Genomic DNA, 69,475 nt, shown 5'->3' with positions numbered 1-69,475 from the left:
ACGATAATGGAAGGCCTCGCCGGTGCCCGACTAAAGAAAGACTAGGCGGACGCGGAGAAGCGGGTCCAGGAGGTAACCGGGTGGAGTTACCCGGTCGAAGAAAAGATGGGTTTCGTCGAAGCAGCTTGCCAGAACTACGAGGCTCTGGTCGAAGACAAACGAGTAGGTAAAACCGGAGGAGCCGGACCCTCACAGAGATACGAAACCCAATTCGGGCCGAAACGGAACGAGGCCGGTGAATTCAGCGCCCGGGATAACCACAAGAAGGGCGGATACCGTTTGGGCACGGAGATCGAAAGGACCACGGACCTACGAAAGGTCCTGGAAGAACGAATCCTCAACAACAAAGTGGAATTGTCGTTGCCGGAGGTGCTCGGAATCGCCAAGAAGGAGTTCCACGACTCCATCGTGTACTTGGTGAAGAGGAAGAGGCTGTCGACGGAGGCAGAACCGGAAAGGCCGGTGGAGGTGCGGACGGCGCACATAGAGGACATGGCGTTGGAAGACGAGTGGGCGGAGAGCCACTATTCGAGGCCACACTGGGCCCGAGCGACCACGAAAACCCCGGTGAAGATCGGAGATGTTCAGGAACCGGTGGTGGCACTGGTGGACCACGGTTCGGAAATAAACCTGATGTCCATGGACTTCTACAAGAAGGGGAAATGGCCGATCAACACTAAGCATGGGTGGAAGATACGGGCGGCGACGCGCGCCACCGAGGAACTACATGGGGCCTGCCCAAATGTGCGAGTCAAGATCGGCGACGTCGAGATAGACCAGCACTTCTTTGTGCAGGAAACGTCCTTGCACCCGGTCATACTAGGAGAACCGTACATTACGGCAGCGCGAATGGAGACCAAGGTGCTGGACAACGGGTCGGCTTACGCGAGCCTGAAGAGTCAGGACGGGCGACATTCGGTCCAGTTCTTGACGGTATGACCGAACCAGGAGCGAAACCGTGAGTCCCTCGGTGGCGAGAACCGAGAGGATTTTTAGAGAGGGTTGCCAAGGCGTGGGGCCGCGACAGTCCGGACACTACGGGAAAACCCCACAAATGTACGATAGAAGCGAAGCCAAAGAAACCTTGTACCATAAGTAGGAAGTTTTGTTTCTCCGACAATGGAGGGTGTTCGGTAGTCAGCGTCGTAGGCCAAGAACAGACAAGGGCGGAAGAGCGACTTCGGGCGTGCGAAGCTCTCGGGCCCAACGAGGAAATCAACGGAGCCATGGAGGTGGTCTCCTTCAACGATACCTTGGGAATACTGCAAGAGGTGATCGAAGAGGGCCTTAAAGAGGACCGGACGATACCGGTTTGTTCAGAAGAGATGTACGAAGTCATCGCGGACTTCAGTCGAGCGCTCGAATCGGGTCGGACGGCCCGGGTTAACACGAAGTACAAGACGGTGGACCGGAAGGTAAGGCCAGTCGCGGCGCCCTTACCGGAGGGCAACGAGTTGCGAATCAAGGGGGTCACGTCGGACCCCAGTTTACGAGATCCGGCCTGCATAGGGCACACCTTCACCGACAGAACGCTACGGGAGCTCAAAATTGGTGGGGGCGGGTTCCTACTGCCGGCGGAAGAAGACCGGTTTCGGAGAATGCTCGGAAGGCACGGGAAAGCCTTCGCATTCTCATCGGAAGAGATCGGGTGCGTAGACCCGACAGTCGTGAAACCGATGGTGATATTCACGGTACCGCATGTGCCGTGGAATCTCAAGCCAATTTCGGTACCGAGAGCTCACATCCCGGAGCTGATGGAGCTGTTAAGGCAAAAAATCGATATGGGCATCCTCGAACCGTCGAGTGATCTGTACTCGAACCGGTGGTTTACGGTACCGAAGAAGAACGGGACGTTGCGCTTCATTCAAGACCTGCAACCGGTCAACAGAGTAACCATTCCGAATGCAGGAATCGGACCAATGATAGACGAATTCGCAGTGGCCTTTGCCGGAAGGTCGATCTACTCGGTCGGTGATCTGTACTCGGGGTACTATCAGTTCCAACTAGCCATAGAGAGCAGAGACATTACGACGATGCGGACTCCTCTTGGCCTAGTGCGGATGTGTACCCTGCCACAAGGAGGGACGAACTCGGTGGCCCACATGGTGAATGCGATGAACAACATGCTGAGGGATTGTATCCCGGACATCACCATGCCGTTCTTGGACGATATTCCGGTCAAGGGATGTCCGGTGGAAGACAAGGACGAAACGATCGGACCGGACGAATGCCGGAAATTCGTGGCGACACACGTTGACGACTGCGAGAGGGTGCTGCAGAGGCTAGAGGACGCGAGGCTCACCTTCTCCGGGGAGAAATCGGCCTTCGGGCAATCAAAGATCATGGTCGTCGGACATCTATGCGGACCGTATGGCCGGAAACCGTCTCCGCCCAAGGTGGAAGCCATCTCCGTAATGAAGCCCGACTGTAACTTGGTCACAGAGGTACGGAGGTTCTTGGGAGCATGCGCGTTCTACCACATATGGATCCCGCATTACGCCCACGTTGCCGAGCCACTATACGGGTTGCTGAAGAAGGGGCAAAAATTCGAGTGGCGAGACGAGCATGCGGAGTCGGTCCGAAAGATGAAGGAGGCTCTTGCCGCAGCACCGGCACTCCGGAAGGCTGTCTACGAGAAAGGCACTCCCATCTACATAACGGTAGATACGAATCCGACCGGGATCGGATGGGTCGTCAACCAAGAAGATGAGGACGACATTCGGTTCCCAATCCGGTTCGGCGCGAAGGTCCTCAGTGAGCGTCAGCGAGGATACGCCCAGGTTAAACACGAACTCTGGGGTATCGTTTCGGCGGTGAAGGCCAATAAAGACTATCTGATCGGGACAAAAGTGATTATCGAGACAGACTGCCTGCCGATTCTCGGCATGGTTTCCGGATGCGCAACCCCGGACCTGGCAATGCTCAGGTGGATAGCGTACATCAAGTCCCTGGATCCGGAAATATGACACATTTCCGGGAAAGACAATGCCATGGCCGACATGCTTTCGAGGGCGCGATTCAACGACGAGGGCGACATGGTTTCGGAGGACGAGGAAGTCGGCGTGGACTTCTTCGAGGCGGCTTACGTGACAATCGAGGGGGGGAGCACTCCGGCGCTTAACGATTTCAACGAAAGCAAGTACGACGGGGAGTGGCTGCAGATCGGGGGATTCTTAAGGACGATGATGTCAGAGGCGTCATGGACAAGGGATGAGGCCAACCGGATCCGGAAGAAAGCGTACCGATTCTTTCTCCGGGACGGATACTTGTGGAAGCACCCGAAGAAGAGAAACGGCATCCTGCTCCGAGTAGTAGCGATGAAGGAGGAACAGGAGTAGTTGTTGAAGGCCTACCACGATAGCCCCTGGGCTGGACACCGTGGGACGTGGGCCACATTCGAGAAACTAAAGGGGAAGTACTGGTGGCCGGGACTGTACCGGGACGTACATCGGTTCATGACAACTTGTGAGAGCTGCAGATGCACTCTATAGTCCGACATCGGGACAAGCTTCACCCTACATACCCTCCGGCCATCCACTTCAAATGGATGGTAGATTTGGTGACGATGCCGATGGGCGTAGGGCAGATGCGATATCTGGTGCTGGCCCGGGAGGATCTGTCGAACCAGGTGGAAGGCCGAGCCCTGCAGAACAAAACGACCGCGGCCGTGTGTCGGTTCCTGATCGAGGACGTGATATGCCGGTACGGGTGCGTCAGAAAGATCGTGGCTGACCGCGGGGAGTTGGACGCCGAAGAGGCCGAGGAGCTGTTCGACCGGTTAGGGGTCAAGCTCTCGCTCACCACAGCGTACAATCTCGAGGCGAACGGGAAGGTGGAGCGCAGGCACGGACCAATCGTCAAAGCGCTAGTCCGGGCGTGCGAAGGACAGGTCGGGAACTGGCCACGACTGTTACCCTATGCCTTGTGGGCGGACCGGACAACGCATAGTTCGGTAACCAGGTTCATGCCGTCAGAGCTCATGTTTGGACAGAAGCCGATGATGCCGATGGAATGAACGATCTCCTCTTGGGCGATAGTAGACTAGAGAGACAAGATGGGTCGGGAAGAACTGCTAGCGACGCGTATACGGCAGCTCGAGCGGAGGCCAAAGTACGTGGAACGAGCAGCGGAGAGACTTCGGACGGCGAGGATGAAGAACAAAGCCCGGTTCGACCGAATGCACCGGCTCCAGCCAAAGAAAATCGAGGAAGGCGACTGGGTGCTAGTCTACGACAGCAGCCTCGACAACCAGCACCAAGCAACGCGGAAGTTTGCGAAGCGGTGGTTCGGGCCTTATGTTGTAACGAGCGCCAACGACAACGGGACGTATCACCTGGCGGAACTCGACGGTACGAGGATGGTGATGCCAGTAGCAAGGAAGCGGATCAAAGCGTTGAAGAAGTGCCACGACGACGAATCGGATCTAAGAGGCCTGGACAACGAAACGGAGGACGAAGAAACGGAGGACGAACCGATGGACGAAGAAACGGAACCCGGACCGGATTTCTCCAACCAGAGCCTAATTTTGGCGCATACCGGTGGATGCGCGATTAGGTGGGGGCGGATGTCGTGAAGAAAACCGTCCCTTGGCGCAATCGGTGCATAGCGCGCGTGAACCGGCTCTTCACGTGTGCGCGCCCTTAATGTATATAATAGGGAATTAAGTACAAAGGCATATCCGTGTAGTTAGATTCGGTAGGTAGGAAGTAAATGAGGGAGACGGCTCCCTTCTTGAAGCTATAAAGTGTTGGTAGACAGGTCCCTCCGGATGGGAAGGGAGAAGAACAGTGCCGACGAACAAACGGTATGAACCGGATGGGGAGAACCCGACTGCGGAGAGTCGGATGGTGTAGGCCCGGTATGAACCGGATGAGGAGTACCCGACTGCGGAGAGTCAGATGGTGTAGGCCCGGTATGAACTGGATGAGGAGTACCCGACTGCGGAGAGCCGGATGGAGCCCATCGAGGCTACATTTGTAAATAGCCGAAAAGTCATATTAGTATAAATATGACTTAGGGCAAACTTTTAGGTTGTGAGCAGTTGTCGTTTTTGTTGTTATTCTTCCTTGTTGGTGCAAGAAGAAATCAGAGCGCGTAACTGTACAGAGAGAGAGAGAGAGAGAGAGAGAGAGACGAGGTCGTTGCCTCTGTTGTAACCGCCGCCTGTGGCGAAGATCTGAGAGCACGAGGTCGTTGCCTCAGTGATCTCACTGTTGTATATTTCTACATAGTGACAGTTTGCAGCTTGTGGGCTGCCGTGGTTTTTCCCCTATTTTGGGGTTTTCCACGTATACCTCCTGTGTACCATTTCTCCTCTTTTGTGTCGCGTTTCATTACCTGTTTTTCTGTGTATGAAAAGAATCTCGGTTGTGGCCGAGCGTCGGACATAAGGAACGTCGAGTTCTCAACATAAAGGAGAGGGAGACGCAGGGAGAAGGGATCACGCATTAAGGAGGACGAAGTGTTGTTGGACCGTAACCGAACGCTTCTCCTCTGTCTGTTCTTTATTGCTCTTCTCTGCAGGTTTTCGGGAGGCTCGCACTGCTTCGAGGAACGCCCGTGTGCTTCCGGCAGCACCTCCATCCTATCCCCTTTCGTGCGCAGACGAACAGGCATCGACATCTGTTCGCCAGCCTGTTCGGTTGTAACCGCTCGCGTGCTCTGTTGTTTTTGGTGTCATCTATTAATATACAAACATTCGTGTCTCTCTGTCTCTCTGTCCATTCGTGTTTTTCTGCGCTGACGGGTCGTGCCCCTGTGTTTCTTTGCTCATACGTAACCGGTCGTCTCTCTCTTTCTCTTTCCCCTCCTATCACTTGCTCTTCGGTTCGAGACCCCGATGGTCCCGCCTCGTTTCTCCACGCACGCGCGTAGCAACGCGACAGCGCGAGGGCACTGGCGCCCTTGACAGGGCTATTGAGACGATCGTCAATATGATCGGCCGGTTCAGTGGAAAGAATGCCACGAGTTATTTGGCGTCCTAACGGGCGGAGCTGTTGATGAGGGATATTCCGGAAGAGAGGCGTCTTGCCGGATTCCCTCGAGTGGAGATGTCGGGCATCCATGCGGAGGTGCTCGAGGTCCGGGCGGAGAGCCGGACCTGGGAGGAGTTCAAAGGACGGCTTCTGGAGAAATACGGGCTGGATGACGCGCTTCGACTTTCGAAGCGGGGCTTCATGGAGTGGGTGGAGTCCCCCGACAAAGGAAGAAATCCGTCGGCACTCCTCCGGGAGTTTGAGGATCGCTTTGCGCGCCTTTCGGCGCTCGATCGGACCGTTCTGGACACAAGTCGTGTCCTACTGTTTGTCAAATTGGTTGATGCACGGGATCGGGAGCAAGTGGGCTCCTTACTGGAAATCGAAGACGGGCTGACGGCCGACTGGGCCACGGTAAAAAGAGTCTGCGGCCGTTTTGACAAACGGTGGGAGTGGGCTGATACAGGGCGACCAGGGAGGGTCCTGTCGCAGCAAGGAAGCTCGAACCGATACCGCAGGCGTGACGGGAAGAGACCCGGGAGTGGCTCGAAACCAGTTCGGCTTCGACCGGCGTGGTCAGAGGCTCGTCCGGGGGGGTAGCTTTGGAGGAGTTGACACGGGCGATAAAGGATATCCAGATCGCCCAAGCTCGGAGGGAAGGTGGTGAACAGGCTCGTGACCGACGGCCTCCGGCAGGAAATAGGTGCATGTGGTGCGACGAGGTCAGCCACATCCGGAAAGACTGCGGGGTCTTTGCGGAGGCTTTGAGAAGCCGGGTAGTGTACCCGTGGGAAGGTCGGGTGCACGCCAGCGATACCCGGAGGGCCCTGAACCAAAACGACGGGTGAGGAGGAATGAAAAGGCAGATGGAAGAGGCGGCGGCCCGGCACGCGGAGACCGTCCACTACTCGGTGTCGGCCGGTATTCGGGTCGGTGGTAGCGAGGCCCGGAAGGAGAGTGAAGCCGGGTTCTGGCCGACGATAATGGAAGGCCTCGCCGGTGCCCGAATAAAGAAAGGCGAGGCGGACCGCGCGGAGAAGCGGGTCCAGGAGGTAACCAGGTGGAGTGACCCGGTCGAAGAAAAGACGGGTTTCGTCGAAGCAGCTTGCCAGAACTACGAGGCTCTGGTTCAAGACTAACGGGTAGGTAAAACCGGAGGGGCCGGACCCTCACAGAGAACGAAACCCGATTCAGACCGAAACAGAACGAGGCCGGTGAGAACAATGCCCGGGATAACCACAAGAAGGTTGGATACCGGTTGGGCACGGAGATCGAAATGTCCTGGAAGAACGAATCCTCGACAGTTGGGTGGAACTGTCGTTGCGGGAGTTGCTCGGAATCGCCAAGAAGGAGTTCCACGACTCCATCGTAGACTTGGTGAAGAGGAGGAGGCTGTCGACGGAGACAGAACCGGAAAGGCCGGTGGAGGTGCGGACGACGCACATGGAGGACATGGCGTTGGAAGACGAGTGGGCGGAGAGCCACTACTCGAGGCCACACTGGGCCCGAGCGACCACGGAAACCCCGGTGAAGATCGGAGATGTTCAGGAACCGGTGGTGGCGCTGGTGGACCACGGTTTGGAAATAAACCTGATGTCCATGGACTTCTACAAGAAGGGGAAATGGCCGATCAACACCAAGCACGGGTGGAAGATACGAGCGGCGACGCGCGCCACCGAGGAACTACACGGGGCATGCGCAAACGTGCGAGTCAAGATCGGCGACGTCGAGATAGATCAGCACTTCTTTGTGCAGGAGACGTCGTCGTACCCTGTCATACTGGGAGAACCGTACATTACGGTAGCGCGGATGGAGACCAAGGTGTTGGACAACAGGTCGACTTACGCGAGGGTCAAGAGTCAGGATGGGCGTCATTCGGTCCAGTTCCTGACGGTGCGACCGAACCACGAGCGAAACCGCGAGACCTTCGGTGGCGAGAACCGAGAGGATTTTTAGAGAGGGCTGTCAAGGCGTGGGGCTGCGACAGTCCGGACACTCCGGGAAAATCCCACAAATGTACGATAGAGGCAAAACCGAAGAAACCTTGTACCATAAGTAGGAAGTTTTGTTTCTCCGACAACGGAGGGTGTACGATAGTCGGCGTCGTTGGCCGAGAAAAGACAAGGACGGAAGAGCGACTTCGGGCGTGCAAAGTTCTCTGTCCCAGCGAGGAAATCAACGGAGCCGTGGAGGCGGTCTCCTTCGACGATACCTTGGGAATACTGCGAGAGGTGGTCGGAGAAGGCCTTAAAGAGGACCGGACGATACCGGTTTGTTCAGAAGAGATGTACGAAGTCATCGCGGACTTCAGTCGGGGGCTCGAGTCGGATCGGGTGGCCCGGGTTAACACGAAGTACAAGACTGTGGACCGGAAGGTAAGGCTAGTCGCGGCACCCTTACCGGAGGGCAGCGAGTTGCGAATCAAGGGGGTCACGTCGGACCCCAGTTTACGAGATCCGGCCTGCATAGGACACATCTTCACCGACAGAACACTACGGGAGCTAAAAATCGGTGGGGGCGGTTTTCTACTGCCGACAGAAGAAGACCAGTTTCGGAGAATGCTCGGAAGGCACGGGAAAGCCTTCGCATTCTCACCGGAAGAGATCGTGTGCGTAGACCCGACAGTCGTGAAACCGATGGTGATATTCACGATACCGCATGTGCCGTGGAATCTCAAACCAATTCCGGTACCGAGAGCTCACTTCTCCTCTGTTCATTCTCCATCGCTCTTCTCTGCAAGTTTTCAGGAGGCTCGCGCTGCTTCGAGAAACGCCTGTATGCTTCCGGCAGCACCTCCATCCTATACCCTTTCGTGCGTAGACGAGCAGGCGTCGGCATCTGTTCGCCGACCTGTTCGGTTGTAACCGCTCGCGTGCTCTGTTGTTTTGTGTCATTTGTTAATATACAAACATTCGTGTCTCTCTGCCTCTGTGTCCATTCGTGTTTTCTGCGTTGACGGGCCGTGTCCCTGTGTTTCTTTGCTCATACGTAACCGGTCGTCCCTCTCTTTCTCTTCCCTCCTCCTATCACCTACTCTTCGGTTCAAGACCCCGGTGGTCCCGCCTCGTTTCTCCACGCACGCGCGTAGTAACGCGACAGCGTGCTACCTAGGATTTCACCTCAGCCGACTTGTACCTACCTACTTACTATACAACGAAAAGTGTGCTCGCGTGTAAGGGCCGGTTTACACACGCTAAACTCGGTTTCCGCCTTGGGACGGTATGCGCATACCGGTGGATCCGCCCCCACCTAACCGCGCATCCACCGGTATGCGCAAAAATTGGGCTCTTGCTAGAGAAAACCGGTCCATGCTTTACTCCTCGTCTTCCGGATTGTCATCTGCCTCGGACCGCCTGTCGTCGTCGTCCATGCTTTCCAGATCCGGCTCGCACTCGTGTCATTTCTTAAACGCTTTGACCCTCTTCCCCGCTACCGGTATTGCCATCCTCGTACCGTCGAGCTCTGCAAGATGGTAGGTCTCGTTGTCGTTGGCGCCTGTCACCACGTAAGGCCCGAACCACCTAGGACCCAGTCGCCTTCCTCGATTTTCTTCGGTCGCAATCGGTTAGTCCGGTGAAACCGCCCTTTGTTCTTCAACCTTGCCAACCAAAGCTTCTTCGCGGCTCGTTCCACGTCCTCCGGTCTTCGCTCGAGCTGTCGAATCCGTGCCGCTAGCAGCTCCTCCCGGCTCATCTCATCTCTCCAGTCCACCGTGGCCCATGAGGAGATTGTTCGCTATATTGGCATGATCGGCCTTTGTCCGTACATAAGCTCTGTCGGCATGAACCCGGTTATCGAACTGTGCGTAGTTTGGTCCGCCCACAAGGCATAAGGTAGCAATCGCGGCCAATTCCCGACTTGGCCTTCACACGCCCGTATTAGCGGTTTGACGATTGGCCCGTGTCCGTGCTCCACCTTCCCGTTAGCCTCCGGATTGTACGTTGTGGTGAGCGAGAGTTTGACCCCTAGTCGGTCAAACAACTCTTCAGCCTCTTGCGCATCCAACTCTCCGCCGTCAGCCACGATCTTTCCTACACTCCCGTACCGACATATCATGTCCTCAATCAGAAGCTGGCACACAACCACAGTCGTTTTGTTCTGCAGTGCTCGGCCTTCAACCTAGTTCGTCAGATCCTCCCAAGCCAGCACCAGATACCGCATTTGTCCTACCCCCATCGGCATAGTCACCAAATCCACCATCCATTTGAAGTGGATGGTCGGATGGTAGGTCGGGTTAAGCTCGTCCCGGTGTCAGACTATGGAGTGCATCTGACAACTTTCGCAAGTCATCGCGAACCGATGCACATCCCAGTACAGTCCCGGCCACCAGTACTTCCCCTTTAGCTATCCACCTGAGCATCAAGCTAAAGGGGAAGTACTGGTGGTCGGGACTGTACGCTATCCCCTTTCGTGCGCATTGCTAGGTCCGGCGTCGCGCATCCGGAAACCATGCTGAGAATCGGCAGGCAATCCGTCTCGATTATTACCTCTGTCCCGATCATGTAGTCTTTATCGGCCTTCACCGCCGAAACGATACCCCAAAGTTCACGTTTAACCTGGGCGTATCCTCGCTGTCACTCACTGAGGACCTTCGCGCCGAACCGGATGGGGAACCTCGTGCCGACGTCATCCTCTTGGTTGATCACCCACCTGATCCCGGTTGGGCTCGTGTCCACCGTCACGTAGATGGGGATGCCCTTGTCGTAAGCCGCTTTACGGAGAGCTGGTGCTACCGTAAGCACCTCCTTTAGTCTCCGGACCGACTCTGTGTGCTCCGTCCTCTACTCGAACCTATGCCCTTTCTTCAATAGCCCATAGAGCGGCTCCGCAACATGCGCGTAGTGCGGAATCCAGATTTGGTAGAACGCGCACGCCCCCAAGAATCTGCGGACCTCCGTAACCGACCCGCAGTCGTCCTTCATCGCGGAGATGGCTTCTACCTTTGCCAGAGACGGTTTCCTACCGTAAGGCCCGCACAGGTGTCCGACCACCAAGATCTCTGACTGCCGAACGCCGATTTTTCTCCGGATAACGTGAGTCGCGCGCTCTCAAGCCTCTGCAGCACCTTCTCGCAGTCGTTGATGTGGTTCATGATGAACCTCCGGCATCTGCCCGGCCCGACAGTCTCGTCCGCATCTCCCACCAGACACCCCTTTATCGGGGTGTCATCCAAGAATGGCATGGTGATGTCCGGGATGCAGTCCCTCAGCACCTTGTTCATTGTGTTCACCATATGCGCCACCGAATTCGTCCCGCATTGTGGTAGGGTACACATCCGTACTAGGCCGAGAGGAGTCCGCATCGTCTTAATGTCTCTGCTCTCCACGGCTAGTTGGAACTGATCGTACCCCGAGTACAGATCACCAACAGAGTCTATCGACCTTCCGGCGAAGGCCTCCGCAAACTCGTCTATGGTCGGTCAGATTCCTGCGTTCCGAATGGTCACCTTGTTGACCGGTTGCAGGTCTTGAATGAAGCGCAGCATGCCGTTCTTCTTTGGCACCGTAAACCACCGATTCGAATACGGGGCACTCGACGGTGCGAGGATGCCCATCTCCACCTTTTGCTTCAAAAGCTCCATCAACTTCGGGATGTGAGCTCTTGGCACCGGAATCGGTTTGAGGTTCCACGGCACATGCGGTACCGTGAAGATCACCATCGGTTCCACAACTGTCGGGTCTACGCACCCGATCTCCTCCGGTGAGAATGCGAAAGCCTTCCCGTGCCTCCCGAGCATTCTCCGAAACCGGTCCTCTTCTGCTGGCAGTAGAAAGCCAACCCCACCGATCTTGAGCTCTCGTAGCATTATATCGATGAACGTGTGTCCTATGTTGGCCGGATCTCGCAAACTCAGGTCTGACGCACCCCCCTTTACTCATAACTCACTGCCCTTCGGCAAGGGTGCCGCTACTGGCCTCACCTTCCGGTCCACAATCTTGTATTTTGTGTTCACCCAGGTCGTCCGATCCGACTCGAGCCCGTTACAGAAGTCGGCGATGACTTCATACATCCCTTCCGAACATACCGGAATCGTCCGGTCCTTTTTAAGGCCTCCTCCGACCACCTCTCGTAACTATCCCAAGGTGTCGTCGAAAGAGACCGCCTCCACGGCTCCGTTGATTTCCTCTCCAGGGCCGAGGACTCCGCATGCCCGAGCACCTCCGCATGGATGCCCGGCATCGCCACCCGAGGGAATCCGGTCAGTCGCCTTTCTTCTGGAATGTCTCTCATTACCATCTCGGCCCGGTAGGCCTCCAAATAGCTCGTGGCATCCTTCCCACCGAACCGGCCTATCGTGCCGACGACCGCTTCAATAGCCCTTCGCGCGCACTCACTATCCGATCCACAACTGAAGCCATGGCTTCCGCGAGATCCGACACCCTCATCTTTCTATTCCTCTTCCGTCTGTTTCACGTCGGGTGGGTTCACCAAATATGTCGCATTGTTACGCGCGTGCGTGGAGAACGAGGCGGAACCACCGGGGTCTTGGACCAAGAAATAGCTGAGAAGGAGGAGAACGGAAAGGCAACGGACGCACTTGCACACGCACAGACACGGGAGCACACAGGAATCACAGTCCAACAACACAGCAAAACGAGACGACTAGCAGTCCGAGTATATGAACACGTATGTGTATAAATATATATATATATATATATATGTCAAGATGGTTACAACTAACAGGCCGGCAAGGCGAACACCGACGCCTGTTTACTCACACATAGAAGAACGAGATGGAAGGCCTCGCCGGAAGCACACGGGCGTTCCACGGAGCAGAGTCAGCCTCCCGAAAACCTGCACAAAATGGCTATGGAGAGTGGCAGAGGAGAAGGGCTCGGTCCCAGTCCGGTAGCACTTCGTCCTCTCTAACCCGCGATCCCTTTTCCATTCCTCTCCCTCTCTTTTATAGCCCAAGGAGGGAGACCGTTATCATCCGTTACAACACATTAATTCTCTGTCCTTTCAGACAGAGATACACCTCGATTCTCTCCCTATTGAATGTGTGCTACCTAGGATTTCACCTCAGCCGACTTGTACCTACCTACTTACTATACAACAAAAAGTGTGCTCGCGTGTAAGGGCCGGTTTACACACGCTAAACTCGGTTTCCGCCTAGGGACGGTTTTCTTCACGACAGCGGATAGCACCTAATCCTTCGTCTTCAACGGTGTGGCCCACAACTTCCGGTTGTGGTCATCTATGAACGTCACGAAGTACTGCGATCCGGCATGTGACTTCGTGTCCACTTGACATACATCAGTATGCACCAACTCCAGTGGTGCATTACGTCTCATCGGTGGCCTCGATTGGAAGGAGGTCTGGTTTTGTTTACCGGCCAGACAATCAGTGCACTTCTCCAAGTGCACGTTCTTCACTGGAATGAGGTTGTCGTCTGCAAGCCTCTTCATCCCCTTCTCGCTCATGTGACACAACCTCTTGTGCCACAGCTCACTGGCAGTGTCGGATGCCACGTTCACTTCTTCCGGGCATAACCGGGCATTCATCAGGTACAACGTGTTGACCTTCCGAGCCCGAGTCACAATCAAGCTCCCTTTGCTAAACTTCATAACACCCTTTCGGATGCTACCCGTGTAGCCTTCATCATCTAGCCAATCGGCTGATATCAGGTTCAGACGAACCTCCGGAACGTGTCGGAAATCCTTCAGCAGCAGCTTGCATCTAATATCAGCCACACGTGTGATATTGTCGGCATAGGAGACGTGTGGTTGGTCTTGTCAACCACACGTCTCCTATGCCGACAATTCGGCATGTACCTTCATTCCCCATCCGGACACATCCATGATCACCGGCTGAGTAGGATGAGAAGCATTTCCGGTCCGAGGTAAGGTGGAACGACGCTCCGAAGTCGACCACCCAAGGTTTAGCTCACTCTCCTCGGTGATGAGCATCAACTCTTCTTCACTTGTCGTGATTGCCATCGTTCCCTTCCGGTCCGTTCCCCTCTGGTCTTTACCGTTCCAATCCGGTGTCCGCTTCGAATCGGTACCATCGGTTTCCTTGTCTTTTCGGAAGTGCCGACAGTTCTTCTGGAAGTGTCTCGGCTTGCCGCAATAGAAGCAAGTAGGCCTCCCCCTTGACTTTGACCGTGTCCCCGACTTCTCCCGGTTCTGGGGACTACGGTTCCTTTGTCTTCCGCGTTCCGATTCGGTAATGAGCACTTTGGAGTCGGATTTCGTATCCTTGTCTTTCTGACGCGCCTCCTCATCTAGCAAGCTCGACTTCACTCTTGCCGGGGATAATCGTTTCCCTTCCGGCCCGGCGTTGCCCAAAGTGACAACCAACGTCCCCCAGCTATCTGGGAGGGAACAGAGCAGGAGTAGTGCTAGTACCTCATCAGCAAGAGGTACTTCCAATGATGTTGCCTGGTGGATCAGCCCCTAGAAGGCATTCATGTGCTCCGCCATGTTGGAGCCATCTTGGTACCGGAGTCTTACTAGCTTCCGAAAAACCGAAACCTGATTAACAACATTTTTGTTCTGAAACATAATGCCAATCTTCTCCCAGAGCTCATGAGCCTTGCTCTCTTCATTGAAGTTGTTGTATAGATTCATGTCGATGAAGCACCGTATGTACGGCGTTGTCTTCATGTGCATCACCTCCCATATCGTGTCATCGATTTTGTCTGGTCTCTTGTCCCCGAACTGAACCGGCAACCAAAGATCTTTAACCACGAGCATGTCCCTCATCTTCGACTTCCACACTGAATAGTTGGAGCCGGTGAGCTTGAACATGCCTCCCAACGAATCGTCCATTTCTTTTTCTGTGTCGTTTCGCTTTGATACCAGATTGACGAGAAATGCGTGGATTAATCTCCGGCCACAACCGAAGCGTAGATCACTTGATGACAATCAAAACACAGACAAAATGGAATGGAGGTAAGTCGACAAAACAGAAAGAGTATACACAGGATATTCTCGTGGAAAACCCTGAGTGGGAAAAACCACGGGAGTCCACAGACTCCAAACTATCACTCTATAAAGTAATACAACAGGGAGCACAAAGCCAACAACTTCTGGCCCACAACTCCCTCTACATACAAAGCGATTCCGCAAGTCCAATCGTCATCATCTTATATGTGGATGACCTAGTCATTGGAGATGAGCATCTCGTCGAAATCAATAAGGTCAAATCCCTCATTTCCGACAAGTTCGAGATGACGGACATGAAGGACCTCCACTACTTCCTCGGCATCGAGGTAATTCGGACTCAACCCGAAATTATGATCTCTCAACGGCACTACATCCTCAACTTGTTATACAAGTTCGGGATGGTTGAGTGCAAATCCGCGGCAACCCCACTCGATCGCAATCTCAAACTGGATGCAAACTCCAACACCAAAGGGTGTGAGCCGACTCAATATCGGCAACTCATCGGGAGTCTCATCTACCTCACGATCACTCGACCCAATCTTAGTTATCCAGTCAGTCTCCTTAGCCAATTCATGCAAACACCGTGTGATACTCACTTGGAATGCGCTAAGCGAGTTCTACGATACGTGAGCGGCACAATGGATTGCGGCATCCTCTACAAGACCGCAATGCCAATACAACTCGAGGGGTACACAGACGCCGATTGGGCCGGCTACAAAGCCGATAGAAGATCAACCTCCGGATTTGTTTTCTTCCTCGGCAGCGGAGCAATATCCTAGAGCAGAAAAAAGCAACCAATCGTCACTCTTTCGAGCACAGAGGCGGAATATAAGGGCGCGGCAGTGGCCGCATGTGAAGTCGTATGGCTCAAAAGGATACTCAAGGATCTGGGTGTACCCATCAAGGATCCAACTTCCCTTTACTGCGAAAACATGGGCAGTATCTATCTGGCTCAGAACTCGGTGTTCCACGCGCGGACAAAGCACATCGAAGTGCACTATCACTTCATCCGAGAGTGTGTTGTCGTGAATAAAACCGGGCATAGGCGGAATCAGAGAAAAAGGCGCATGAACCGGCTCTTACATGGATGGGCACATGAATTGATATTTTGATATTTTGTACATGATTCATAAATGGATCGGCTGATGTAAATACTAAGTAGTACACATTTATTGAGGGATTGTGCATATCTCTGTCGAAAGGGACAGGGAATAAAGCGGGTTGACTAGGGAAAAGAGGCACCCCCTTTTGGGGAACTATTTAAGGAGAAGAGAGAAGGAGGAAAGGGGATCGCACGTTGGCGAGGACGAAGTGCTCCTACAGAACCGAGTGCCGAGCTCTCTCTCTCCTCCGATCGTCGTTCTCCGCAGGTGTCGGGATTTCGCTGCCTCTGCTTCGTGGACAGCCTGTGTGCTTCCAGCAGAGTCTCTCCCCTTCCCCCTTTCCCCTTTTGTTTCTTCGAGTCGTGTGACTGTCATCGGTGTGCGTGAGTAGGACCCCGTGTCGGGTCCTTTACCAGGTTGTCGGTTGTAAGCTATTGACTATAGTAATCAGACTCCTGTTTTCCTTGCTCTTAATCTCTCTCTGTGTACTTGCATCTCTCTCTCTCTCTCCTTGGTCCGAGACCCCCGTGGTCCCGCCTCTTTCTACACGCGCGCGCATAACAACGCGACATTATTTGGTGAACCCGACGTGAAAAGGCGGCAAAGGAGTCGCAAGATGAGGGGATCGAAGCTAGCAGAGGCAATGGCGGTAGCCGTCGACCGGCTGGTAAGCGCTCGCGAGGGGACGGGTACCCTCGACAGAGCCATCGAATCGATCGTCAGCACTATAGGTCGGTTCGGAGGGAAAGACGCCACAAGTTATTTGGAGGCTTATCGAGCCGAAATGATCATGAGGAATATCCCGGTGGACAAGCGGCTGTCCGGATTCCTTCGGGTGGTGACGCTGAGCATCCATGCGGAGGTGCTTGAGGTGTTGGCCGGATGCTAGACTTGGGAGGAGTTCGAGCTGCAGCTCCTTGAGCAGTGCGGGTTTGACAACTCGCTTCGATTGTCGAGGCGGAACTTCATGGCGTGGGTGGAAAGCCCCAGAAAAGGGAGGAACACGTCGGCGCTCTTCCAGGAGTTCGAAAAACGGTTCGCGCGGCTGTCGACATTGGACCGGACCGTGCTCGAAACGAGTTGAGTACTACTGTTTGTCAAGTCGGTGGATGCGCTCGACAGGGAAAAGGTGGGTCCCCTATTGGAAACGGACGAAGGGCTCACGGCAGACTAGGCCGTGGTAAAACGGGTCTACAACCGTTTCGACAAACGGCGCGATTGGAGCAACGGAAGCTCGTCGGGGTCAGGGCCGGTCCCGGGGAGGAGGGTCGAGGAGCCGGTATCGGTGCCAGCCAGTAGGAAGGAAGAGACCAGAATCTGGCTAGAGTCGGGGTCGGCATTGAATGACGTGGTTAGAGGCCCATCCGGAGGAGCGGCTTTGGAGGAGCTGACACAGATGGTGCACGACCTGCAGATCGCACAGGCCCGGAGAGACAACGGCAAACAACCTCGCGACCAGAGGCCGCCGGCTGGGCAGCGGTGCATGTGGTGTGACGCGATCGGTCACATTCGGAAGGATTGCACGGATTTCGACGACGCGCTCAGGACCAACGTGGTGTACCTCTGGAACGGGCGGGTGCACGCGAGCGAGACCCGGAGAGCCCTAGAACTAAATACAGGGCGCGGCGGAATGAAGAGGTTGATGGAAGAGGCCGCGGCACGGCACATTGAAGCCGTTAACTACTCAGTGTCGGCGGGAATTCGGGTCGGGGGAAACGAGTCCTGAAAGGTGAAGGACTCCGGATTCTAGCCGCTAGTGCTAGAAGGCTTCTCCGGAGTCCAGCTGAAGAAGGAAGAGGTGGACCGTGCGGAACAACGGGTCCAAGAGGTCACCAGATGGGACAATCTGGTCGAAGAGAAAACGGGCTTCGTAGAAGCCGCTTGCCAGAACTATGAGGTTCTGGTGGAAGACAAACGGGCAGGAAAGGCCGGGGGGGGTGGGTCCCCCGCAGAGGTATGAGACCCGGTTTGGACCGAAACCGACCAGTGCCGGCAACCCAGGTGCGCCGGACGGAAAGAAGCAGGCGGGGTTTCGGTTGAGCACCGAAATCGAAAGGACCACATACCTGCGAAAGGTCTTGGAGGAACGTATCCTCGACAACAAAGTGGAGTTGTCGCTGAGGGAAGTGCTCGAGATCGCCAAGAAGGAGTTCCACGACTCTATCGTAGACTTGGTGAAGAGGAAAAGGTTGTCGATAGAGCCAGAGCCGGAGAAGCTGGTGGAAGTGCGAACGACGCACATAGAGGATGCGGCCCTAGAAGACGAGTTGGTGGAAAGCCACTACGCGAAGCCACACTGGGCCAGGGCAACTACGGAAACCCCTGTGCGGATCGGCGACGTTCCGGAACCGGTGGTGGCCTTGGTAGACCGTGGATCCGAAATCAACCTGATGTCCATGGATTTCTACAATAGGGGTAAATGGCCGATCAACACCAAGCACGGGTGGAAGATACGCGCGGCGACGCGTGCTACGAAGGAGCTGCATGGGGCGTGCCCGAATATACGCGTAAAGGTCAGTGACGTCGAGATAGATCAACATTTCTTCGTGCAGGAAACATCCTCGCACCCGGTGATTCTCGGCGAACCATACACTACGACAGCACGCATGGAGACGAAAGTGTTGGACAACGGTTCGGCGTATGCGCGCGTCAAGAGCCAGGACGGTCGACATTCCGTCCAATTCATGATCGTATGACCAAACCATGAGAGGAATCACGAGATCCTCGGTGGCGGCAGCCGAGGGGATTTTTAGAGAGGGCTATCAAGGCATGGGGTCGCGGTAGTCCGGACGTACCGGAAGAACCCCACACGTGTACAGTAGATAGGAAGTTTTGGTTCTCCGAAAACGGAGGTTGTACTATAACCGACGTCAGCGGCCAGGAGAGGAAGCGAGCGGAGGAGCAGCTCAGGGGATGCGGAGTCCTCTTCCCCAACAAAGACATCAGCGGTGACGTGGAGGCGGTCTCTTTTGACGACACCTTGGGCGAACTGCGAAAGGTGATCGATGAAGACCTTAGAGAAGACCGGGCCGTTTCGGTAGGTTCAATGGGAATGTACGAAGTCATCGCGGACTTCGGGGAAAGGATCGGGTCGGATCATACGGCCCGCGTGGATACAAAGTACAAGATTGTGAACCGGAAGGTGAGGCCAGCAGCGGCACCCTTGCCGGAGGGCAGCGAGGAGCAGATAAAAGGGGTCGCGTCGGACCCGAGTCTACGGAATCCGGCTGGCATAGGGCACCGGTTCACCGACGTAACGCTACGGGACCTCAACGTTGGTGGGGGTGGCTTTCAACTGCCGGCGGAGGAGGACAGGTTTCGAAGAATGCTCAGAAGGCATGGGAAAGCCTTCGCGTTCTCGCCAGAGGAGATCGGGTGCGTGGACCCGACGATTGTCGAACTGATGGTGATCTTCACAGTACCGCATGTACCGTGGAATCTCAAACCAATTCCAGTGCCGAGAGCTCACATCCCGAAGTTGATGGAGCTTCTGAAGCAAAGGGTGGAGATGGGCATCCTCGAACCGTCGAGTGCCCCGTATTCGAATCGGTGGTTTACGGTGCCGAAGAAGAACGGCACGCTGCGCTTCATTCAGGACCTGCAACCAGTCAACAAGGTGACCATCCGTAACGCAGGAATCAGACCGACCATAGACGAGTTCGCGGAGGCCTTCGCCGGAAGGTCGATTTACTCTGTCAGTGATCTGTACTCGGGGTACGATCAGTTCCAACTAGCCGTGGAGAGCAGAGACATTACGACGATGTGGACTCCTCTCGGCCTAGTGCGGATGTGTACCCTACCACAAGGAGGGACGAACTCAGTGGCTCACATGGTGAACGCGATGAACAAAGTGCTCAGGGATTGTATCCCGGACATCACCATGCCATTCTTAGACGACATCCCGATCAGGGGATGCCCGATGGAGGAAAAGGACGAGGCAATCGGGTTGGACGGATGTCGGAATTTCGTGGCGACTCACATAGATGACTGCGAGAAGGTGTTGTAGAGACTAGAAGGCGCGAGGCTCACCTTCTCCAAGGAAAAATCGGCCTTCGGGCAATCAGAGATCATGGTCGTCGGGCACCTATGCGGACCATACGGTCGGAAACCGTCTCCGGCCAAGGTAGAAGCCATCTCCGCAATTAAGCATGACTGCAATTCGGTCACAGAGGTCCACAAATTCTTGGGAGCATGCGCGTTCTACCACATTTGGATCCCGGACTACGCACATGTCGCGGAACCCCTCTCCGGACTATTGAAAAAGGGGCGTAGCTTTGAGTGGAGGACGGAGCACACGGAGTCGGTACGGAGACTAAAGGAGGCGCTTACAGTAGCGTTGGCTCTCCGTAAAGTGGTTTACTGCAAGGATGTTCCCATTTGCGTGATGGTGGACACCAGCCCGACCGGGATCGGGTGGGTAATCAGTCAGGAGGACAAGGACGACGTACGATTCCCGATCCAGTTCGAGGCGAAGGTATTGAGCGAGCGGCAGCAAGGATACGCCCAAGTTAAGCGCGAGCTTTGGGGTGTCGTTTCGACAGTCAAGGCCGACAAGGACTATCTGATCGGGACGGAGGTGATCATCGAGATGGACTGCCTGCCGATACTCGGCATGGTTTCCGGATGGCGCGACGCCGGACCTAGCAATGCTCCGGTGGATAGCGTACATTAAGTTCCTGAACCCGGAGATACGGCACATCTCCGGAAAGGATAACGCCATGGCCGACATGCTTTCGAGAGCAAGGTTCAACGACGAAGACGGCATGGTTTCGAATGACGAAGAAGTCGGCGAAACTTCTTCGGGTCGGCTAACGTAGCGACGAGGGAAAGGGACACTCCGGCGCTTAACGAATTTGACGAAAGCAGGTATGACGGGGAGTGGGTCCAAATCGGGAGGTTCCTACGGACGATGACGCCGGACGCGGCATGGACGAGGGAAGAGGCGAGCCGGGTATGGAAGAAGGCGTACCGATTCTTCCTACGGGACAAGTGCATATGGAGGCACCCAAAGAAGAGAAACGGCATCCCGCTCCGAGTAGTGACAAAGAAAGAAGAACAGGAGGAACTACTGGCAGCATTTCACGAGAGTCCCTGGGCCGGGCACCGCAGAACGTGGGCCACGTTCGAGAAGCTAAAGGAGAAGTACTGGTGGTTGGGGTTGTACCAGGACGTGCGTCGGTTCGTAACGACTTGCAAAAGCTATCAGATGCACTCCATAGTCCGACACCGGGACGAGCTACACCCAACCTACCCGCCTACGATCCATTTCAAATGGATGGTGGACTTGGTGACGATGCCGATGGGAGTAGGATAGATGTTATACCTGGTGCTTGCACGGGAAGACTTAACGAACCAGGTGGAAGGCCGTGCACTACAGAGCAAGACAACCGCGGCGGTATGCCGGTTCCTAATCGAAGAAGTAGTGTGTCGGTACGGGTGCGTCGGGAGGATCGTGGCGGATCGGGGAGAGCTGGATGCGCAGGAAGCTGAGGAGTTGTTCGACCGGCTAGGGGTCAAACTCTCCCTCACTATGGCATACAATTCGGAGGCGAACGGGAAGGTAGAACGTGGGCACGGGCCGATCGTAAAAGCTTTGGTGCGTGCATGTGAAGGCCAAGTCGGGAATTGGCCGCGACTGCTACCTTATGCCTTGTGGGCGAACCGAACTACGCACAGTTCAGTAACCGGGTTCATGACGGCAGAGCTTATGTACGAACAGAGGCCGATCATGCCAACAGAGCGAACCATCTCCTCATGGGCCATGGTGGGCTGGAGAGATGAGATGAGCCGGGAGGAGTTGCTGGCGGCGCGGATTCGGCAACTCGAGCAGAGGCCGGAGGACGTGAAACGGGCGAAGGAAAAGTTGTGAGCGGCAAGGGAGCAGAACAAGACCCGCTTCAACCGAACGCACCGGTTGCGACCAAAGAAGATCGAGGAAGGCGATTGGGTCTTGGTATACGACAGCAGCCTCGACAATCAGCACAAGGCGGTGCGAAAGTTCGCTAAGAGATGGTTCGGGCCCTACACAGTGACGAGCGCGAACGACAACGACACGTACCACCTCACGGAGCTCGACGGGACACAGTTAGCGGTGCCGGTGGCCGGGAAGCGGATCAAAGCGTTCAAGAAGCTGTTCGAAGACAAGCCGGAGCCTGCGAGCGGGAGCGACAACGACGATCAATTTGGGCCCTGCGGAGAATCGGAGAACAACGAGTGAAGCCGGTTTTCTTCGGTATCTACCCGTCTCTGGCGTATGCCGATGGATGCACGGTTTGGTGGGGGTGGATGTTGTGAAGAAATCGGGCATAGGCGGAATCGGAGAAAAAGGCACATGAACCGGCTCTTACACGGATGGGCGCATGAATTGATATTTTGATATTTTGTACATGATTCATAAATGGATCGGCTGATGTAAATACTAAGTAGTACACATTTATTGAGGGATTGTGCATATCTCTGTCGAAAGGGACAGGGAATAAAGCGGTTTGACTAGGGAAAAGAGGCACCCCCTTTTGGGGAACTATTTAAGGAGAGGAGAGAAGGAGGAAAGGGGATCGCGCATTGGCAAGGACGAAGTGTTGCTGCAGAACCGAGTGTCGAGCTCTCTCTCTCCTCCGATCGTCGTTCTCCGCGGGTGTCGAGAGTTCGCTGCCTCTGCTTCGTGGACAACCCGTGTACTTCTAGCAGAGTCTCTCCCCTTCCCCCTTTCCCCTTTTGTTTCTTCGAGTTGTGTGACTGTCGTCGGTGTGCGTGAGTAGGACCCCATGTCGGGTCCATTACCGGGTTGCCAGTTGTAAGCTATTGACTATAGTAATCAGACTCCTATTTTCCTTGCTCTTAATCTCTCTCTATGTAGTTGCATCTCTCTCTCTCTCTCTCTCTCTCTCTCTCTCTCTCTCTCTCCCTCCTTGGTCCGAGACCCCCGTGGTCCCGCCTCTTTCTACACGTGCGCGTGTAACAACGCGACAACGTTCTAGCTAGCGATGTCGACCTACAACACATTAGCACCAATCTTCAAACAACTGACATCTTCACTAAAGCCTTAGGAGCTGACAAGCTATGGCAATTCATGACCGATCTCGGATTGACGATCCCTGACCTGCCAAGCTTGAGGGGGAGTATTGAAGACACTACGCAATAACGCGTAGATTCCGCAAATTGCGCACACTATGCAATAACGCGTTGATTCCGCAACCGCGCAACGAAGCCGCGAAGAGCTGATCTACTACGCAAAGCCGCGAAGAAAGACGCAAGCCGAAGAACAGACTTCGCAACTATGCACAACGCAAGCTGGAGCACGGATTCCGCAACTTCGCATAAATACGAGTCGACGCGGACTCCGGAACACAAGTCGAAGCGGATTTCGGATACCATCTAAAACTGACCCGACTTGAGCTTGAGGGGGCATGTTGAGAATCAAGCTCAACTCGGTCTAGTGTGTGAACTCACCTTAAGAGTGAATAGACACTCTAACGGTCAAGAGTCACCATTAAGTCACCACTTTGTATTCTAGCATTTAGTATGAGTCATAGAATCATATTCTATGACAAATAACTTATGAGCTTTCACATTCCCCATGCTCCATGAGTCTTGTAGTTAATGAAGAGAGAGGGTGACTATATAAAGCACCCTCCTCCCACCTTGTATTAAGTCGAGTCTATCTCCTTTGTTAATATACTTTTACCTTGCGTATTCTTTGTGTATTATTCCTTCTCTCTCTCTCTCTCTCATACACACACATAACTCACATCTCTTCCACTTCACAAGAATCATATCCGATTCTTTACAGTACATCATTGTCTCATTTGTAAAATTTTATAACTAATGGAAGCACTTTTATATAAGGTGACACGATAGAAGTTTGGGGATTTATAATTACATATTTTGATATTTAGGGACTATACACAAGATTATACACAACCTTTCAGATGTCTATTTAGGGACTATACACAAGATTATACACAACCTTTCAGATGTCTATTTAGGGACTATACACAAGATTATACACAACCTTTCAGATGTAAAAGGAAGTTGCTCAAAACCCACAAGAATAAACAATTATCTCCTTGATGAGAATGTGTCATGAGTGTAACTACAAATTCTTACAATTGCTCGATATCTAACTTTTCTTGAAATACAAATATCACTATTGGGAATGCTAAATTTGATGTAAGAAAAATACAAAATATTAGGACTCAAAATGCTCAAAATTTGACATTGGAAGAGAGTTTTTTACAAATTGGAGGTAATTATACATATTTTATCTCGAAGAAACAAAAGTCGTCATTCGGAGGTTGACCAATACTGCATGATCTCAAAATTTGCAAGTGGTTCTATAATACCTAACATCTAATCAAAGGGAAAAAGATAGCATTCCCTTGTAAGTGATTTGAAAATGAAGTCTCAAGTCACATAATTGGAAAGTTAAGTTAAAGATTGCCTTTAATTGATAGATAAAAATTGTGAATGGAAATGTTAATAGTTATTGACGTTGATGGAACCAATGCATGTCATAATTATTTGATGCTATATATGATTCATTTAATTGTCACATTGATTGTCGTTGACTATGGTGGGATGAACATAATCATGGGAGAGATTGGATGGACAATTGATGGCGATTGAATGTTAATGTAGATAAATCTAAGAAGTTCACTCGAGGGTTCTTAAAATATGTTCGAATTAATGCGATACTCCTTGTTGACCTCATGCCATCATCTCATTCTACTTGTTTAGCTTCATCAACAAAGGTTCTTTAGTATGTTCAATGTAAAAGAAATCGAGAACCGTTGGGGATCTTTGAATACGATGGTAAGCCTAGACATGCTCTTTCTCTATTGTCTGATGGTTAAAACTTATTATTTTTTCATAGATGCATAGTCATTGTTGCAAGTTTCAATCCTAGCCATATATTGTCCAAAAATGAAGTTTGTTTTCTCTATTTGTTTGTTGGAGAAAACACACTATCATATTAACAAATGTGTGTGAAAACAATATAATGGAACCACAATAGGCTCCCTTCTATTTTTTGATAAATAGTAACGTATTAATTACAAAAGTCACAAAATACCATATTCCATTGACTGGACTCACCACATTTGATGGTTTCATAACATCTCCTTTCTCCCTCTTATATCTTTCGTTTTTAGGTACTTTGCCTTAGTGGTAAGTTAATAAACTACTAATTCTAAGCACTTGGGTCAAGGCTCGACTATGCCGCCTTGTAAATGTCGCCTCAATTAATTTCTCGATGTTATTGTGGAATGTAGGGATTGAAGGCATGACCTTATTGTCTCCATTGGACATAGGAGTTGGCAACGGCTTGGTTCAAGCTTAAACCGAGTCATTCAACCATTTTTAAACGGTTCAGTTCAGCTCGGTTCAAGCTTGAGCTTCGTAAACCGGTTCGAGCTCGTTTAACAAGGCTCAAACAAAACCGAACTAGATTAGGCCAAACTAGCTCCTAAACTAGTTTAGAAAACAATTTGGTTCAAGTTTGAAAACTTCCAAATTGATTAAGGCTTAACCAATTTGGTTTCGACAAGGCCAATCTGGTTAAGCTGAAACCGAACCGTTGTCGATTCCTAGTTGGACAACCTTACCATCTCTCCCTCTCTCTCATCCCAATTATCATAGATGGTTTCCCATGAATGTTAATACAATAATATATATCAAGACACAAACAAACATATAGATATATTATTTAATTCTCTCTCTCTCTCTCTTTGTTTGGTGGAAACACACAATTATATTAAGAAATGTGTGTGAAAAACACTACTTACAAAGGGTGTCACAATGGAATATGATCACCCACTAACTACATGGGTAGTGGAATATGTTGAATTGCCAATAGGTAAGACAAACACTCCACTAAGGAAAGAATTTACACTTCTCCAATAAAAAAATTTGCCACATTAGTACTACCTTCAACTTTTCGTAGATATGCTTTCACTCCATGCCTACCATCAAATACAAAAGCATTGCACATATCCCAATTCTGACGCAATTCCCAATACCTCAAAAATAGAAACACGACCTCCATCTCTGATTTTGGGTCAACTTGTGTACATTGTGCAAATAGTCACTGTCTAAGCGTCAAATAACACCAATCCGCATAAGTTGTCTTCTATGTGCCCGACAATAGGAGGAAAGTGGCTACCATCATTAAGATGGGCCTTTATTCCGAATTTTCATTTGTTTAAAACAACCTTATCAAAAGATACGTTTTTTAATGGAATTCTCACAAGTTGGTCAGTTGTTAAAAAGTTTCTAATTCGGAAGGTGCCTTCGACAACAGATGACTTGTTGAGACAACCCTTGACCTGGAACTTTCTCTTTTCAGATTCAAGGGGTTTTCTACTTGGTAGCCGTCCTCGATTGAATTGGGCTTCTATGGATGCATCAATAGCAGGTAATGTTCTATCATGGGGATGTTATGTTATGAATCAACCATTACAATCTTTGTCGAGGCTTGCAGTTCGAGGAAGTGCCATTATGTGCAATGATATGCAAGTGGCATTGGGACAATTTATGGCTTCATGGTCACCCTCTAGCAATCAGATTTGGTTTGGTTATTTCTCTCCTTTAAAAGTTATTTTAGGAGCAAAAGTAATTAACACTACGGGTGATGCAATATACTTTAATGTGGATGATGATGGTAGGTTGTGGCATGTATTTTCTGAATCAGATGTGTGGATGTCCGCCAATGTTTCAACACTTCGAGTAGTTGCAAGAGTTGGAAAAAATGGTTCTTGGATCCACCCTCTCAAGAATGTTTACGGTGTTGTTCATTGTGGGTTTTTTTTTTAAAACCGCTTTATAATTTGGATTGGGATCCAGTTGATTATCAATGGAAAAAACCGAATGCTAATGGAAATAGTAAACACTTGGAGTTTTTCTAGTATTCAGTTAAGCTAGGTAGAAATTTATTATTGCAATCAAAGTATAAATGCCCTACTGCCATGAAGCATTGGACTACAAATTATGTGAATGCATTGTAACTTACAAAATTTTGGAAATGGTTGTGGAGTATGTAGTTGCCGAAAAAAGTGATTTGTTTTCATTGGTTGTTGATGCATTATGGTCTTCCTGTTGGTGATTGGTTGAGGCAAAATCAACAATATGCTTGTGGAATGCATTGTGGTGCATCAACGAAATCTATTTTGCATTTGTTTTGGTTATGTCCCAAAATCAAGCAATTATGGAGTAAGTTGTTTTTATTACTGAGACACCATTACGCTCGTTCTATCTTCTCATGGGGTGCAGTATTATGGGGTGTCCTTCATGGAGATGTTATGAAGTATGAAAGTATGCATGTTTCTCATGTTTTTCACTTTTCCAATGGGTACATTTATCTCACTTCATTTCCATCTTTTATTCCACGGTTTAGAACTAAAATTTTGGTTATTTGGCGTACTATTATGTCATTGGCTCTTTGGACAATATGGAAAATGAGATGCGATGTTGTTTTTAATAATGCTCACATACATCTCAGTACTATGCTTATTGAATTCTGGTTGTTATTTGTCCATACCATACGTGGACAATATGATGACCCGTAGGGTTCAATTGATGCTCAAAGGCAACGTCAAGTGGACTTTAAGAAACGGTGGCGAGGGCTTCACTTATTTTCAGATACGACTTCTAGTATGAAGTGGAATTATGCCATACCTTCTTTTTTATTAAATAGCTTGTAGATTGTGCTCCATTTTTTCCTTATATGATATCATCTATTTGATCAGATGTTGGTATTAGCTTTTGTATTACAATAAAGGTGTGATGAAATGTCTCCTTCTGTTTTCTATATGTACATTTCTCAAGTAATATACTAAGGTGTATCTTTCTTTTAAAAAAAAAATAATAATAAGACCAATCTGACAAGCAATCGATAATTATATAAAACGATGAGTGTTATCTTCCATTTGAACATCGCAAAAAAAAGAAACAATTGCCTATTGCTAGTCCGCCTCACTTTAGAGCTAGTCTCAAAGGCAAAACCCCCAATCAAAACTCTTTAATGAAGACCTTTGCTACAAGTAGCAATTTAGAATGGCAACCACGTTTTAAGATATGTCACCATCCATGATTACATGTATGTATTTTCCATTCATTTTAAGCCTTAAATGATATCCATCCAAGAGACTCAATGGAGCAATGATACAAAATATTAGTAGACAATGCCAATCAATCCACATTTGTTCTTTTGTTTTTTTTTTTCCAAAAAAAAACTCCTTCCATTAGTTATAAAATTTTACAAATGAGACGATTATGTACAAATCCCTGAAGGGACGCGATAGTTCCATCTTATGTGGATGCCCACTGACTCAAGAAAGGGAGAGGACAACCATTGTTGGATGAAGGCTATTCATTGTCTTTCAACTCCCTCACATTTGTTCTTTTGTTTGTAAAGGTAAAGGACCTTGCATCAATGCAATATTTTGTAGTTGTTGCCAGATAAACCCACAATTAAGCAGGATGCATAATAATTTATGCGCTTCAACAAACTGCAAAATTATTTGATATGGAGCCTCAACTATATCTCTTACCACTTTGACCCCCAAACGATTGAACTACAAATTCTCCTTTCCATGCCAACACAATAACAGAGAAGACACAAGTAACTCTTTTTGCAAATAATTACAATGCTCTCTAGTAGATGGTTTCCATACACATAACAAGAGTGGTTTCCATACATACGTCCAGTAATTGCCACAATGAAGCCTTAATTGTTGTCCTCCCATGTGTTAAACCCTTGTTCTCAATGACATATTGAATGATAGATATCCATGATTGTGAGTATGAACACATGTCTTGCAATAATGAAAATCTACAAGCCATCACATGCATAGATAAGTCCAATATTCTAGCTCCCCCAAGTGCTTAGTAGTCGTTAGATGATTCCATGCAAACCATGTTATTCCCGTTTTATCCCTCTTCATCCACAACAAATATCCAAGAGGTTGCAAATAAGAATGTAAAGCCTTCTTTGTCCATCCATTGCAACAATGGTGAGTAATTTATTATCATGGGTTCCATAATTATAAATTGTACAACCTTCAAGCGACATAAAATGGGTAAGATTGTGACTTCCAATACATGAACTTATCCCTTAACTTACTAGACATCCATTCACTCAATTGACCATTCGTAACATTTATTCCCAATGGATACCCCAAGTGTAAAAAAATAGAACCTTCCATAACCACGAATCTCTGACATCCTAAACATTCAAAATCCCTTTCAGTACATGATATTAGATTAGACTTCCTCCAATAATATGTAATCTAGACGCCAATGCAAATTGGTTCCATACAAGCATCCCCTTCTCAAGATTCTCTCATGAGGCTTGTAGAAAACATGAAAGAATCCTCTACCAAATCTTATGATACTAGTTGTCCTCTAGATGGGCAATGAAGACCCACAATGTCACCATTCATTCCAAGCCTCGATAACATCATTGACAAGAGATGAGTAACAATAACAAACAACAATGGGTCAAGGGTACATCCTTGAAGAACATATCCATCGTTAGGCATTACTCAAGACACTGCATCTTGTCCTAATGAAAATATGATACGAGACATACATGGCCCAAAGCCCATTGTATGCATTAACCCAAAAACAAAGGACCAATTAACATGATCATAAGCTTTCTCCAAATCTAATTGAACCACAATCAATTCTTGATGAGTGTGTCATGCATACTCCATGGCCATTTGACCATTCAACACATTCTGTAATATATTCCTACTTGCAATAAAAAACATATTAGTTGGGATGTACACATAGACTTTGGCAAATATACTTTTGTAATTTATTTGCGAAGATCTTTGTACATGTTTGACACAAGTTAGACATGAAATTTGAGAAAACTTTGGATATTTCAATACTTCAAATTTCACCATGTTTGACACAAGTTAGACGTTTAAATTAAGAGAACTAATAATCTTGACTAGATGAGTTCTGAATCAAATTCATCAATAAATATATTAACCTTTAGACTATATGCAAAATTAGAGATTTTAGCTTTAGATTCTCTCACTCAAATGCATCATTTCATTGTAGCTTTTCTTATGCATACTTGCATTATCGCATATATACATGTGTGTGTGTGTGTGTGTGTGTGTGTGTGTGTGTGTGTACAAGTGCATATACACACATACAATAAAGCTCTCCATAAATAGAAAAAAACATTCATGTTTTTAAATCCACGATTATTACATTTCTTCCGACAAAACATTGGCTTTGCAAATTTATTACGCTAATAATCAAGTAATACCTTTACTACAAAACATTGGCTTCACAAAATTGCAATCTCATATTCCACAAACAATAATTGAATAAGATGGCATGGCAGATTACACCTTGTAAAAGAAACTTTAACCATTTCGCACAATAATTAAATACTCAATCATACCATGATTCCAAAATTATGAATCTGAGAATAAAGAAGAGATACATGCTTGAAATATATTTGACAGATGTGACAATCTACAACATGAGTGCACGAAAGTTGGATTCTAAGAAACCATCAATACATGTTTTACGATGTTCTATCAAAAAGATAAATAAATCTATACAGTTCTCAAACTTGAGGTTCCATCACATCTTCGATTACCAAAAAATATATGAAATCACAAGTATTAACACGCTTATCCACTTTACATTCAAAGACCAATGCAACATGAATTCTGATTTGTTTTTCTTGTAAATGGGGTCATGAATTGATCTCGTACAACAAATGCAGGACCAACGAGAAGCTATAATATTCAGCAATAATAAAAACAAATGCTTTTACTATTATCTTGGGATACCCACGCTCTTTATGATAACTTTTCAAACTAGGGTTGCAAACAATAGACCAAAAACTAATCTTTGGAGGAATCTTCATTTCTTTTATGAATGAAAAAAATGTCAATTCATACTATAGTACCCAAAGATTGGCATCACGTGGATTATTGTTTGTTTATTTGTTGAGCTGGAAGGCATCCATAAAGCCTAATCATAACATTACCATATTTATAATGATCACCATCCATCTAATGGTAGTTACATTTTCTCTTTGTTAGTGAAATGGTTTAGAGATATCACAACATATTCTTTCTCTCGCATGGGGTTAAAGAACAAAACATTGGACTAATCCTAATGAAGTTAGATAGTCTCTTCCTCTTGCTTTGTCCATATCACGGTTGGGAGTCAACCTTATATCTTTAGATACACATAAATACCCTAGGTATACTTAGTTTCACTCTCAACCTATCTTCGATGATACTTAAGCATATCAACATCAAAAAACTTCCCAATATACTTGTGTTAGTGTTTCAACTTCACTCTCTTTTCACTGATGCATTATAGCATTGGTGGGAAACCTCAAAGTCATACGCAAACACATGCATCCCTCTCAGTGTGCATCACATTATTTTCACATGGAGTGATTTTACTATGGAGTGGTGAATCCCCTTCATAGGGAGGAGTCATGTGCAAGATGTCGTATTTATTCATTGCTGATGGTCAAATTTAGCTTCCTCGTGGATGATGATAACAATTCAGATTTTTAACTAATCTAATACTATGATATATCCATGGCGGATATGATTGTTCCAAAAGGAGTTTGGATCATGGTACCACATCATGCAGGATGAAGACCGAAAGTGTTTGGGATTCTTTTTTGCAAAGCATCAAAGACATATACAATGCCATATCAAAGGAAAGTGATGACCTCCCCACACTGATTGGAGGATAATAAGGCCGCCGACTTTAACTTCGCTTCCCCACATTCGACATAAACCATGCCCCACAATCCACTTAAAAGCCCAAAATAGAGCACATTGGAAACAAACAAAGCTCAATTGAAGGGATCACTTTGGTCAAGAGAGACAATGAATAAAGGAAGGACGTAGGATATGCTCGAGACCGCTGAGGAGAAAGAACGAGGCGGTTAGTTGCGCACCTCACAAATAGACGATCGAAAGGGGCTTCGAGTCCGAGATGTTAAAAAAGTGGAGAGTTCAAACAGGATTGATTGCCCAAACACAAAATAGACCAAGAGTCTGACATTCTTGTCAATTCGGACTTTGGATCACAGGGGTTTTTGATCCTTTCCATTTCTCGACGCTGTAGTGACCAACCTAATGGCCCAAAGCCTATAAGTGTGCACAATCACACACACACATACATACATACCTACACACACACACACACATACATACATACATACAAACATAGTACGTAAAATTTGTGTTCGTCTGCCATATCATTCGTTTTCCTACGTTGGAAAACGAACACGAATGATATTCAAATATTCGTGTGTTTTTTTTTTGTTTTTTCCCTCTTTTTCCCCCTTTTCCTTTGCACATCAACGTAACGTTACACTCTCCTCTCCTCTCTCCACCTAGCCTTGAATGATCTACTTACCAACGACATTCAGGTATATTTAGGGTTAATAATAGGGTTTAAAGTTTTGTAATGAAATTTCTGTAATTTCTGTAATGAAATTTCTGAAATTGCTGTAATGAAATTATTCTATAAAGCTTGTAATTGCTTTAAATTGTCTATAATTTCTATCATTTTGAAGTAATTCGTGTTGTAGTACAAAATTTATACACACAAAAATTACAATAAATAGATTTACGAAAAAAGCATATTGTTATTAAGAAGGTAATGTGTTTTTTTTTGCAATTTTTAAATTTTTTTTACCGTAAAATTTTTTTTTTACCTTATAGTAAATTATTTATCCAAAAATATCGTTCTTCAATGGTGTTTATCATTCTCGAATGATTGAATCATTCTCGAACACGAATGGTACGTATGGTTCATACTATGCGTACAAATACATACATACACACAAACAAACATACACACACACACACACACACACACACATACATACATACTGATACATACATACACACACACACACACATACATACATACTGATACACACACACACACACACACACACACACACACACACACACATACATAGATATATCCTTCTTCTTTATGGGGTTCATTTAGAGCAGATTCCCACCATTGTTACAAAGGCAGGGATCAGCTGCAGCAGTGCCACTTCTTCTTCTTCTTCTTCTTCTTCTTCTTCCTAAAACCTTCCGATCAGATGACCTCCCTCTCCCAGCCATGGCAAAACCTAAACCTAATAGCAATCCCAGCGCTTTACTTTTCCCTCTTCCTCTTCCTCTTCCTCCCTTCCTCCCTTGTTCTGTCCTTGGGTGTGAACTGGGGCATACAATCCTCTCACCCCCTCTCTCCCTCCATTGTTGTGAAGCTCCTGACCTCTAATGGCATCTCCAAGGTCAAGCTATTTGACCACAATACCTCGGTCCTCAGTGCTCTTGCTAACTCCAACATCGAGGTTATGGTGGGAATCCCTAACGATATGCTCTCTTCTCTTTCTCAGCAGTCTCAAGCTTCTGCTTGGGTTCAGGAATACATCGTTCCTTTCAAATCAAAGGGAGTCAACATCAAGTAAGAGTTTCTTCTTCTTCTTCTTCTTCGTGCTATTCTCATTGCTGCAGAGTTTTCACACAGATTGAATCTAGGGCAACGATATTTCTACTAAACATGTTCATCAGAATAAGGAGAAGTTATCATGATAAGATCAAAATCGTCCAAATAGTAGGCAATGGAAGTTTATAGATGTGTGAGAAATATTAGGGAAGATTTTCTGTGTTGAATTCCCTACATAATTTTCTCCACTTAAAATCAAACTGAGTGTTTGTTATCGCCACGAACTCCTTTTTAGATTAAAAAGATGCCTCCAAATGCAATGCTATGGCAGTTTATAGCTGTGTGAAAAACATTAGGGCGAAATTTCTTCTTTGAAATTCCTGACATGATTTTCTCTACTAAAGAAGTTTGGCACTAACAAGAGTTCATTTTTAGGGTTTAAAGATGGTAACGTAGTATTCCATTTTTGTAAGGATATCTTGGGAATTGATCCTAATCTGGATGCAAGGATACATTGGGAACTGTTCCTTATCTGTATGTAAGCATAGCTTCATCCATGTGAAGGATTTGTGGTTTGATCTCTGACTTTGTTGCACCATGCATATGATTATATAATGCTTTCCTCAAACTCATCTGGGAAAACATTTAGGGAGAAACTCAGAAATGCCCCATAGTTTTTCTTTATTTTCCCCTCATTTTTGCGCCATTTTCTCAAATGCCCTCAGTTAATTCTGTCTCGAGCGACTATATCTGCTATTTTAGCCAATGATATGATCGGTTCATTGCCTGATTCACATATGTGCGATCTGGGTGATTGTATGCTCAATTCATCCGCTTTTGTTTCTCTTTTTTCGGGGTTGACTACGGGCATTTGGGTAAGTAAAGGAAACATAGGGACTTTTGGAGAAATACAGAAGACTTTGGGTACTTCAGAGTTTTTCCCTCCCTTGTATAAGTCCATCAGGGTAATTCGACGGTCTGATCTCTAAGTAATCTGACACACACTTCATTGGACATATGGTTTTCTTATAATTAAGAGAGATTTTGAAATTTGCAGGTATGTAGCAGTTGGAAATGAACCATTTCTGAAGACCTATAATAATAGCTTCCTAAATGTGACATATCCTGCGCTCAAGAATGTCCAAACTGCGTTAAATTCAGCTAATCTTGGTAGTCAGATCAAAGCTACTGTTCCAATGAATGCCGATGTTATCTCATCGCGTGCTGTTCCTTCAGATTCTGTTTTTAGGTCAGATATATCAAGTCTGATGATCCAAATTGTATCGTGGCTAAGTCAAAATGGTGCCCCATTCACAATCAATATATATCCTTTCATAAGCTTGTATAACGATCTTCACTTCCCCACTGATTATGCATTCTTTGATGGATCAAAAAACCCTGTCGTTGATGGAATTTATACATATCAAAACGTATTCGATGCTAGCTACGATTCTTTAGTCTTTGTGTTGACTGCTGCTGGCTATGGTGGGATGAACATAATAGTGGGAGAGATTGGATGGCCAACTGATGGAGATGTGAATGCTAATCTAAGTAACGCTAGCAAGTTCAATCAGGGGTTCCTAAAACATGTTTCAACCAATGCGGGGACTCCTCGTCGACCTAATGTCGCCATCTCATTCTACTTGTTTAGCTTCATTGATGAAGACCTCAAGTCTGTTCAACCTGGGAATTTTGAGAGACATTGGGGAATCTTTGAGTATGATGGTAAGCCTAAATATGCTCTTTCTCTATTATCCAATGGTCAAGAGCTTGTTCAAGCATCGGGAGTCGAGTATATGACCCAGCAATGGTGTATATACAACCCAAATAGTAATGGTGATCCATCGAAGGTTGGGGAGAGTATTACCTATGCTTGTGAGAACTCGGATTGCACATCTCTTGGATATGGTTGTTCTTGTAATCCATACCTAGATGCTAAAGGGAATACATCATATGCTTTCAATCAGTACTTTCAAAGGCAGAACCAAGGGTTAGGAACATGTAGCTTCAATGGGCTTGGGCAGGTTGTTACAAAAAATCCGACAGTTGGAACTTGTGACTTCATGATCCAAATTGCAAGTAAATCAACTAGCGCATCGTCATCGTCATCATCTTCTTCGTCGTCGTCGTCCTCAGAATCTCGAAAGAGTTATCCGGCTATAATGATATTGGTTGCAATGATGTTCGTTGCCTTTTGCTTTCATTATCCAAATTGAATTACATAAATGATATGTGCCCAGATTTAAGGTCATCATTGTTTTGGCAGCTTAAACATGATGATGGGTTTCAGGAAATCTGCTGCTTTTTGCACATGACTAGGAAGAGTGCCTGAGTCCATGATGATGAGCAAGAGTGATGATATATTTAAGCTGAAGTTATCAATGGTTTAAAACTCTCCCAAATATTGAAGTCCAATCCCATTGAATGCAACTAGCTCATTTTCTTGCATTCCTTCAAGGCAATCAATTGTCTTTGTCATGTTTTTTTTCGAACATTTTATTTTTGCTTTATTTATCATTATACGGACTGTAAGGATTTGCAAGCGTGCTGATGTAAATACTATTTTGCCATCAAAAAGCTAATTACAGAAATGGAGATGATTGAATTGCACATTTTAATGAATCAGACTGTAGCTAAAGAGACATCATAGCTGCAATAAATTATAGTCAATGGTTATGTGTCAAGGTTGTTAAAAAATCTACACATGGCAAGACCCGGGTTCTTTGATTAAAAAAAAGTTTTATTGTTGCAAAAAGTTTTTAGAATTGAAAACAACAATATTTTGAGATGTGTGGAATTGGATTTCAATGAGGAATGGTTGTCGTAAACGACACATAGATGGGAAAATGGTGTTCATTTGTATAAAATCTACTCGTCCTACAAATGGCATAGGGAAAAACATAGGAAAAAGGAGGTGGAGAAAACCTTTTTAATTGCAAAAAGGATTGAAAACACAGCATTTTCATTGAGTCAAACCTACTTATAGGTCATTGCAAAATAAATTGCATACCTTCCACTACACAAAAACATAGGAACCAGAGGGGGAGCAAATTTTTGTAATAGAAAATTGCAAATGCTTTTTCATACCCTAACTAGTGGATGTACTACATATTGCAAACACTTTCATACCTAAGGTCTAATTGCTTAACAACTATTTCAATTTTGAATTCATGGTATAATTTCAATAAGAGAAACAGAATTGGGGTATTGTTTGGAAGAGAGTTGACTGCGGAGGTCGCCATATCTAGAGAGTGAAACGTCATAACTTAGAATAATGGTGTATAATTTCAATCGCTAAGCGGAATGTAGAGTAACGTAAAAGAATGTGGGGTGAGAGAGGCTCGAACTCTCGACCTCAGGATACCTCAGGAGCTATGAGACCTACGCGCTAGCCAACTGCGCCACCACCCCAATGATATCCAACTAGTGGACAAATATTTTATTACTATTAACATTTGAACATATATACACAACTTATGAATGGTAATAAATTTCGATAATCAAGTGAACATTTTCATAAAGTCGTGCATGGGACTACCAATGCTCAAGGAAACATTTATTATATAGTCATAGCGTGTTAAACATTTTGACCACTACTAACAATTGGACCAATGAGTGTTCTAATTGAGAACCTATGTGCTAGCTAGAATAGGGAAATATATACTTCTATAATGAGATGGGGCATGGGGGTATTTTTTTTATCATTCCCAAAATGTATAAAAAATAGGCATCATATAAGACCCACAAACACGCAAGACAATTTTGACATAAGACACATGTTGATAAACTTTTTGTACTTAAAATATGTTCATGTAGACTTCATAGTTCACCAAACATCAACAAACAACTCTTGGAGACGCATTAACATATCTAAATTTGTAGGGGGTCTACCTCCCCAAATTTGTAAACAACCAGAACTAATCACTTGGAAATTTGTTGAAGGCAAAACTGATCAAAATTCAAAGGTTTCCCACTTTCAAGTTTGAAGTCAAAGTGCATATTCCTTGAGTGTTCCTATCAATCTTGTAAGATTCTTGGGAAGGAGAGTTCATTATGTGTTCTCTAACCTCTACCAACCACCTTCTTGAGTTTTTCTTTACTCTCACATTTTGGACTTTCTTACTCCTACTATTTAGAGATTACTCTTCTCGACACTTATGTAAGTGAGCGTCCAGCTTAAACATAAGGACACAGGAAACATCCTCCCAAGACCCCTCTCTCAATTATCGTGGGGAAATTTAATGTTTGATACCACTTGGTGTTCTTCAATTGTAATAAATACTTTGGGTTTTACAGTATATTTAGTTATATAAACTAGCTTGATATTAATAGCGTTTGTAGTCCAACGGTTAGGATAATTGCCTTCCAAGCAATAGACCCGGGTTCGACTCCCGGCAGACGCAAAATTATTGTAATTTATTTTGTTCTTGACTTCACGTTTATGTTTTAAGTATGAAATATGTATAAACATGCAATGCAATCCTCAATGCCATCTATCTACATCTAGGTTTCCAAGAAGAAGTCGTGATATTAAGATTTGATGACATGTTGCTTCCAAACCCTTTTACATTATTAGCCAATGTCTTCCAATGTTTGTTTTGTAACATGTGTAACATGAATTGTTTCACGTGACAAATGCACAACCTTTTTATTCAACAAGGTTACATCGAATGGGGATTGATCATCATTTCCCATGCATTCATCCAACCATTGTTTGGCCTTTAATATAAAACTTGTGTCCTTGACAAATTGAGCAAGCAAACCATAATCACTAATCGTTCGCACCTACAATGTTTTTCTATTTGTTCTTTCTCTTAAGCAAAATCCTGAAATTTATCTCCTGCGCTGATTTGAACATTGTCTCAACTCTCAAAAAGGTCTAACCAACAACAACACAAAAGCTCCCAATGCCAAGGAACATGATAAGAACCATACAAAGGAACATAAAAAATGTGTTGTAAGGTTCTCAATTGTTAGCTCCCATCAATTTGGAACCAAATAAAAAATGTATTGTTTCTTAAGATTCCATGATGAAAGAAGTTCATGTGAACGAAGAATCACGATTCACAACACACATAGTCTGGGTAAATTAGAGTACTCGGCAATTAATTTGGACTCTCGTTCAAATTTTATTGTTCCATGTGAAGCCTCAAAATACGAGAGTGATGCGGTTGTCTATAGCTCTGTATAGCCAAGCCATTTTGAAGAATTCTTCAACCGCTCAAGAACAAGGTTGTACTTGACCCGTCAATAGTGTTTTGCTCGTGTCTTTCTCTAGGTTGGTGAACAAGGAGCTTGTATCTATTGATCCAAGCATTCACCGCATTTTAAAAATGTTGTCATATTAAAGGCATCAATCAGGCAACCCTAGTTATCAAGTAAGATAAGAGCAATTAGATAGTGATCAAGCAATAAATTAGTTGAGTAAATAACAAGCCAAACCACAAATAACGTGTTTATTCAGTTATTGCAATATAAATCAAGCAATCATATATCATTTCAAGTGTTTAAATATAACCTTTAATTAGGCACTAGTTGAACTAATTTCAATGCTTATTTATGTCTAAGTAAGGTTGTGTTAAAATTCAAGGGTGTTTCTTGAGGGTATCCTAATAACATGCAAATCCTTAACGATAATTTTCTAAAATTTTGAAGATGAGTATGTGTTAACCAATATATAGATGGTCATGTTTCTAGTACATGTTATATACGCATGATTCATGAGGAATTTTGGGGATCATGAAAGGGGTATGATTGTTGAAGAATATGTTGACTATAGATACATTTCATGTGCTTCTATTACATATAGATGTCCTAAGCATGCATAACTTAGTTTGGAATGCCACATCTTTATCACAACGAGGTAGACAAGGAGGGCAACAAAGGCAAGATAGTAAAGCAAGACATTGGAAGTGCCCATCATGGATGCCTCTTTGACACATACCAAAGTGGAGAGACAAGAGGAACTCGCCTTCCTCAAACTTTCTCTCTTTCTCTCATACGTTAGGGAAAGTTTCTAATATTCAGCAACACGTAACCATTGATTTTTTTGAGGGATAGGGGGACCGATGAACATGGACGCACTCGCACCACTTGACCTCTCCCTTGTTGAAGCAGAAAAGTAAAAGCCAACAAAACGGGCTCGGATACCGGGCCTCAAAGTCACTCGTCATACAAAAAACAATTAAGAAGACAAGGGAATGCGAGTTACCCCGCCTAGAAGCTATGGTCGGGATACCATTTACATCGAGACCACGGGCCACACATGATGCACCAAAACCCTTCAACCCGATGCTCCTGTTCAAGAGACTCAAATAGAAATCAAACGTAGTCTCAACAGATAGCCATTTCCTTTATAGGACACGAGACATTCCCATAACATTTTCTGTGCAACGCAAAAACTCTCTTATTCATGTTTTTGTTTATTTATTTTCAATGATTGGGTATATATGTATATCAAATTACAGTAACCACTTGTCAGATACATGGGCCAAATTTGGTCTTAGAAGACAGTTCTCTCTCTCGCAGAGACAAGCAAGCTGTGTAGGGTGTGTTGTTGTTGTATTGGATGTTTTTTACTTAGGCTAAAAACTTTTAAGAAGAAGAAAACCCCTCCCTCTCCCCTTAATCCCAACATAAAACCTTCTCTCTCTCTCTCTCTCTCTCTCTCTCTCTCTCTCTTATTCATTAGGGCTTCTCTGTCTCTCTCTCTCTCTCTTCCTTCGTGAACAAAAATATACATATTGTCAGGCCTGCGTTTTCCGCCCTCCGCCATAGCCACACCCCTCCAACCTCCATCCTTATGAGCCTCTCTTCCCTGCTCCCTTCTGTTTCTCCTTCTCCTTCTCCATCCCCACCGCCGTCGCTTTATCTGCTGAGATGCTGGAAATTCACAGGTATAGGCATGTAGAATGGAAACCTTCTCCTGTCGTCTCCCTCGCCGCCAGCGTCGATGGGACCGTCCTAGCTGCTGGAAGAGGAAATGGCTCCATCGAGATATGGACTGTCTCTCCAGGCTCTGTAGGATGGCACTGTGAACTTGTAAGAGCTAAATCGTATTTCTTCTTCTGTTTGTAAGTATGATTGCGTTGACAAAATATGAAGGATTGATAGATGTCGAGCAACCATGAACTTGTTGCCTAAAAGGATTTTTTAAACATTTATCTAAGGTATGAACGGGTGAGGACCGAATTCTTCATTTGATTCTGTTAAAGCAAGCTCTACTTTATGAAGAATTGTTACGACACACATGATCATCACCTGGTTAACTGAAAGGATCGGTGAAAAGTTCTGTTGTGTATGAAGAGCTGAAAATTATGCTGTATAGTTCTAGACTACTTCTGTTTCTTTTAACACTCTCCGTAATGCATGAAGTGTTGATATGGTCGTGGCCTCTCTAGATAGAAAGGATATTAAAAATTTAATGTATGAAAACTGACAGATGATGCATGATCATGGTCTCACGAGCTAAAAGGAGTATAAAGAGTATCTAATATATGAATTTCGATACAGTAATGTCCTGCTTAGAGGTAAAGAGTATTAAAAATTGCTCTTTTTCCTTGTTAGCTAAGAGGGATATTAGGTTTTATCTTTAAAGCACATAGAAATGATAGTTATCAGAAGATCATGGTTTAGTCAGAAAAAGGGTTATTAAAACATTCTCTAATGTATGACTGATAAATGTGGATCGCATGATCATGGTCTGGGTAGCTCAAATTGCTATCAATCATGTGGATCTGAGCTTTTTCTAGATGATTGAATCATAGAATAGTGATTTTGTTGATTTCATCATGGTCTGGGTAGCTCAAATTGCTATCAATCATGTGGATCTGAGCTTTTTCTAGATGATTGAATCATAGAATAGCGATTTTGTCGATTTCAAGGTAGAGTAGTGATTGAATGGTGCATTGCTCTAGATTGACGTGGTTATCTATTGTGCTGTGAACTTGATTGCGATAGCATATTGTTTTGTTATTCCTAAAGATCAAATTGTTAAGCATCAGATTCTATGTGAAATACTGCATTATTGAGTAAGCACCAAATGCTACGTAAAATAGTGCCCGCTATAATCATGGTTTAAATTCATAGCAGTCCCTATAGAAGGGTTGGAATTGTTGAGTTACATTGTATTGTAGTAGATAATTAGATGATTTGCTTTCTTTCTTTTCAGACAATTCCTGGTAAACAAGATGCAAGTTTGTCATGTCTGTTATGGTGTCCATCAAACACCTGTAGATGGGGTCGACTATTTTCGGCTGGGCTGGATGGATTTATATCGGAATGGGACCTTTCGACATTACGTCCAAAGGTGAGATTTATCAGCTGAAATTTTATCATGATTGGAGAGTGCTAAAATCTAATATAATACAGGCTTGTTTTCTGGATTGAAGGAAGAATCTAAGAGTTCAGGATTTAATTGTGTAAACATGGGTTTTTTGTGTGCAGGAGATATTGAGTTCATATGGGGGCTCTATTTGGCAAATGGCAATTGAACCATTTACTGTTGCTAGAGTTAGTCTATCTGCTAGAATTGCTAGTCCAGATCAAAATGGCTCACCAAGCTCAGATAATGATACTGATAATGGTGAAGATGAAGAGAATAACAAGGAAGGAGAAGAAAAATATAGGGGAGAAAAAAGAATAGCAATTGCATGTGATGATGGTTGTATGCGGTTTTTTACTGTTGAAGATGGGCAAAGCATGACGTACAAAAATGCATTTCCTCGAGTAGAAGGTATGTCTTTGCCTGTTTTAGATGGTAAATGGATATAAGTTTATACGTGATTACCAAATGTCGTATGGATTGAGCAGGTCGAATTCTGAGCATTGCTTGGAGTGTTGATGCTGAAAGAATCTACTCTGGCGGTTCTGATGGGTAAGCTATGATTGAGATCAACCTGATATCTTATTTTGTTTTAATTTTCTATTATGATATCTTACTTGATCTATGATGCAGATGCATAAGATGCTGGGATGCACGACTATCTCGAGAACTGTATAGAATAACTGCTGGTTTGGGGGTTTCTGGCAGCGAGTCAAATCTCTGTATATGGTCTATATTATCACTCAAGTGAGTAAAATGAGCTGAATGGATTAACTGTGATAACTGGAGCTTAATTCAGTATGCGATCATTTGCCCGCCACATCATTATGAAAACATGAGTATTTATGAATGTAGAGTCTTAGGGTATTAGATTGTAGCTAAGAAAAAGGGGGGCTTCTATATTATGCAATGCTTTGTATCTAGTACCATTGGAATGTAACAATGATGCACTAAAACCTTTTGATAATATTAGGGACATGTTATTGGCAGATTGACCAAAAGCATAACATTTTTAATTGGGCCCAAAAGTTTTACGGTTAATAACTGATTGCGGATGTGATCATTATTGTTTGATCAACAGAAGTAATGCATAATAAATAGTTGTAGTTACTCCTTAAAGTTGTTTACTAGGTCACAAGGCTGATTTCCAAGTCCAAGGTGAGTGAGTATGTGGAATTATTTGCTGCATTAGTTCGTTTAGTCTGGGGAGGCTGTAAAACGTTCATTTTTCCATTTGGGAAATCCTTTATTAGAAAATGCAAGGTCATCTGTAGCTGCCATGATATTGATCAAACTGAAGTACAAACAGAGCACTAAATTTCAATAAAATGTTAGTATCTGCATGCAAAGAGGTATGGGCAATTTTTTGTTCAATGTAAGAATGCAGTCAGTGGAGTTTCTTTGACTGTGTGTTACTTCTGCTGTATTTATTCTAATAAAAACTTCACAATGGAATTGTAAGAATGTAGTTAGTGGAGTGTCTTTGACTATGTTACTTCTGCTGTATTTATTCTAATAAAAACTTCACATTGGAATTCAATGTTTCATAAACTAGGATGATCCTAACTTGTATGATAACGCAAATAAATTTTATTCTCTTTATTTTTCATAGGGATGGAACTGTCGTAAGTGGAGACAGCTCTGGAAGCACACAATTTTGGGATGGCAAACATGGAACGTTTTTACAAGCATTGACCAGCCATAAAGCAGATGTTTTGGCTTTGGCAGCTTCGCCAAGCCATCAGTCAGTTTTTGCAGCTGGGGCTGACGGACAAGTGAGTGTTTACAAAGTTATATGTGCACTGATTTGCTCATCGTTTGGCTTAAATTAGGGTATTAAACATCTGGATGCTGTGTGTTAATGGGTTTATACAGGTTGTTCAGTATCAGCATGTCCATGCAAGCAAAATCTTGGCTGATGTAATAAAAAAATCGGAAGTAGATGTAGGAATTGGGCAAGGTGATAAGTGGGTTTATGTTGGCTATAAGCGGAACCATAGCCATGATGTTAATTCCTTGGTAGTTGCTTGTCCTCCTCAAGTTACAGGTGTGTAAAACATTTGTGCCTCTGGGATTTTTGCTGGGATTTATGAAGTGTCATTCTGTGAGCCTGTCACCTTACAGATAATGGAGATAATGTAACTCCCAGCCTTAAGCGGTTGAAAAGAGAACCAAAGAAACTGAAAAAGTCTTGGATGGATCAGAATCAGCTCAACCTGGATCCGAGCATTCCAATGCTCATTTCTGGAGGCAACGATGCCAAGCTTTTCACTTACCCCGCTAATGCGTTTCTAGCATTTCAGCCTCATGATGTCTGTTATGCCCCGCAGCGAACACCAATCTCACTTGCTACAAAGCAACATCATGGGCTTATCATGATGGCACAGCATGAACATCAACTAGACATCTGGAAAATGGTTGCATGTGAACCTAGCGATACTACTAATCTTCAGAAGAATGGATCTGCATCACAATCTCAGCTTGGCAAGAGAAAATCTGAAGAATCCCCTAACTATAATGCTCGTCAGAGGACTGCTAATGGTCATCTGAAGGGTGTTGCTAAAGATTTTGCTAATGGCCATGACATGACCAAATCTCCAATCTCCTGCGATTCTAAACAGTTCAGAAAGATGAAAGGCTTATCACCAGAGTTGCTTGCTAGGATAAAGTGCAAATCAGCTGAGAATATAACTTGTAGTGCTTTATCTGGTTGTGGAGAACTTGTTGCATTCTCAGATCAGTCAAAACCTCGGCTATTTGAATTACATCCGCGGCCTACGGTTGGTTTGGCCATGGCTGAAGTATCAGGAATAACAAAAAGAAGTCTGCCAAAGAATCTGCCACCAGCTCATTGTATGGTGTTCTGTGGTTCTAGCCTTCTCATTCTAGCCTGTTTAGACCAAGCAGTTTGGGTAAGTTCTATTGGTGGCATCTTGTAAATACATTGGAGTATGATCATAGAAACTGTATGCATAACAAATTTCAATGGGATTCTGTAGTATTCTCTTTAGCATTGTAAAGTACACAGGCAGCAATTGCTCTAAAAAATTTCCTCTATTGAATACTGGAGTTCTTGATGGCACATGTTCTGCTAATTGCAGGTTGTAGATACTCAGACATCTACTGTTCAGCGTCGTTTTGAGAGAGAAAAGGCACACAAACTTGGTGCTGCAATTTCCCCTATCACATCAATATGCCCAAGTCTAGATGGCCAATGGCTTGCAACGTGCGATGCTCGGGGTGACATTACAGTCTTTAATCTGGAGACATTTCAGTAAGTTTTGTTTGATTTGTATTTCGTTCAGTCATCTCAGCTTTTATATCATGGGCATATGCCACATTGTTTGATGTTTTAAGTCAACATATGATGTACTCAGGAGTAAGACTATTTGCATTTGGCACACAATAGTGTTGCTTTTCTTTTTATAGGGTGCAATGCTAAAAAAAAAATTTGGACGGTCGGAAAATAAGCAGTGTAGACTTTTTTTCATTTTACAGCAGAGGGCCTCGTTTCTGTGTATTCTCATTTGATAATTTGTTGGGTAGACTGGTATAAAACAATTATAAAGATGGTTGTTTTCTATTATGTTATCATGGGTATAGTATGATAAACCAGTAGAAACAAAAGGCTATATATGTATAACTATGTTTTATCTGGTATTCATACCACTTGTAAAATGTCATGCTAAAGACCCAAAGACACATCATTGTATGTAGCTTTCTATCTATTTATCTTTATAGTGTAGGGAAAAATCCCAGACATCCACGTTTTCTTGTTTTCCCCAACTGCCCCCATTTTTTGCTTATTCTCCCAATGGCCTTTGTCGACCACGTGGAAACATCGTGGAATAATTGAGAAAAAAGTTTCGTAATTTGTAGGCACGGCCCATCTCGACGCCTCCTAGCACATTAATGTATAATGGAGCCTTCATCAAGTCTCAAGTGTTTTTCTGAACCTAGACACTTTCATCTTGGCTTGCTCATCCTCTTCATTCTTCTTTCTTTTGTCCTCTCTCTATACCTATACATACAGGAACCAATACAACGGGGGAAGGGCCTAAATGGAGACTAAGTAATAATAATAGTGGTGGTGGGGTGGATTACGTAGAGGAGGTGTAGGATCGTGATGCAAGGAGAGAAACGTGATGGGATGGTTAGTGGTAGTGGTAGTAGTGGTAGTGCGTGTGTCATGGTGAATGAATAGATACAAAAACAGCGAAATGGGAAAGTGTAGAGTGTCTGTGTTTGTTCCACATAGAGAAGATGGAGAAGAAGGGAGCTATAAAATGAAGGCGCTGCAACTGAATGCTTATCTACCTTATATACATATATGTAAGTGGGCCCATCGGGAATGAAGAAAATCTCTGGTATTTTGGGACTTTTTCCCTATAATGATTGTATATCTAACATATATACATATAGATTATTTACATGCATGTCTGCTTGTGATGTAGAGGGAGAATTTAGTAAGAACTATAAGAGCGAGAGACTAATTTGTTAACATGGTGAATTATTTAGGCAACATTGGCTTGTTCCTCCCCTAGACGGTAATCCTGTAACTGCTGCTACATTTCATCCTGGAAGCAATGGACTCTTGATTGTAACAACAAGTGCTAATGTACTACATGTCTTGGATGTGGAAGCCAAGAGGCTTGGAGAGTGGTCAAGGCAGCATGGCAACAGGCTTCCTTGCACTTTCCTTGAGTTTCCAGGAGGAATTCAGGGCCTTTCCTTCTGTCCTTCGAGAAAGTCAACCACTGTTATTGCATACAGCTCAAAGTAAATCTACTTGCTTGTATCGCCTTTTGTTTGTTCACCATAATAATACATTTTAATTTGCTTGTTTATTTAAGTTATTAAATGCTATGTATTTAACAGGGCAATGTGTTTCATTGATTTCAAGAAGCCTGTTCCTCATGATGATGAAGTATCTTTATCTTCTCCTGCACAAAAATCAGTCCTCTCAAATGGAACTGCACACTTGGGCAAGCAAGAGAATGGTAATTCTAATGGTTCTCATAATAAGAATTTTGTTATGGTACCTTTCAAGGATCCAGTGCTATTCGTTGGGCATATATCAGATAAATCTATTCTGATAATCGAGAAACCTTGGTTAGAAGCTATCAATGACTTACCACCACCAGTTTACAGACACTTGTATGGCACATGATTAAGTTTGCCATGTGGGCCAGATCTTGTATTGACAGAAACGGGCATAAAGCAGCTCAACTTAGCAAAATACAACATACTGCAGTAAAGCATAATGGAGCTGCATACATAACATTGAATGTTATCTACCTGAAATATGGGTTGAATTCAAGGGTTGTGATAATATCATCTATCCAGAACTGATCATTAAGCAGATAACTTCATGAAACCTTGCAGAAGATCTCTTTGTAGTTTACATGGAGCCAATTGCTCGAGATATGATAAACCCACTAAATAGTGGACCTCAATTATTTTCTCCCTGGTGGTTCACCAAGAAAGAAAGACCTGATTTATCTTCCATCGGCTGACCGATCATTGGAAGACAGGACATGACCAACCGCTACAATTTTGCCGTACTTCTGTTTCTCTTGGATCGAGAGAGTAAAAAAGGACCGTAAACAGAAATGCCAATGAGAGAATAATAGGTGCTTCACGTTAGTTTGTGGAACACAGTGAAAATTCTTGTGTTTTCTGATTTGATTTGTAATGAGAGTTGTAGCTTTCAAGTGCCATGCATAATATTCATTAAATTAATGTATAAAAGCAAAAATTTGGCATCAGTTCTGTTCTTGCAGTTCTATGTAAAACTGAAGAGAATCTTCGGTGTTCCTTCAGCAGTGTTTTTTTGAACGATGCTGATGGATATCATATGCTGAAGGATGCTGAACCAAATGTAGTCTGTTCTTATCTGTTGGGTTCATATAATTATGTCTATCCGTCACCCTTTATTTTTTATCGAAATATTTAAAAATGACTTCAATATCTTATTTTGAACCATATGCACAGTGGTCTCTAGCTATGGACATATGTATCTACATAATTTTTTGGTAAAGCTCAAGTGAAGCTTTTATGTTTTAACCTCACTTTGTTTAAGTTGATAGAATCATCGATCACTTGGTACTGCAAAAATTTTTCACATGACATTCGAAAAGGATTTTCATAGTCTGTAAGGTACACGTATTGATTGTAATATGGTTTCACATTTAGTGTTAATCTGTGAATTTGTGGTTTATATATATATATATATATATATATATGTATATGTATATATTATAGTTAACAACTCATAACTCAATGAACTAGAATAATCATTTCATTGTCTTGTGCAATTGTGGACTTCCATTTCAATTAGAGGGCCACATGTTTGTGTCATGCATTTGGAAAGCCTTGTCAGCACATTTGGTTATGCCCACACAATTGGGAAGACTTGTAAACAGTTTTATTTTCCCATAGAAGACTTATAACCATTTTGAGTATGCTAAAATTGTTATTGTGATCTAGTGGAAGTGCTTCAATTTATACAAAAATTGGCTTTCCAATGTGGAAAGACACCCAGAAAGGAAGGAATGGGCAATCGATGAGTCGAGTCACTTGTTCCCCATAGAAAATATGTGTGAGAATTGTCATTGTGATATTGTGAAAGTGTTCCAATCTACACAAAATTAGACGTTCCAATGTGAAGATACTCACAAAAGAAAGAATGGGCAATGAGATGAACTTTTTCCCCCAGAAAATGTCATGCCCCACCCTAGTCTTCACTTGAGAATGGTGTCCCCGAGCCTGTAGAATCATTGCACATTTGCCCAGCTAGAGCTAATTATGATATACACTGACATAACCTTTGAATTTGCATATTATAGGTTCTGGGTATTGATGGTTCAAACTTCTGAGCGTATCAACCAGAAATCCATTGTGAAAGGTGTCGCCATACACCCTATTGTTTCGCCAAGATACCTTTAGAGCCTGTAAATCACCCACATGCTCCTATGTGGAGAAGGAAGAAGAAAAGACGAAGAAATTTGCTGTAAGAAGCAGAGCGTTTGATTAACCATAAAAAATATGCTCATTCCAATTCGACGCCCTTTGACTACACATCTGCGATTTGCCTCTCAGATCGCCTATGGGTTCGAGAACAGAGAAGACCCATCATCATCATCATCATCATCATCATCATCACCGTCACCATCACCTTCGTCATGGGTTCCTTTGAAATCTTGGCAGAAAGGGGCTATTGCATTCGGATCTGCTGTTGGTGCTCTCATGGATCCTTCCAGAGCTGATTTAGTGGCTGCTCTCGGTGAAACCACGGGTAAAATGGCATTCCAACACATGCTAGATCGAATGAAATCTCACCCAGAAGGAAAGGTTAATCCTTTTTAATGTTTTTCAATCAATTTATTTTGTATCTTTTTCTTTTTTTCTCGGATGCTGTACACATGTATATTTTTGCATCCTTTAGTTGTTGGTCATTTCAGTACTTAGTCTCAACCATGCATATTTTAGCATTTTTTATGCTTTGCTTTGTAGCGTTTAATTTGTATCTTTAGGGGATATTTGATCGAGACATATTGCTATAGTTTAAACACGTATTCCAAATGTGTTGATAATTTCAGTGAGGGGTTGTTTGATTATATGCTTTCATATCTCAATATACTGTTTTATTCATTTCAGCACTGCCCCAATCCATTTTGATTAAACACATGTTGCGGTTATGTTTTGATATATAGTCGTGTTGATCAACTCAGCACTTGCTTCAATTCTTGTTATGAGGATTTGTTTTCATAGTCCTGCATATAGTTGTTTATAATTTTTTATGCTTCGTTTGTTGATCATTTCAGCACTTCTCTCCATCGTCTGTTTTGAGGGATTGTTTTATACTCTGCTATATAATTGTTCAGACTTTTATCCTCCATTTATTGATCATTTCAGCCAAATTGTGAGGAGAGATTTGGTTAAGGTTTAAATATTCGGTGTTTATACTATCTCAGCATTTTCTCAATATTTTTTCTTTGTTGTGCGGGGAGTAGATAATGAACATACATTGTTATAGTATTTTAATATGTATCCATAATTTGTTGATCCTCTCATTGTTTGTCTCAATCTTCTATTTTTATGGTATGTTTGCTCTATAAGTTTTTAAAATATAATCTGTTAATAGGAATCAATTGATCACCAATTGATTCTGAACTCAATTTTGAATCAATGTCAAAAGATTGATAGGCAAAGTTTTTCCTTATTGCAGCGTGTGCTTGCTGATCGTCCTCGGGTGAAAATGGCATCAGTTGGGCATGCTTGGGATTTGCCTGAAAATACATTTGGGGCAGCTTATGCTAAATTTATGGGCAAAAGGGATTTCTCTCCAGATGATCGTCCACCTGTTAGATTCATGGATACAGAAGAGCTTACATATGTTGCAACTCGAGCTCGAGAGATCCATGACTTTTGGCATGTCCTTTTCAAACTACCCACAAATGTATTAGGTGAATCAGCTTTGAAGATTGTGGAATTTCAGCAGACCTATCTTCCAATGTGTTTCCTTTCTGTTATTGGTGGAACGATCCGTTTGAATCCATCCAAACGAGATGTTTTATTACGTGATTATATGCCGTGGGCGCTCAAGGCAGGTAGAGCATCCTCTGATCTTATGTGTATATATTATGAAGAGCATTTTCATGAAGATCTTGCAGATGTAAGAAACAAATGGGGCATTGTTCCTGCACCAGCAATTGATGGTGGGACTAAGTTCAAATGATGTGATTTTTGCACCAAGAACGTTAATTAATTCCTAATGTTGGGTTTCTGCAGCATCAATTCTTAACTCCAAATGATGAGGTTTTGCAGCAAGAAGATTTAATAACAGTAAAGGGCACCTTCTGTTAATTATATCTTTTCTGGAAAGTACTTAAAAAGTTTAAATTGTGGGTTATAAATTTGTTTGTCAAAGTAGATGATTAGTTTGATGTATTGAATAAGTATGCAAAAAAGATGAGAGAATGAAAACGAGCTTTTGAAGTTATTTTTATGACTGGTAGATGTAAATATAAAAAAAGACACCGTTTACTAATTAGATTTATTTTCCAAATGCTGAATGCTCCAATCGATAAGAATTTGTGATGAATGCCAAATTTTGTAGTGGTCGACATGTACTCCAATCATTATGAGTTCCAAATCTTGTAGTGGTTGACATGTACTCCCATCATTATGAGTTCCAAATCTTGTAGTGGTCGTAACAAAATTTGTGAAATTCATTGATGGATGAAGTTTATGATATTAAATGTTCCAACAGATTGAATTTTCCTCCACATTTATCTGCCCTTCTGGCTTTTATATATTCCGCGTGAATGTAAATTCATCAGATTAGAATCTGAGATCTATGGCAACGGTCAAAACCTTGTTGAACAAGCCTGCAGATGGTAACAATTTGTGAGGTGAATCTCTGTTGTGTAAAGGCTAAGAACGTAGAAACTGGCACATTTCAATAAAAAGTAACATGCAAGGATGATAAGTTTTGAGATACACATTTCATTAAAATGTGACATGAAAGGATGATATATGGAATACGCCCATATAATGTCCCCCCGAAAGGAAGATTGATGTCAGATCTTGTACAAAATACTCGAGTATGTGAAAATTTATTTACATTTCCAGTGATCTGTCTACTAACTATTACAGAACTAAAAACTGATGAAAGAGTAATAATGTGAGGTATGTTGGTTCTTTGTTATTTTATTTTTCTTGTATTTTCTCAGAGAAAGTCGGATGATTTACAAGGCATAAGGAAAAGGGAAAAGAAAAGCAATGTTGCCATTTCGGAGAATAGGATAAATGATATTAAAATGCACAAAGGAAAAGCAAAATAAATATGCGTCTGCCGGGAGTCGAACCCGGGTCTATTGCTTGGAAGGCAATTATCCTAACCGTTGGACTACAAACGCTTAGTGTTGAAGTAATTATTTAACAAAGTAATCAAACTAATTAAATGAAAACCTCAATACTAGCAAACATGGTCCACTGTCGAAATTATCTTTTTATACATTGGGAAAAATGCTCCTATGTGGCATATCATTCAACGATATGATTTACATTAAGTAAAACATCCGGTAGTAATATGAAAACCTCAAGGAAGAATTCATGATTTCTGAAGAAAGTGTGCTAGTGTGTTTGCAATAAGCTGATGAACTCAATAACAACTCATACAATTTAGAAGGGAGCAAAGGGTCATGGAAAGACTTATATGGAATACTTGAATATATTACACTTCAATATTAAAGGTTTTTGAGCCTAAAACCTGGATCATTACCAAACTTACATTGCTACAAGTGCGACTTGGCCTGATATATAATTGTGCACAATTGTTTTAACTTCTTATTCAATGCTGTGCATTAAAATGATATTCAAAGCTAATAATAAAGAAAGGGAAATTACAATTCTCGATCTCCGTAATAAAAAATGGGATATAGAACAATATCAGATGTATGATAGCAACCAAATGTTACATGACAGAAATGTGGAAGATATTGTTTGTGACAAATTTTACACAATCCTATCATATCTACACATGGGCAGTGGCAAATAAAAATGTGATTCGAGATGGAACATATGTTGTACGCATATATCCATGATATCTCCAAGCTTCAAAGCAGGCAAAAATGGTATCAGGAAACCAAGATGCCATTGAATGTGGTGTAATTATAACTCGTCGTAGGGTACCGGTGGCTTCCAAGGAATTTTCATCACTCCATTTCCACGAGTTGAATCCAGAAATGCTAAAAAGAGGAAATGATGGAAGTTTGATCTGAGAGTGAGAAGTGCAGAGTAAAAATCATCCAAAGCCATGGCCAGAAACAGTTGACGTATAGACACCACGGGAAAGTCTTGGCAGCTTCACCAAAGCAACTACTCCGGCAGCTAAAGCAAATAATGCTGCAAAGCTAAATGCAGGTTCATTTCCCCCGCCAAAGAGGGCATCCCATGGCCCTGCTCCCAAGGCAACCACCATCTGTGGCATTGGTATGCATGCATCAAAAACATAACAGTTAAAATATATATTTACATTACAAAAGACTTTTAAGATCAGAAGGACTAGGGAGTAACAAAGTTGGCTATTTTTAGAATTAACCTGGGGAACTACAACTGCAAGATTCAAAATGCCCATTGCCAAACCTGAATAAATCAATCACAACAAATTAGAACAAACTCACTCAAAATACTTTCCTAATAAACTCATCTGCTCAATTATCCTAGCTTTATATCATAGAAATTGCCTAGTCAAAAACTAGATTTTATTGATACGATGACATTTAACCTCTTCAAGAGAAAGTCATTTATATAGTAGTTGTCCATAAACAATGTTAGCTATGCCCAAAGTCTTAGCCAACCTGACTTGTAGCTTTCAATTTTTTTGATATTGTCAAAATCTCAAGTACCATTTTTTATGCATGAAGCTTTATTGTAGGTAACTGCATTCTGTAATGCCCAAGATCTTCATACAAAAATCACAAAGCGGAATCCTATTAATTTAAACACACCTTGTCCACCTCCTGAACCTGATGTCAACTCTGCCGTGATAGAATAGGGTACACTATAGGTAACCTGCAAAAACATTATCCAGTAACCATCAGAAATTCCAAGAATAGTCAATGCCGCGGACAAATAACAGATCTTCCAAGGACTAAGGATTCATTGTGCAAGTGAGGTTACCGCCAATGGTAATCCTAGAATGGCAAAGACAGCAATCGCTGCATTCTTGGCCCATGAATCATTTGTATGAACTTGTTGATCGTCTTTTGTAATGGCTAACGCACTAATCACGGCAGTGCTAGCCATGCAAATACATATCATGAAATTACTAATTGACCATACTAATTTAGCTCCAATGCACCTGCATAATGGATCAATCATGAATGAACCTACTGCAAGGACAACCTGTACAATATAGAAAGTTTGCAAACCTTCAGAAAATCAATGGCAGTTGGAAAGCAGTAAATCAGTATACCCAGACATTATACTTTCTTACAGAGTTCAACAATAGCCCAAATGCCCCTTGGTGGACTCCAACATCATAGGCAATGGCTCTATCTTCGTCGCCCAGTGGATCACCTTGGAAAACCTCACGTCCCATCCAATCTGTGTCGAAGAGGAAAAAAGGAAACCATGATAACTGCATTTGATAAAAAGTAAGTGAAGTAAGCATTTGCTTTCAGAATACAATATTTAAATATTCTTTCAAAATGATGCCAATGTGAAAACTCTAAAATGGTGGCTTAGACATGCCAGCCATTTTCCTAGAAAATGTTTCAGTGATGGGAATTCCAAACAAATATGCTAAACCATCCTATTGTCTACCTTGACATAGAACAAAACATTTCTGACTAAATCTCCACCGTCAGCCTTGACAGATTATTCCTCATCATTGTGCCGCAGGGGTAGAATAATGAGTTCAAGAATGCCTCTTGCATTGCTAGACCCATTAATTTGAGCGTCAACTAAACATTAAGTGCAGAACACAAAAGTAGCGCACTTCAGGATACCTCCCCGGCATAATTATTACCCATAGTTTTCAAATTGAGCGTTTCATAGATGGATATTGGAACCAGTAGAACATACTAGGAAAGCATTGGGCTATGTCAAGTATCCAGTTCTTTTTACGGCTCTGTTCTATGACTCCATACCATCCAGTCAAATCAACTTTGTGGATAAGGACATTATAGGTGAGTGGTTTGAGCACTGTTTAGGGAAAAAATACACTTTTTTCTGAGGTTCACAGAAAAAAATCATTTTGCACGTTCGTGCTACATTCTAGTTCAGTGAATTTCTAATTTCTCGTCACAGTTATGCAGCATTCATCCAGAATAAATAGAAAGCATGGCAGTTCAAATATAGTACTAACCAAATTTCAAATATATGCCAACAATGGTGGAGCAAGCAAACATACCCAACACAGTGCCATGACAATAAGCACACTTTTCATCTCAGTTGGGAGCATTCTGACATTTGTCAAAAGGTTTACCAACGCAGCTCCAGGTCCAGATACTGCTGTCTCCAACTCTTTTCCAGATGATAACTCAACAGTGCCGTTTATGTCAACATCTGTAAGATGACCCAGCTCATCTGAAACCCTGAAACCTTGCAGTTCAATTGCTTTCTCTGGCTGATTGCTTAGCAATGGAGAATCATCTTCTAACGGCATAGCCTGTGGCGGTAGGAGTGGTATCTCCTTCGCAAAAAACATCGTAACAAGTGTACAAAAAGACAAGAAAATCTGTACAAAGGGAAAGGTCAATAGAATCATCAATGAGGAATACACTCATATAAAACCAAGTGTAACATTAGCTGCAAATATCATGCCTACTTACTTACCACAGCAACAAGAAAAGCTGCTTTGAGGTTACCACAAGCATTACAACAAGCCTGAGTTACAACAAAGGGAAACAATCTGCACTTTTTGGATCCAGATACTATATCTTTAAGCATAAAATTCACATATCCAAATAATATACGGGTATGAGGAGATGAAAAAGTACTTGTGCCATTTATCACTAGCGCCAGCTGAAAATCCAATGATATTTCCAACTGCCATCCACAAACAGAATATGGCATTGGCAGTGTCTCGTTGCTCCGATCCTGAATCAAATGTCATATGAGCGACGAGATACATAATGTATGAATATATTCAATAAAATTTTCTGGAAGTTTATAATATACATTCAAACTACCTGCAAGATCAGCAAGCAATGCTCGTGCAGGACCCTAAAATATGAAATGGAAAATGTTAAAATATATGTCCTCCCATTTCATAAAAACTTTCAACAGAGGTGAAGAATTACTTGTACTGTATTGTTGGCAAGGTCTAACAGCCAAAACCCTAGGATAAATACTGCTGCAGCCCATGGACGTTTCCCTTGAGAAACTCTAAGAATAAAAAATAACCATCATATTGAGTTATAACAATATTGATAATCGATGAATACTTCATGTCGTATAATGAATAAGTTGAGTTGTGACCACATATACAGCTTTGAAAGAACTCACGTGCAGCCATCAGCACCATCACCAAGGAGGTAGCCAATATCTGCAGAAAACCCTATGACGACCACCTGGTTTGAGCAATGTTATTACATCAGAATAGACAAAAAACTCCCAAATTTTGTACATAATGAACAAGAGATACACGAAAGTATAATCAGAGGTAATGGAGGCAAAAAAAACTCACTGCTAAGCAAATTAAGAGTGATCCACCTAAAATAAATGGACGCCGACGGCCTAGCTTCAGTGTACATTTGTCGCTCCAAACTCCAACACAAGGTTGTACCTATGTAAATGTCCAATTAGTGTAATCTACAACTGATGAAATTCGTTTGATGCATTTCAAACCAGAATCACATACAACACACAAACATTGATGAACACATTATCGGATTAGCCAATATCGCATACATTGGCTTGAAGCACACATCACATAAATACATATACACACACCTTCATATGTACACATGCTGTAAAAAGTAAACGATGATCTTACCACAAGGCCTGTTATGGGACCGCACAGCCATATAAAAGACGTAAATGCGTGCTCTATACCCAGAGTCTGACCACAATGGAAGAGAAAAGTTATCAAAACAAAATCATCATAAGCATAAATTTGAGAATCTCTACAATGAATACCAATCCAAACTGTGGTAATAGATTTTAGAATCCTTAATAATCTAAAACTATTCACAAATAATTAGTAAATTTATAATATCTAATCATCTATTCTGAGTTCATTCTTATCTCTAATTAAAAATAATGAGAATCATTCAGAACTCAGATCACAAATAATGAAAAGCATAGAGATTTCTGATCATGGATAACGAGATCATTCCATTTCTAGGTTCTGATCACAATCCTAGGAAATACACCGTAACATTTAAGTAAAAAATAATGCAAAAAAAACGAACTTTGATCACGACGTAATCAAAACCATTCAGTCTTATGAAAAAATATACATTATAAAGCAGATCTCTATGAGTTTTCAATAATACACCGCCGATCAGATCTAAACATATGAAGAAGTATTAGGAGATACCTGGATGTAAGGTGTAAGCAGAGAGAGCTGCAAGGCCCATCCAAATTGAACTCCTGCTGCGATGAAAGAAGATAGGGTTAGAGTTAGCAGAGAAGCAGGGGAACTATACCCATTGTTGGTAGGAATCTTTCTTTCATCATCAGGAGGTGGTGAAATGTGAGATATGCCGTGATCAGATTCAGGGATTTTGCGATACAGAGGATTCTTGGGCTTCATTTCATGTCCACACAGACACTCAAGAAAAGACAGAGGAAGGAAAACAGAGTATTTTTACAGACCAATATCCCTTCTTCTTCTTTCGATCAATTCCTTCTGTTTTTATTTCTATATAAGTGAATGGAAAGAGAAGGAGATTGTCTTTCTACATACATACATACATGTGTCTCCTCGTGTGAGAGGTGTGTCTTTGCAAACCTCATGTCAGAGGCCGGAGCCGAGAGAACCAGACATATCTAACTCAGAATGAAGGGATTCTCGGTCGGTGTTTCGGGCAGACATCTCAATTGTAAAGTTTGTGGAGTGTTTCTTCTAGCTAACTCTGCTAGCCATTGTCTTTGACGAATTACACACTCACCTACACCATGAAAGTTAGAGGTAATGATAGGTCTTTGCCATGCCTAGCCATTGTCTTTGAGGAATTACAAACTCACCTACACCATGAAAGTTTGAGGTAATGATTGGTCTTTGCCATGCCTGTTAGAGTTAGATCCTAATGTAAGCATGAGATAAGGATATAAAAGATAAATAGATAAGAAATGAGAGAGAGAGAGAGAGAGAAAGACGAGTGTTGATCCACCTGACCACCCCCGAGTGAAGGGATCGAGACGGACTCGAGCTCGATCGGCGTCCCATACCACCATCATGGCGTCGAGTCGTACCTGGTACTAGCACGCTCGCTACAAGAGTTAATCCACCACAAGGACAATGTCTCGACGTACTCCCAAGATTATCAAATGAGGGTAGCTAGGCCTCATATTTATAGCCAGACCCATTTAACCCTCACACATTATCCATGTGTATAGAATACTACGGTAAAACTTACCACAGGATATTATATGGTCATGCCCGTAACAATGCCCATATTATGTTCAAGGACCACTACATGCTCTACATTGAATGTGGTGGCTTGACCTTACGCTCCTACCCTTTCTACACACCACCCATCATTCCTATGAATTAACAAGTTCAATAAGCTTGTTAGATGCCTATAATGTCTCTTAGGAGGTTGATCGTCATTGTGTTACCCATGTTTTTAACTTGTATATTTTGGCTTTGTTAACCAAATCCTTGTGGGTTTTTCTTGTGGATTCTCTCAACAAACAAGTATTATTGCCACCATCAATAATAAGTTGTTGAAGGGAAATAAGTTGTCAACATTTTTCTTGTAATGTATATGGAGTTAGTAAGTGATTCTCAATTTCAAGATTTTTGTTGATGATGGTTGCAATTGTAATAGAAAAAAAGTAAATGCAACATTTGAAATAATGGTTGGTTTGTTTGTTGGATCATGCTACAATAAGGATTTTTTTGCACCCTTCTTGAGCTAGTTTCCATGAACTTATATCATCACTCTTCATGCATGGACCTTTCACAAACCTATGGATTATCACCATCTACATTAGTGCATTCAAATCAAACCTTAGCATATAAAGTTACTTTAAAGACATTATTGAGATAGTCGAGAAATCTATGTGCTACTATGAATGGGATACCATGAATAGAGTCACGGTATATTGGACGGTAGCATTGGGGACCTTAATTAAATCTTGGAATGTGTATCGTAACAATATATTTTCCCTCAAGAAAATCTTAGACAATGGAAAATCACAATCATTATTGATCATGCTAAGTGTCAAGGTTTGAAATGGGAGAAAAAACAACAAATTTGCATTGGGCGCTTGGCTCAATTGTCAACACCAAATGTAAGTATGCAAGAAAGGGTTTAATACTATTTGGTTCAACATCAAATATAAGCTTCCAAGAAAGGGCCTACTACAAGTTTCATTGTGTTGTCAATGAAACAAATGCATATACATTAAGGGAAAACCCATTTGTAGCAAACAAACCAATCTATGTTTTGGCTATCCAGTAGCGTGTGTAACGCCAAAAGGCCGTAATTGTAAATTAAGAGGAAAACTATGAGTGCTTGAGTGGGCTTGAATGCTATTTTTAGTATGAAGGGGTTCCTAATTAGGTAACCCAATGATTAAATCCTTAAAGTTGAAAGGTGGTATGATGACCACAATGTAAACCTATTTATGCCACAAAGTAGCATATTCTAACATGCAAATATTAATTTTGTATGCTATATAATATGCACATTGATTTAGATGGTCTATTGATTCTTTGTCTATTCAATCTCTCAAATGTAGTTTACATTGTTATCATTTCCCGCTCTTCCCGCTCTTACTCTTCTGTGGTATTCACCAAATCGTACAACACATGCATAAGAGGTCATTGGGAAGGACTCAAAGCAAAAGTGTACAAGGTAGGATGTTCCTTGGAGTGTCTTGTTCTTCACCCAAAAGGGTGTTAAGAGTAGGACGCCAATTCCACGCCCTTGACTAGTGTATTTTTGCACATTATGGATGCTAGAAGAATCAACAATCGTGTCAATCAACATACATAGTTGAAAGCCATGAGGACAAAGGAAGAGTGGTGTCATACATGTATTATGGCTATAGCAATGCCTAAACTACGCCCAAACGATTGGTTGTTCATGTATCAAGGAAATTGTTCATTAAATACATAGGTGGTTGTCTTAACAAAGAAGTCAAACACCAATTATTGTCGCACGTGCATGAGAAAAGGATGCTTTAATATTTCATACCTACCTCTTCATTAACATTACCATGGCAATAAAGATATTGCTTTAACCTCTTGGATTGTGGAAAGATATTCTTAAAGCCATACATTCAGGATGAAATGGCCGGTCTTCATCATCTCAAACTAAGAATTTGAAAAGAGTTTACCTTGTACCAAATTGTTTAAGAACTTTGGTAACATAAGCTCATCTTTTCAATTACGGGTTTCAGATCACACATCAACTAGAATCAAGACATCCATATCATATAGAAACCATCATATGACAATATATATTACCCTCATTTAATTAAAAAAACGTCTACATAATATGTAGAAGGTAGTGTTAAAAGAGTGATTTCCTTAAATTTTCTTAAGCATTAACTGTAGAAGAAAGGCACTAGTTTGTAGATATGTCTACATTAGAGAACTCAAATATAAGTTTAAAAATTCCAATGTTCTTCTTAAACCCCAACAATATGTCAAATAAATGCCCTTCTTTTCTTATGTACAACAATACATGTGCAAAATTCACATTTGTCTTGAATAGACCATATGGTTGGAATCAATTGTGCAAATTGGTTGGAATAAAGTGTGTAAGAGAATTCGGTATGTTTACAATTTTGTCATCGCATCTCAATACCAACAAGATCATGTGTTGAGCTCTAATGTGCAAGAAGATGGTGTTTTGTACTTAGCAAGCTTGCCTTCTAGTTGCGTGTCATTGAAAGTATTCATTGATTCTTATCAAATTTGTTTACATGGATTCGAAAATAACCAAATTAGTTAAATCTCTCATTATATATATAGTATGCATAAATTTTTAGGGCAGCGGTTCTTGCACATTAGCAAGCCTTGTAAGATGGAGGTATGCATCGGTACCTACATGAATGGCATGACAAATGATTAGATCTTCTACTTCATCATTCATCCATAGCCAGAGTCTTTACTATACTGCAATTATGTTGATTTTCAAGTGCAAATGGAATAAAAAAGATAATGATTATGAAAAAAAAGTTTAAAAAAACACAACTTGAGACCAAGGGATGCATTATTATTACCATAACCTTCCATGGATATAACTTGAAGATCCCCACCAAAGTATCTCGCATAAAGTCTACTTATGGGTAGCCCAAAGCCATATCCAGCCATGGTCGTAGACAGGGCTGAATTGGAAGGGCTCCTTGCAGTGCTATACAGATAACTCCAAATCTTCGAAATTCCACTACGAGGAATCCCACCACCCTCGTCCGATATCTATAATGACAAAATAGCACATTGAAGAAAAGACCAGGGTAACAAATAAGTGGAGGTCAACCAACATTGAGATTTCATAACATTTGCCAAAGAAAAATACATAAAGGATTTTTCCTACTCTTGTCTCATCTAGTCATGACATTTGGATGTACAAGAGAATCATATCATTAAAGTAAAGCAAAGGCAAATTTTGATTGATCATCAGTTGTCTTGAAATCATGTAGATTTAGGGAGTATAATGCTTGCTAATCTAAATCGCAAAAAAAATCATGCCAAAAAGGGTGGGAAACAATCGCATTTAAGAGACCTTAAAATTGCTGCACAAACTTCATTAAAGAATGCTAATCCCACGTGGATCGTAGTTGGAAATCAAACCTTTACAGTGACATCTTCCAGTCCATCGGCAACAACCACTCTAATGGGAGGAGGATCGTCATCTCTATCCATACATCGCTCCTGAACCGCACGTAACGAGTTCTTCACGAGCTCAAATATCATTTGATGTAAATGTGTTGGCACATACCTAATATGGGATTCAATCAAATCATTCAATTGAGATTGAACTTCATTCCAAAAACACATGTGTATGTGTGTAATAGTCTAATCATTCATTGAGGAAGGCCACAAACAACACTTACGCAAATGTGAATTTTGGGTCCCCGTAAATTTGGACTTCGGGGGCATTCCCATATGTCCGCATACAGATGGCACGGGCATCATCCACTGCATTTCTGGCAACCATCACTGGGCTTTCCTTGGTGGAAATAAGACCCACATATGCAGGAGGTTGGGGTTGATGCAACGCCACCTGCTGACCTAACCATTCAAACAACTTCATTTATTTTCGGAACTCATTGTGAGTGCTTATATACTTCTTCAACACTAACACAAAAACAAAGTTGCTCATGCGAGTAAGAGCCAACTCTATGATATGATTATTGGAGTTGGTAAAACTATGTTCTGAGATGTGTCATCGTAAATCCAATAGTTCCAATAATTATATCACTTTCCTTTGTGTTACACTACAAGGATTGCATCACAAGCTTTTGGAAGCTGGATCCATAATGCAAGGATTGTAATAAGAGAATGTGTAAAACTTGTTGTGACTACTCTTTTACATGAATGGCTCATACTCACCTAGGAGCATTCTTATGCCGATTCTCGACATATAGAACCTATCAAGGAATTGGTGGATCTCGGGAACCTCATCCATGCAATCTTTAAGCCCCAAATCCTCTTTAAGCTCTTTAATGCCCATAGCAATGGTAGGCACCACATCGTTGTGTCTTATCTTGATTTGCTGCAATAATTTGGCGAATCTTAACTCGTCTGCATCATCTTGAATTTCTGGGAAACGTCGCAAGTCTCTGAAGGAATCGACATACCATTCACGAACCTATTAGATAGGAGTTCGAAAAGCACGGGATAAGAACATATTGGATATATATATATATATGCAGAGGATCAATGAATTCCATGTGCATATGCACAGGATCAAACAATGACCCTTTAAAATAATTTCATGAACACATTTACTTGCTCAATCAACAGCCCTCCTTAATGACTTCCATTGGCATACATGCATATGATCAAATAGCCTTTTGTCTAATCCCATTTCTATAAGCATGTCACTGATCAATGAATGGGTCATAAATGTATTGGATCAATGAATTTCACTCTCCACACGTGTATATACTTTTATATGCAAGTGATTTATACATATGATAAATACATACGCACATGATCAATGAAGTTCACATGCATATAAACATGCACAACAATTCCGTATGGATGGATACATGTATATGACCAATGAAGTCCAAATATATGTGCATATTACCAATTAATAGCATATGCGAGTGATATCAATGAGTTGTAATAGCATATGTGTGGGATCAATGAAATTCCATTAAGTATGTGCAAGTGATCCATGATAATGAATCATCATCCTTCCTATGAATGATTTCTTATACCTGTAAGACATGATTTTTAGACGACAGTCCGAAGGGCAGATTTTCGAGCTCGACAACACGATGTGCGAGGCGGATGGGGAGTTCTTTGTGAAGGAATTGTGCGGATAAGAGAAGATTCTTTTGGGTGGGAAAAGCACCGAAATCCATCATATGCTTTAAGCTGACCCCTGTTTGCTTCTTGACACTAAATTTGTAGATATCTTCTACGAGTTGCCTGGCAACATAATCTGTGGCTTTTCGAGCTGCCATGGGCACAGCAGAAGAGGAATCAACACCGTCTCTTTCTCCTCTTTATATTCCTGTTGTTTCCTACAAGAAAAGGCAGGGGCAAGAGGTGTCTCTCTGTTCTGCACATCCAGATTTGGAATTAGATCTGCGCACTACATATATACATATATGTGGTATGCTTCTATAATTGAAGTTAAGGAATCAGTAAAGAAAAGAAAAGAAAAGAAATTTGGAACTAAAAGTTGTTAACAGAGAGAGAGACAGGAGGAGGTTTGTGGGAACAGAGAGTTTTGTTTGTGTTCTAGCAAACGATTTTCGAAAAAAACGAAAAGGAGAATAGAAGCTCTCTCTGTTTCTCAAATCCTGTTATTTGCTGGGCATTTTATTTATAAATGTGAAGAAATATTTCTGAGGCTATGGTTGTCCCAGTGAGAAGTAGTGGCCATCATTCAATCTCTCTCTCTCTGTCTCTATCTTTTGCCATGTTCTTTATCTTACTCATCACTTTTAGTTCCCTTATCTCCTCACTGATACCTTAGCCTATGGTCAGCCACAACATTTTACTCTCAATTCATGGAAAGAATTCCCCATCTTAGGCCCCATGGAAAGAATTTCCCATCTTGGGGACCCAAAAATCCCTAGCAATCGAATCCTAGTTTATTAGCTCTTCTTTCCCACACCATGAACTTCCCATGATTCTTTTCATTTCTGTAAAAATTATTCAATCAATCCACACTATGGCTCCCCACACAATCAAAATGGTTCGATAGATATTAATAATGCATGTATGTGTACCGTATATGCCTAATTATGTCTCCAGCTCATGTTTTTCATTCATTTCCGTGCAATTCCACAATCTGTACATAGTTCCTCAACTCACAATTAGCCTATAGCCGGTGAGCACCCACACCGACTTTGTCAGCAAGTCAAATCTGTTTAAGATTATTCTACTTATCAAGCAACACACACATGTATAATGTGCGATAATAGTGTTCGTATTCTATACAATGGCATACATGTAGTCTTGCGTGTAAATATATAACCTCACACAAAATTTCCCAGCATACACAACTTTTCAAGTCACCACTTATATGTACAATCGTAAAAGACCTCAACACGTTAAAGCGTACAAATTGAGGGTTTTATATGCAGATATAGAAACATATGTATGCGCATATATATATATATATATAACAATTGTACCGACACCTTGAAAATGCAATTGGCCAAGAAACTGCAATTATTGTAATCACGATAAAATTTCGTTGGTCGTCACGTTCACATACTGCAGCTTCATTGAATTATTCCCATCCGTCATTGAAGACTCCCGACCTCTTCACCTGTTTTCATTGGCGTCAACATAACGACTACAACATGCTACACAAATACACAAAGAAAATTTCGTAGGCTAAGTATTCCTCACATGAGATGCAAGCAAAGTTATTCAACACCTCAAAAAGGGTTTCTCTTGTTGTCTTCATCAAATCATACAGTGCCAAAAATAAGTGAAGCAGACCAATCAGGTAACGACAATAGCATCAAAAACTCACGCATTGCTTCAAAGTAATAAACTAGATTTCAAATCTATACTTGCTAAATAAATATTGACATCTGCATATTTACATTAAAATTCTAAAGTGAATTTAAATGTTGATAACGGCCAGAATACAAAACAACTCGATACAGTAAGCAACTACAAATCGAGGCTCAAAGTCTAACAATTTAACGTACAAAATGAAATAGACTTATGTAATAAAGAAAAATAAATTTCAGATCTACTTATAAAATTCACATTTGAATGAAGTACGAATTAATAATTTTTCTGACGCGTTCAATCCATTGAACGCAAACAACGTTCACGGAAGAACACACATAACGTAGAAGCGCTATCGATTTATACTGATAGACAACGTTCAAGGATACGAATAAGATGGATCTTTATTGCCACGTCAAGATACAACGATCAAAGGAAGACGACTTGTTGAGATTCCGAAGTATCAAAACACTCTTACAACTAAAAAATTTGAATGTTACTTCAATAAAAGTTACACGCGTAACAATTTCTTGAATGCTACATTTCACTCACATGAACAATCGAGGAGTACCATACTATTATGAGAACACATTCTTCGAATGTTACATGTCCATAACATATACACGAGGTAAAGCTGTTGTAGATTTGTACAGTTCTTCAATTCCAAAACTTACATACTGCAATTGTATAGATACTCAATTCCAAATTTTACATATTTACAAAAATTTCGACCCACACATTGGCAATATCGTTCGATCACCGCATCCTTCACACTCACAACCAGCGAGCACTATAAATTCAACTCAGACACCTCGGAATCCTCTCGATGCCCATCAGCCATTACAAGTTTGAAACAATGTGGAGAACTAACCTAACCACTAAACCCTAGCCAGGAATGCTAGACCCCAGAGTCATATTACGAAAAATCACGAATAAATTCCCAGATACCCAGATAGTGAGAAAAGCTCAGAGATCATTACGGATGACAGTTACTACAAATGAACAATAAAAACTCAGACCACGACGAGAACCATTACCTAACGAATTACCAGTTTTATATGCATCCAACTTCCCTTCAGTTCAGGTCTCCAATTTCTTTCCGCATAGCTCCCAAAGAGAGGCATCTCAGAAGAACGAAAGTATTATGTTTTGCTCATCATAGGGAAGTAGAAGACCAATACACAAATTACATGCCACAAAAGGTTCAGAAACTTTAGATCAGGAAGAAATTATGGACAATAGTTGTGACAAAAATCTGCATCATTGCGAGGACATGATTTACGGAGGACGTAGCGAAGGAAATGAGTGACAGAATACTAATACAAACTGATGTATGATGCCAAAAAAGGCGATCGACAGCGAATGGCATAGCAAGAGAGGTTGCGAGATACGTGAGAAAAGAATGCTATATAGCTAAAACAATGTAGCAGAGACGTTTCGCCAGAGAGCCAAGCGAAGAGAATGGTCACCCCAGCTGATAATCCATGCACAGAGTTGTGCTATAGGAACCCGTCTAGCCATGGGCATCATCTGCATAGCGAAGCCATGGAATTCCGTAGGGTTCCTGATGATCTAATTTCCATGGAGGACTGAGAGCATGGGAGACATCATTTGTAGACGATGTCTGACCTAAAAAGCCTCTTCTCAGAGAAATAGATGGTGCGAAACCCTAATTTTGGTTTCACACACTGGTTTGGCCATTCTTAATGTCCGGGCTTATCCATGCCCATCCTAGATGTGCCATCGTATCTCATGGATGGATTGAATCGGATCGGGTGGCCTCCCAGGACACCAGGGTGAGAATCCGTGCTGACTTGGAGATGCCTATCGTTGCCTCCTAGCCTTCACTAAATGCGTCCATGTGACACTTTTTCTCACCTAGGTGCTAACCACGTGCCATGATCTATATGTCTGTATAGGACATTAGACGTGGTGTCAAACGTCATGGATCAAGTGAGTTTACAGTGAGAGATAAGAGATCAATTTTCTCACTCTCTCATGACAAATGGGGCCATCTCATCTCTTCCCATCCATGTTGACTTTGGAGATGCTTGCCTAGCCTTCGCTAAATGTGTCTGGATGACACTTTCGTGTCACTTGGGTGTTAAAGCATTTCATGATCTATCTGTTTATATTGGAGACTTACACGTGGCGTCAAATGTCGTGGAAGTTGGATGAAAGCCCTGAAAAGTGAGCACATCCTAAATTATTATTTTCTTGAGGAAATAGTATCACCTTTTAGCAACTAACGGTAATACTATAACTCTCATGTTGAGATTTGGATGCACAAAATAAAAAACCTTGTGGTAAACTGGCATTTTCTTCCTCTACTTACTCCGTATGAAATGAATTTATATGGTGATCTTCTTGTGCTCGCTTTTATGAGATCTATCAATAAAACAAGTCGTTTAGCATCTCAATTTACTAATGTTGCCAAATTCACGCTATTGCACATCATATCATCGTCAAAAAGTGAAAGTACACACTTCGCATACACTAACAAAACTTCTTATCGAGATTGTAAAGTTCTAAATGCCACTACGAGAGTGACCCCATTTGCTTGAATACATGGAGCCATCCCAACCTTGGACCACAATGCCTAGACACTTATATGTCAAGCATGGCATTCGTGGAACATAAGCAATAACATATCATTGTCATTCACAAAGATGAATTGTAAATTAGCATTCCAAACAAAGTTATGCATGCTTATGACATCTATAATAGAAGCACATGAAATGTATCTATAGTCAACATATTCTTCAACAATCATACCCCTTTCATGATCCCAATAATTCCTCATGAATCATGCTTATATAACATGTAGTAGAAACATGACCATCTAATATTGGTTAACACATACTCATCCTACCTTCAAAATTTTAGAAAATTATCATTAGGGATTTGCATGTTATTAGGATACCCTCAAGAAACACCCCTGAATTTTAACACAACCTTACTTAGACATAAATAAGCATTGAAATTAGTTCAACTAGTGCCTAATTAAAGGTTATATTTAAACACTTGAGATTATATATGATTGCTTGATTTATATTGCAATAACTAAATAAACACATTACTCGTGGTTTGGCTTCTTATTTACTCAATTGTTTTATTGCTTGATCACTATCTAATTGCTCTCATCTTACTTGATAACTAGGGTCGCTTGATTGATGCCTTTAATATGACAACATTTTTAAAATGCGGTGAATGCTTGGATCAATAGATACAAGCTCCTTGTTCACCAACCTAGAGAAAGACACGAGCAAAATACTATCTACGGGTCAAGTACAACCTTGTTCTTGAGCGGTTGAAGAATTCTTCAGAACGGCTTGGCTATACAGAGCTATAGACAACTGCATCACTCTTGTATTTCGAGGCTTCACACGGTACAATAATATTTGAACGAGGGTCCAAATTAATTGCCGAGTAATCTAATTGCCAATAAAGCATAAAGATGCGAGCAATTAAAAAGAAAAACCGAGAAGGGAAAACCTTGAAAAACCCTTACGGATTTTTCGTTATTTTTATGGAGATGCCACTAGGTTTTGGTCTATTTTAGCACTATGCCTGCCTTGGTTTATGAGGGGCATTTTGTGGAAATAAGATAAACATAGGGGCATGCTACTATAGCTAAAATACCAGCGAAATGGGTCATTAGGGTTTCCTCTGTTTTCTGTAATTAGGGTTTTCTTCTGTTGTTCTGCACATCTCCTAACGCACTGAGAGAGGAACCCCATCTCCAAAAGCCATGAGAGGTACCCTTCGCGTGTTGTTGTTTACATGTTTTCTTCTGATACATATTTTTGCAGTGCGTTTATCAATAGAAAATACGTACACATTGTTTATACTGCCGAGACTATAGAGAAACTGAGAATTATTCTATTTATCAATCCGAAAAGAAACGAGGGTCATGAATCTTCTTGGGATAAATTCTAGCTAAGAAATACTCCCGAGCTACTATATTGCCCGCTTCTACATGATGTTTTCACACTGAATGGAATTTTTTTTTGACATTAGAAAATCAATCCGAGCACTCACTGAGAATCTGATTCTACGAAGATATGTTTATTTGAAGCTCTAGTAGAAAATTTATTGTCATTTTGACATAAAATACGCTCTTTCTGATTGAAAAAATCAAGTTGACATATAAGCTGCTCTCTCCAATTGAAGAATTGTTCCTAATATTCATATAAGGTCATGACACCAAGTGATCGTTGTTCTCTATAGATTATTAGCATGGTTTGAAAAATGAAGAAAAGGTGGTAGAGATACAATAGAATTGCCAAGATTTGACACACTGATCCTCACAAGAGCATAAATTATACAGAATTAAGTAGAAGGGAGCACTGAATGATCATTTATCATGGTAGCATCATATATATTCCTATTGAAAACGTTCATACATTTTTATGTCATTCTTTTTTGTCCAAGTTGCTAAATGATCCTTGCAATTACATTTGGAATGACATTGTCATGCCCGGTTTGAACAATCCTAACTTGCTCTCCTTGTAGAGTTAAACTTTTGTAACATTCAACTTGCTCTTTTATTTTTTGGGATATAATATATGTGCCATGTCCATTAAATGTTTGGCTTCATCCATTTGCTTGACTTCTTTGAATTTTATGACTTTATATATTTACATTCTAAAACATATAATGAGCTAGGTTTACTATAGGAATCAAATAAACATCAAGTTGCTAATATTGTTTTGATCATTCCACACAAGATTCATGAAGTGTAGGACTCATGACATATTTCCCGTTTCAAATTTTGTTTCCTCATGTTTATGTTGATCTTGTTGAATTCTTTCAACTGTGATGGAAAAATGATTCTTCAAATTTGGTTTAATTTCAATATGTGTGTG

General features: G+C 42.9%; 6 protein-coding genes and 4 non-coding genes across 12 annotated transcripts in view; 5 read left to right on the top strand and 5 right to left on the bottom strand.

Annotated features, from left to right (window-relative positions):
• Nucleotides 1-32,992: 32,992 nt before the first annotated feature.
• Nucleotides 32,993-35,883, top strand: LOC147859530 (glucan endo-1,3-beta-glucosidase 5-like). The gene is made up of 2 exons (XM_087325953.1): nucleotides 32,993-33,453; nucleotides 34,493-35,883. The coding sequence occupies exons 1-2, from the start codon at nucleotides 33,086-33,088 to the stop codon at nucleotides 35,649-35,651; spliced, it is 1,527 nt and encodes a 508-aa protein (XP_087182079.1). The 5' UTR covers nucleotides 32,993-33,085; the 3' UTR covers nucleotides 35,652-35,883.
• An 878-nt stretch (nucleotides 35,884-36,761) lies between these two features.
• Nucleotides 36,762-36,846, bottom strand: TRNAM-CAU (transfer RNA methionine (anticodon CAU)). Its single transcript is given in 2 exon segments — nucleotides 36,762-36,797; nucleotides 36,809-36,846. It is a non-coding gene; the product is annotated as a tRNA-Met (tRNA).
• A 920-nt stretch (nucleotides 36,847-37,766) lies between these two features.
• Nucleotides 37,767-37,838, top strand: TRNAG-UCC (transfer RNA glycine (anticodon UCC)). Its single transcript has one exon. It is a non-coding gene; the product is annotated as a tRNA-Gly (tRNA).
• Nucleotides 37,839-40,129: 2,291 nt separating this feature from the next.
• Nucleotides 40,130-47,476, top strand: LOC147859527 (WD repeat-containing protein PCN-like). Its single transcript, XM_087325951.1, has 11 exons — nucleotides 40,130-40,476; nucleotides 41,606-41,743; nucleotides 41,881-42,169; nucleotides 42,247-42,310; nucleotides 42,392-42,505; nucleotides 43,371-43,533; nucleotides 43,634-43,805; nucleotides 43,883-44,670; nucleotides 44,860-45,032; nucleotides 46,277-46,537; nucleotides 46,637-47,476. Exons 1-11 carry the CDS (start codon nucleotides 40,315-40,317, stop codon nucleotides 46,926-46,928), a joined length of 2,616 nt encoding a protein of 871 aa, XP_087182077.1. The 5' UTR covers nucleotides 40,130-40,314; the 3' UTR covers nucleotides 46,929-47,476.
• Nucleotides 47,477-48,463: 987 nt separating this feature from the next.
• Nucleotides 48,464-50,817, top strand: LOC147859526 (coenzyme Q biosynthesis Coq4 family protein / ubiquinone biosynthesis Coq4 family protein). The gene is made up of 3 exons (XM_087326510.1): nucleotides 48,464-49,111; nucleotides 49,989-50,536; nucleotides 50,702-50,817. The coding sequence occupies exons 1-2, from the start codon at nucleotides 48,806-48,808 to the stop codon at nucleotides 50,496-50,498; spliced, it is 816 nt and encodes a 271-aa protein (XP_087182636.1). The 5' UTR covers nucleotides 48,464-48,805; the 3' UTR covers nucleotides 50,499-50,536; nucleotides 50,702-50,817.
• Nucleotides 50,818-51,609: 792 nt separating this feature from the next.
• TRNAG-UCC (transfer RNA glycine (anticodon UCC)) lies at nucleotides 51,610-51,681 on the bottom strand. The gene has a single exon. It is a non-coding gene; the product is annotated as a tRNA-Gly (tRNA).
• A 505-nt stretch (nucleotides 51,682-52,186) lies between these two features.
• On the bottom strand, nucleotides 52,187-57,105 carry SUT2 (sucrose transporter 2). 2 transcript variants are annotated; one of them, XM_087325542.1, is made up of 14 exons: nucleotides 56,814-57,105; nucleotides 56,268-56,333; nucleotides 55,959-56,057; nucleotides 55,778-55,842; nucleotides 55,573-55,657; nucleotides 55,462-55,495; nucleotides 55,270-55,369; nucleotides 55,106-55,181; nucleotides 54,681-55,007; nucleotides 53,763-53,906; nucleotides 53,447-53,671; nucleotides 53,275-53,338; nucleotides 52,866-52,909; nucleotides 52,187-52,745 (listed from the first exon to the last, which is right to left on the bottom strand). In XM_087325542.1, the coding sequence occupies exons 1-14, from the start codon at nucleotides 57,027-57,029 to the stop codon at nucleotides 52,569-52,571; spliced, it is 1,722 nt and encodes a 573-aa protein (XP_087181668.1). In that variant the 5' UTR covers nucleotides 57,030-57,105; the 3' UTR covers nucleotides 52,187-52,568. The 2 variants fall into 2 exon arrangements, with proteins under 2 accessions (XP_087181668.1, XP_087181669.1); XM_087325543.1 differs by lacking the exon at nucleotides 52,866-52,909.
• Nucleotides 57,106-60,097: 2,992 nt separating this feature from the next.
• On the bottom strand, nucleotides 60,098-63,159 carry LOC147859523 (pyruvate dehydrogenase (acetyl-transferring) kinase, mitochondrial-like). Its single transcript, XM_087326149.1, has 6 exons — nucleotides 62,846-63,159; nucleotides 62,010-62,268; nucleotides 61,511-61,688; nucleotides 61,248-61,395; nucleotides 60,677-60,872; nucleotides 60,098-60,497 (listed from the first exon to the last, which is right to left on the bottom strand). Exons 1-6 carry the CDS (start codon nucleotides 63,092-63,094, stop codon nucleotides 60,439-60,441), a joined length of 1,089 nt encoding a protein of 362 aa, XP_087182275.1. The 5' UTR covers nucleotides 63,095-63,159; the 3' UTR covers nucleotides 60,098-60,438.
• Nucleotides 63,160-65,676: 2,517 nt separating this feature from the next.
• Nucleotides 65,677-65,773, bottom strand: LOC147859522 (small nucleolar RNA Z159/U59). The gene has a single exon (XR_015530408.1). It is a non-coding gene; the product is annotated as a small nucleolar RNA Z159/U59 (small nucleolar RNA).
• A 3,469-nt stretch (nucleotides 65,774-69,242) lies between these two features.
• LOC147859521 (Transducin/WD40 repeat-like superfamily protein) overlaps nucleotides 69,243-69,475 on the top strand; it is a 5,857-nt gene continuing 5,624 nt past the window's right edge. Inside the window, exon 1 of one of the 2 annotated variants that reach the window (XM_087326064.1) lies at nucleotides 69,243-69,475. This exon is cut by the window's right edge and continues 95 nt beyond it. The gene's annotated coding sequence lies outside the window, so the exon portion shown is untranslated. The other variant, XM_087326063.1, reaches the window with a different exon arrangement.

The sequence above is a fragment of the Azolla caroliniana genome, unplaced genomic scaffold (genome assembly GCF_043228905.1).
Source record: "Azolla caroliniana isolate FFs.n. ecotype wild unplaced genomic scaffold, voAzoCaro1.0.p SCAF_10, whole genome shotgun sequence".
Classification (NCBI taxonomy): Eukaryota; Viridiplantae; Streptophyta; class Polypodiopsida; order Salviniales; family Salviniaceae; genus Azolla; species Azolla caroliniana.
This window is presented reverse-complemented; position numbering and strand designations above follow the sequence as displayed.

Bases quoted from the DNA above. Each gene is read 5' to 3' on its own strand.
- LOC147859523 (XM_087326149.1), bottom strand. From the start codon at position 63,094: ATGGCAGCTCGAAAAGCCACAGATTATGTTGCCAGGCAACTCGTAGAA. The intron at 61,396-61,510 runs GTAAGTGTTGTT...ATCCCATATTAG, and splicing joins GACCCAAAATTCACATTTGC to GTATGTGCCAACACATTTAC. The intron at 60,873-61,247 runs GTTTGATTTCCA...TTGTCATTATAG, and splicing joins TGGAAGATGTCACTGTAAAG to ATATCGGACGAGGGTGGTGG.
- LOC147859527 (XM_087325951.1), top strand. From the start codon at position 40,315: ATGCTGGAAATTCACAGGTATAGGCATGTAGAATGGAAACCTTCTCCT. The intron at 41,744-41,880 runs GTGAGATTTATC...TTTTGTGTGCAG, and splicing joins TTTCGACATTACGTCCAAAG to GAGATATTGAGTTCATATGG. The intron at 45,033-46,276 runs GTAAGTTTTGTT...TGAATTATTTAG, and splicing joins TTTAATCTGGAGACATTTCA to GCAACATTGGCTTGTTCCTC.
- LOC147859530 (XM_087325953.1), top strand. From the start codon at position 33,086: ATGACCTCCCTCTCCCAGCCATGGCAAAACCTAAACCTAATAGCAATC. The intron at 33,454-34,492 runs GTAAGAGTTTCT...TGAAATTTGCAG, and splicing joins TCAAAGGGAGTCAACATCAA to GTATGTAGCAGTTGGAAATG.
- LOC147859526 (XM_087326510.1), top strand. From the start codon at position 48,806: ATGCTCATTCCAATTCGACGCCCTTTGACTACACATCTGCGATTTGCC. The intron at 49,112-49,988 runs GTTAATCCTTTT...TCCTTATTGCAG, and splicing joins AATCTCACCCAGAAGGAAAG to CGTGTGCTTGCTGATCGTCC.
- SUT2 (XM_087325542.1), bottom strand. From the start codon at position 57,029: ATGAAGCCCAAGAATCCTCTGTATCGCAAAATCCCTGAATCTGATCAC. The intron at 56,334-56,813 runs GTATCTCCTAAT...CATTGTGGTCAG, and splicing joins TGCTTACACCTTACATCCAG to ACTCTGGGTATAGAGCACGC. The intron at 52,910-53,274 runs GTGTGTTTAAAT...TGATTTATTCAG, and splicing joins AGGTTCAGGAGGTGGACAAG to GTTTGGCAATGGGCATTTTG.